Source organism: Panthera onca, chromosome C1 (genome assembly GCF_046562875.1).
Source record: "Panthera onca isolate mPanOnc1 chromosome C1, mPanOnc1 haplotype 2, whole genome shotgun sequence".
In the NCBI taxonomy this organism is placed as follows: domain Eukaryota; kingdom Metazoa; phylum Chordata; class Mammalia; order Carnivora; family Felidae; genus Panthera; species Panthera onca.
The window spans coordinates 109,132,322-109,204,410 of NC_138346.1; the positions used below are offsets into that span (position 1 = coordinate 109,132,322).

The following is a 72,089-nucleotide window of genomic DNA, read 5'->3' on the forward strand; positions in this document are numbered from 1 at the left end:
CAATGCTTCACCAACTGAGCCACCCAGGCACCCCAAATGGTTGCTCAATTTTTAAAATTCTAATTACTGAGGAAACCTGTCACGGAGTTTGCACATCCATTTGAACTTCTGAATGGGAGAAAGGAAATATTAGAAAAAAAATTAGAAAATTAAAGCAAAGAGCCCAGAAAATATAATGTCTGTAAGGTATACATATTAAAAAAAGAGAACAGAATATAGAAGGGAAGAAATGATCAAAGAAAAAAAAATTGAAGATATTATGCAGTCATATAGAATATGAAAGTCTAGCCCAGGGGTCAGCAAACTTTCTATAAAGGACCAGGTGGCAAATATTATACGTTTTTTGAGCCACATTCCCTCTCTTGCAACCACTCAACTCTGCATTATCAGCTACAATCTGCAAATGAATGAGCCTGGCTGTATTCCAATACAAATTTTTATGGACATTGAAATTTGAGTTTCATACAATTTTCAACTGTCATGAAATCTGTTTCTTTTCAACCTCCTTCTCTTCTTTCCACTTAAAAATGTAACCACATTATGGGCCATAGAAAATCAGGTGTCAGGGTAGATTTGGCCCATGTAGTTTCCCAATGCCTGGTCTAGCTGTAAGAGCTCAGTGAGAGCCCAGTACAATATTCAGAAGTATACTAACACTTGAACCTACTCTTGTGAAATATCAGATACTAGGGACAATAGTAAGGCATTAGGAACTACTGGCTACCTTTATATATAATCAGAATAGAGCATATAAAGATAAACAAGGAGAGATAAGAATTCAGTAAAAACTGTCATTAACTGCATAATCCAAGTGAAATTCTTGATGAATTTCCTCATTATTCATAAGTTTGGTTTTTGTCTTGTTTTTAGAAATTCAACACAAAAGTGCTCTCCACCTTCTCTCTACATATGAACTTGACAAATTTATTCCAAAATTTATATGAAAGCAGCAGGCCAAGCATAGACAATGTAATTTTAAATTAAAAGAAAAAGAAAGCATGTGCAGGGATAATAAAATAGCATAATTTCTAATAATTGAGACAATATACAAACGGATAATGTTCAGATTATGTAAAAAAATAGAACTCTGATTTATAATCTGCAACAACCATCCAGGAAGCCAACCTGTTTATAAGCCAGAGTTGCAGGAAATCAAATCACTATCCCTAGAAATCAGTCCATGAAACCTAATAACCCCTGTAACAACCAGCCCAAAATGACCAGGACTTGATTAATAACTGACAGCATCCTTAATATTTATCCCTGTCTCCTTCCAGCTGAGGTACAACCAGAGAAAGCCAAATACATACTCCCTAGACAATCACACTGGGTGTTCTCCTTCCAGATAGTTTGCCAATAGCTGCCAATCAGGACATGCCTAGAGCCTTCCTCTTGTCCACTACAGAGCTTTTCCTGTCTTCTTCCTGCTTTTGAGTCTTTACAAAAATGCAAGTGATGGCCATTGACTCACTTGTAATAGCAACTCTGATAGCCATTGTCTATTCTCATTTGATTGGTTTTTATTTATTTCCACACAATGTAAGTTTGGAAATGACACCCACTGGTAAATAAATTGTAATAAATCCATACAATTGAAATTAGCTGAGGGAGAAGGGTTCTGTGGTATTTACCTTCCAATAAGACACTTGTGACTATTCTTTCACAGATTTTCCTTAGAATATTCTTGAAAAGAAAAGAAACTCAGGTATTTTCAAGATGCTTCATTGCCCCACGCCAACCATGGCCATTGTGGATGTGCCAGGTAGAAAGCTGATTTTCAATGGGGAGATGCTAAGCCCAGCTATGCTCTACACTCTGTCCCTACTTCCCATTCCACGTCAGTGTTCAGAAAGTAGAGAACCTGTAGGGCAAGTTACCAGAAAGTCTGCAAAAGTATCCCTTCTGTTATACAGGCACATCTCCCACAGTGCCCAGAGTCCAAAGCTCATGGCTTGATATTTTTATACTCAAAGAAGCTTCAAGCAAAGAAAATAGGTTGGTAGAGTAGGGTTTGCAGATTAAATACAGTTAAATTTGATTTTCAGGTAAATAACAAATACTTTTCAGGATAAATATGTCCCAAATATTGCACTGGATATACTTATATGAATAATTATTATTTGCATATCAGAAATTCAAATATAACTGCATGTCTATCTTGTTTTTATTTGGTAAATGTGGCAACTCTAAGGGAGAGGGTAACACTGACCTTTTCTTATTCCTTTTATGGAGTAAGAAATACAGCAGAGTTGATGGGTTATTTAAAGGTGCACTGTTCAATTTCCAAATATTTGTTTGTTTGAAATATATTTTATGACCATTTCATCTTTAATGAAATGTTAATGATCATTCACTTTCTTATTAAATAAAGTAAAAGTAAAACATACAAGTAAAAAGTATAAATTAAAATATAAAATTAAATCAACAAATATGTAATGCATATCTGCTATTATAGAAGATGTGTACTGGAACAGTAAAGAAACACCCATGCTGGATGTTCTGGATCCTGTAATGGCACAATAACTTATATAGGACTAAAATTCACAAAGATAGCAAAGGCTATCACTGAGGAGCTCACAAGCCAGCAGAAAACTGAGGGTAGTCCCTTAAATAAAGAGAAGTGTGCTCACCCATATTTATGGGTTTCCTCTCTACATGCACACTGCAGTAATAATGCATGGCAAAGCTGGAACTTATTAAGAAAGCCACAGTCTTGATATCTTGAGGTGTCAGAAGGCAGTTCAAGGCTACTGGAGCACTGACAATTGAGGGGAGAAATCATGAAAAGAAGAAAGTCACAGAAGGCAAAAACAAGCTGACAAAACTCCAAGAAAAATGAGATTTTTCACACAAAGGAGAAAGAACTGCAAGTTTAAGTTCTGCCAAGTTAGAGAGTCTTAATAAATATTTTGAGTTTTCCATTGACCTGCCCTATCAAAGTTTAAAACCAAACCTCTACCAGTACAAAGTGTCTGAGCAGTAATAAAATGGCAACCTTAAAGTTCTAAAAAAAATCTTAGAATTTTATGTCTAGTGAAAATAACACACAAAATAAAAATATTTTTACATAAGCAAGAACTAACAAACTCTACCTCCAATTATTAATTTTCCAGAAGGCATAAAAATCATAAATACACATGCACCTAATTACAAAGCTTCAAAATTCATAAAGCAAAAGCAGACTGAAAGGAGGAAAAAACAAATTCTCTATCACAGCTAGAGATTTTAACACTTCTGTCTCAGCAAATGATTTAGTAATTGTTCAAAAATGAATAAATATATAACAGAATTGAACAATACTACAAACCAACTAGACTTAACTGACAATTACAGAGCACTGTATTCAATGGCTTCAGAATACTCATTTATTTTTCAAGTGCACATGAAATCTTCATAAAGAAAGTCCATATTCTGGGCCATAAAACAAGCCTTGATAAATTGAAAAATATTTGGAATATTACAGAGCATGTTATTTGAACACAAGTTAAATTAAATATACCATTGCAAGATGTGTACAAATATTGGAATATAAACAGTATACTACTAAGTAGCCCTGGTTTAAATAATAAATCACAAGGGAATTAGAAAATATTCTAAATTAAATATTAATGACACAACACAACATATAATAACACAACATATCAAAATTTGTGAAATATAGCTAAAGCACACCCTAGGAAAACTTATAACCTGAAATGCTTATAATAGAAAAAAGTTTGAAAACCAATAAGTAAGTTTGCAATTCAACATTGTCACTCTTCAGGAAGATGAAATATAAAACTACAATTGGGGTACCTGAGCAGTTCAGTCAGTTAAGGGTCCGACTGGCTCAGGTCATGATCTCGGGGTTTGTGAGTTCGAGCCGTGCATCAGGCTCTCTGATGACAGCTCAGAGCCTGGAGCCTGCTTTAGATTCTGTGTCTCCCCCTCTCTCTCTCTGTGTCTTCCCTGCTCATGTTCTGTGTCTCTGTCTCTCAATAATAAATAAACGTTAAAATAAAAATTTTAATAAAAAAAACTACAATCAGGTGCTATTTAAAGACATTACTATGATTAAAATTAAAACAACCAACAATATCAAATGTGAGTTAGAATGTGAAGCAATCAACACTCATAACATTTCTCGTAGAAATGTATAATAGTACAGCCATTTTTGAAAAATGGTCATTTTTTTAAAAAAGATAAACACTCACCCACCCTGTGACCTCACAATTCCTCTGTTAGATATTTCCTTAAGAAAAATAGCAATAAATGTCTGCAAAAGCAATTCCATTTGTAATAAAAAAAACAATTATTTATCAATATAGGGTAATGGATAAACATATGATAGTATACAATGGAATACTACTCAACAATTAAAATGAATTATATGAATTCATTAAAATTCATTAAAATTCATTAAAATTAGAATTCATATAACTCATTAAAATTCATTCAAATTCATTAAAATGAATTCATATATTATATGAATTTCTAATATAACAACATGGATGAATCTCAGAAGCATTGCACTACAATGACAATAATACAAAAAAAAAGCTAGACATAAAAGACTGTGGTGATCAAAATCAGAAAATGGCTGGTAATGGGAGACTGAATTTTATTGAAAGTGGGAAGGAGGCAATTTGTATTTTCATGAAAATTCTCTATGTTGATCAGAGTGCTGCTACCAGTTCCCAGAAAACAAAATTGCAGTCGCAAATTTACTGACTGCAAACCATCCTTTGGAATTCCCACAAATCAGAGCTTATATACTCTCTTCTGAATCGTCCATTCATTTAAGGTTCTACTTTGTCTTTTCTGTTCCTTTCACGTTTCATTCCCTATCTCTACCTCAACATACAACCAACAAATGCTGCTGGATTCAGCCACAACCTGCTTCATCACTTCTACAGAAATCTTTTCTTAGTTAAGAAGGAAAAGAAACAAAGTGATAGAATCATGCATCGTCCAAAGGGATCTTTTGACTGTCTATAGAACTGAATAGTTCATTATTGACATTATTATGTTGCATCGTAGACAGTAATGGGAAGGAAAAAGAATAGTAAAGGTAATAATATTAATGACAAGTAAGTTTTATTGAGTATTTAGTATATGCCAAGTATTGTCTAAGCACTTTACATAAATGAAATCAATTAATCCTCATGGCAGTCCTATGAAGTAGGTATAAACATTTTCCCCACATTAAAAATGATAAAATTAAGTTATGCAAAGAATAAATTGCCCAAAGATACACAGCTAGTAAATGGTAGAACTGGGACTCATGACATCTAGCTCCAGAGACTATGTTCGTAACTCACTATACTCTAAATATGTGAGTCCTCCACAACAGGCAATGGTCACAAGTTACTATTTAAATTTGGATTAAGTTGATGAAAGTTAATTAACATTAAAAATCAATTTTCAGTTACAATGGCCACATTTCAAGTGCTCAGTAGGAACGCGTTACTAGTGGCAACCATGTTGAACTGCACAGATTTAGAATGTTACCTCAAATATAGGAAACCCCCCCTTCCAATTCAAAGCCTGCATTTTGCATTGGGTATGTCTGATTTCATGGTGAAAGTAAGATCACATTAATGTACTAATTCAAAATTGACTGATTACTATTTTCCCCTGCTCATGCAGGACCTCACTTCTTCTCCTAAGTATCCCTCCACACCATGTTTCTTGGAGTGCCTCCCATATACTGCTGGTGGGTGGCCACCTCAATGTTCCATTGTTCTAATGGGAGGAACCATTAATTCCCCAGGTTCTAACTCTTGAGAAGATCAGTGGTGAATCAAACTTAGAGAGAGAAATGCAATCAAAATCTACGGCTTGCTCATTTTTGTATCATATTCCATTCATGTCATCTTAAAACAATATTCTTAGATTGAATGTATTTCACAATAAATATCTCTTCTACTTTTTAAAATCTCTCTTTGATTTTATATTTTTCTGTCTCCCTCTCTCTAGTTTCCTCTTTTATCACACACACTCACACACACGCACACACACACACACACACACACACACACACGTATACCAGCATGTAGTAAACCTATAATGACATGAGAAGAAATGCACATGTTGTTTTGAGAATCACTATGTCTGACCAGTAAGCTGCAGTCCCTGGGTCAGAGGCATATATACTGTTCCAACATCCCCTATGTTCTTTCTCAGAAGGATCCTCAATTTCCATGGATCAAGACTTTTGTTGGATCTTTCCCACCAACTCACTAGAGGTGCACTGACACAGCACTGACTACACCTGGGATGTCCTCTTACAATTAGGCTTATTGGGCTTATAATAACATAATTCCTTCCAAATTCACTTGAAGAGGGCTTATTACACTACACTTTAGTTGGGCTGATAGTATGTTTTCAAATAAGATTCATCCCTTTATATCCTACAGGTCTGATAGTCAATAGAAATGAGTGTTTACACTTCTGTGCCACCCAAATGGCAATCATCTTGTTTTCTTTTTTTGTTTGTTTGTTTTTATTTTGTACCCACACTTATTTGTTCTTTCCTCTTTCTTTTCATTTCCTCTTATTGTCAACCACATGTCTTCTGTTCCTGGAATTTGCTCTACATTTGCTCGAGAAAGATCAGAACATCTAATTTGTTTCTTAGATCTCTTAATTTTTTTTTAATCTTTATTTATTTTTGAAAGAGAGAGAGAGAGAGAGAGAGAGAGAGAGAGAGAGAGAACATGAGCAGAGGAGGCACAGAGAGAGAGGGAGACACAGAATCTAAAGCAGGCTCCAGGCTCTGAGCTGTCAACACAGAGCCAGATGCGGGGCTCGAACTCACGGACCGCAAGATCATGACATGAGCTGAAGTTGGAGGCTTAACCGACTGAGCCACCCAGGTGCCCCTCTTAGATCTCTTAAAAATACAGCTTATAATCTTTCTTATTTTGATCCCTCTAATAACCCTGTGTTTCCAAAATTCAGTATACAACATCCCACTGTAGAATGATACTCCCTGCAGTATTGCCCTGGTCCCTTCAACTTGGATAGTGGACAGCAGCCACCAGTTGTTGCTAATGATACTTTCTCAAGGAACATTTAGGGAAGCAGTATAACCAGGAAATAGCAAATAATATGGCTTAGTGCTCTCCACATATATATGCGTGTGGTCTGGACAAATGTGAAAGACTCCAGAGAAAATCAGTGATTAATAATAAAATAATAAAATAAAATAAGATAAAATTTTATTAAAAGACATCAGTGTTCTGATATCTTTTCTGTAGCAAGAAAATGAGGGAAGAGGAAAAATGCATCTCATGATGAAGATAAGGAAATGTAGTTTGCAAAAATATCAGTGAGAAAACATGGAAAATGGGGATGACAAGACTTGAAGAGGAAAGACCTAAGAAGCAATAAAAGAGATAAAATTACCAGTGGAAGTCCTTTGTGTCAGACTCTTGGGAATATTTTCCCCTTTCCTTTCTTATAATCCTCACAGCAAAACCATTCCTGGAATAGGTAGTTCTCTTATCATTTTATAGAAGAGAAGTTGAGATTCAAAAAAAGCAAAAGAACTCACACAAGATTCCATGGCCAATGAGTAATGGGGCTAAATTGGCATGACACCTTCCAGGCCTCAATCCTTACTGTTCACTGTTCGAACTGTAGCAAAGAGAGGTTTGTGGACACTGGAGTAGACATACCCATTCTGTTGTGTTTAAATAACAGCTTTATTTGTGCACATTTTACAGTGACTTTTAATTTCCTACAGCCATAACTATTTTTTGAGCATCCAAAGAGATGAACTTGTCTTCAGAGAAATGTGCTGTCACACACACACACACACACACACACACACACACAAATATTTCTATATACAGTTTTAGAATTTCTTATCTGCCCCCAAACCCATCTGTTGACCATGTAGAAGGACATGTAGAAGGACATCTCCTTTCTTCTTCACAACTATTGCATTAGATGTAGTTTCATTCTTTTTTTTTTTTTTTTGAGAGAGAGAGTGGGGCAGGGGAAGAGGGAGAGAAAGACAGAGAGAGAAAAAAGATCTTAAGCAGGCTCCACGCTAGCATGAGCCACAAGTGGAGCCTGATCTCACAATGGTGAGATCACGACTTGAGCCAAAATCTAAAGTCAGATAGATATTTAACTGACTAAGTCACCCAGGTTTATCAGATGTAGCTTCATTCATTCTAAGTTGAGAAAGTGGAGACTCTGAAATGTTAACTGACCTTAAAAACTGCACAGTTCTGACTTAACTGGTAACTGACCCCATTCCTACCACCTTACATCGAAATACTATGTCTTTTTCACTTAGAATCACTTAGTGAATCACTTAGTGATTCTATTGCAATCACTAAAAGCAGGGATGCTCAACTATTTCTAGCTTGGGGAAATGTGTGTGTGTGGAATGTGTAGTGCATGTTTTATAGGAAAACACAAAATACTGAAGATAGAGAAATTTCAGGAGTTTAAGGAAGATATGAAGACAGTAAAGTAAAATATTATATAAATTGACTTTTTTTCCTGTATGAAAAAACTCATTGCCCAATTTTAGAAGGAGAAATCCATCAATGGTTTATGAATATTAACCCAGACAATTGACATACACATAGTTTATCTTGACCATCCATGCTTTCCATATTCATTTCCATTCCTATAATATATATTTGCCATAATAATGAAGAGGACACAATGCAAAATAAATTTTTAAGTCCTTATAAAATTATTTTAGACATATGCTACATTTATTCATACAGATGCCCAGTTTGCATTTGTTAAGCACCTACTGTGTGCCAGCACCATAATAGATGTCGGTACAAAAGAAGCAAAAAGTGGGGCGCCTGGGTGGCTCAGTGGGTTAAGTGTCCAACTTAGCTCAGGTCATGATCTCACGGTCCGTGAGTTCAAGCCCCGCGTCAGGCTCTGTGCTGACTGCTCAGAGCCTGGAGCCTGTTTCAGATTCTGTGTCTTCCTCTCTCTCTGACCCTCCCCCATTCATGCTCTGTCTCTCTCTGTCTCAAAAATAAATAAACGTTAAATAATTTTTTTAAAAACAAAAGAAGCAAAGAGTATCTTTCCTGGTCTCAAGGGTTTTGTTGTCTTGTAGAAATTCTTTAAGAAAGAGATATGAGCATATTGCCAAGAAAAAAAATATGATTAAATCCACTTGTTGAATTGATTATCATTGCTTATAGTAAAGTGGCACCCATTTGCAGGGTTATTTGCTTTAGGTACAATGTTCAGCTGAAGAAATGCCATTGCTGTGGGAGTTGTAGCACTGTGCCCACATCATGGAGATACTTGTGTAAAAGGAAGCAGCAAAAAGCAAAGTGACCATTTAAATCTTGACAGCGACTCTATTCTGATACGTCCTATTATCGCTCTAGTTTCTCCTTATGTATGCTACTTATGCGGGGTTCCATAGAGAAGTTATTTAGTGGGCAACAGCAAAGACGTGTGGTCATGGAAAAATACATGGAGAAAGATCCTGAGTAGTGTTCCTGGGGCTGTGTCCTACTGAGATAATCTCTTCTCCATTCTCTTCCTCCGCCCTCTTCTTCAGATTCCGCTCTGCTCCTCCTCCGCCTTTTCTTTCTCTTTCTATGCTCTTCTTTTTTCATCCTGCTTTTTTCTTCCAGCCTTGTTATCTGCAAAAATTTCAAACCTACAGGAAAGTGGGAAGGGAAATACAATAAACACCTGAAAACCTTGCCACTTTTGCTGCTTTTTAAATCTCTCTTCTTTCTCTCTGTCTCTGTCTCTGTCTCTCTATTTCTCTGTCTCTGTCTCTCTCTCCTCTCTCTCCTCATTAATTTGGTTGTTACACCTTTCAAAATTAAATTGCAAACATGTAACTGCTGAGGTCAAAGGCATTCTCCCGAATAATGACAATACCATTATCAAATGAACGCTGGTAGAGAATACTACCTAATAGACAATCTATGTTACTATTTCACTGGTTGTCTCAATAACATCTTTATAGCAGGATTTACTGGGGAGGGTTGTTCAAAATCCAATCAAGAATCTCACCTTGCATTTGCTCCCCAAACCCTTTAGCCTCATTTAATGAATGACGATTATGACATTGACATTTGCAAATAGGTCAGTTTTTAATGGAGTGTTTCATATTCCAGAGTCGTCTCATGATTAGATTCAATTTAAACTTTTGTGTTGCCATGTTGCATGCTTCCTATACCAGAACACACCAAAAGGCACACACTTCAGTGTGACCAGTTATTGGTGATATTAATTTTGTGCATTAGGATAAAATAGTATCTACTGGATGTCTCCATTCAAGAGGTACCTTTTCCTTTTGTAATTAAGACACACAAAAACTGGGGTGGTGCTTTGAAATTCTGTGGAAATTATGTGGTTCTAAAATCTTTCACCCAATCATTTAGCATCAATTGATAATCTTGCTTAAATCAATTATTATAATGGAGGTTTAAAATGGTGGTTATAAATTCTTTCCTTCCTTCTGTATGAATTAGCTAGTATTGTGTAAAGAGTAACCCCTCACTTTTTTTTTCTTTTTCTTTACTATCTCTATGTACTCATATCTTTGTTTAATGTTTTTATGATTCACTTATCATTATCCTTTTTATTAAGTTGTCTGAAATCTGATGATTCAAAGCCCCTGCCAGTGAATCTCATGATTTTTTTTTTCATGCATCCATCATATTGGGAGCATTCCCTTACTTTTAGGCACAATGATATGTTTTAAAGCCACTGTGCTTTTTCCCTGACCTAGAACTGGAATCAGCATCTTCTTCAAGGAACCTGATTCTTGTTACCATGTTATTTAAACCAAGATCTGACCACAGACGGTGTCATTATGACCAAACTTTCTTCCAGGCTCTTTTCAGTGACTTTCTACTGACACTTCCAATTCCAATCTTGTTCTGTATTTGCATCTCCTTTCATCCACCAGCAGAACAGGTGCACAGCAACATATGTGTGTCTGCCTGTCTCTCAGCCAATTGTCTCTCTGTCTCCCTCTCTCTCTTCGATTCTACAACACACACACACACACACACACACACACACACACACACACAAAATGAATGGTTTGAGAATTATTACATCATGACCACAACTAATCTACTAAAATAAAGTTCTTTATAGCTCAGCAATTATTTTGGGTCCTTTGAAGAAATCCCACCAATGATGGACAATAGGAATGCTCTGCTCAAAATCATCACTAATTAATTCTTTTTTCAGATGTGTTTTGCTTGTTGTCAATATTGGAAATTTCCTCACTCGACTTTTTAATTTGAATTTTTAACAAAATAGTTTAACCTGAATATGGTTCACAGGTCAAAACTATAAAAGTGTACAACGAGAGAAATTGATCTCCATTCCATCTTTGTTCACCTATCTCAGAAAACCATTTCAATATTTCCTGTTTTGTCCTTTTGTATTTATTTTTGAAAAATAAAAAAAAAGGCTTCCTTTCCTCACACAGAATCTGAAAATGCATATGTATGCACATATGTGTGTGTATTTTGCTTTTTTAAATTGGACAATATCTCTCTCAAATACCTACATGTCAGTTTATAGATATATTCCTTGCTCTTTAAATAGTGCCAATGTACTATCATTTTTTGTGTTTTTTTAATGTTTATTTGTTTTTGAGACAGAGAGAGAGAGAGAGAGAGAGGGAGGGAGACAGTGAGTGGGGGAGGGGGGGAGAGAGAGGGAGACAGAGGATCTGAAGTAGACTTTGTGCTGATAGCAGAGAGCCCAATGCGGGGCTCAAACTCATGGACCATGAGATCATGACCTAAGTTGAAGTCAGACACTTTAACAATGGAGACACCCAGGTGCCCCATAGGATCATTTTTAAGCACTTTCTTACTAATGGGAATTTTTGGGTTTTGTAATATTTTACGACTTCATATATACCACAATGAATACCTTTTTGCATATGATGTTTCACACTTCTGGAGATGTATTCTCAAGGTAAATTCACAGAAATGGCAGCACCTGGCCAAAGGATCAATACCCTTGCAGTATTTTAGACATTGCCATATCCTTCTCCTTAGGGTGTTTTTACCTTGCACCACATCAGCAGTGTAGAATGATAATACCTACACCAAATCCCATACAGAGTGTGTTGTTAAGCCTTTGAGTTTTTGCTCTCTGATGAGTAAGAGCTGGTATCTCAGTGAAGTACAATGTGCATGTGCATATATGAGTGAATTTGAACACTTTTTCATTATTTAAAGCATTTGCGTATCCTTTCCTGTACTTTGACTGTTGGTACTTTCCTCCATTTTTTCCTACAGAGTTTTTTTATCTCTTTTGCTATTTTAACAGTTCTTTACATATTTGGGAGCTAGCTTTTTCTATTTGATATGAGTTGAAAACATTTTCTTCCTGCACATCACATGTCTTTTTGACTTTGCTTATATTTACACACACATACAGAAACTTTTCTTCATGAGCAAAATTTTAAAAACTAATTTACAGAGATTTCATACCATTAACAGCATGCAAGTAATCTGAGTGAAGCCTTAAATCCAAGGCATTGGGCTTCCAACCAAAGAACCATAGAGACAGAAGAAGCAGACATTCAAGTTGAGTGAGTGGGGGCTTGGAGCAAACATCCATGCTGTGTTTAAAGATAGAAGGATGAACAGTTTTGTGCAAATGAGGTCTTTAGTATATTGGAGAAGTCCTAGCCAAAGGTAGAACTCTGTGTGTGAAAACAGGTTGTGGGTGATAGTAATGGAAATTAGATCATTAAGATGGAAAACAGACCTGTGCACATCTTAAAATCAAGGGCCCAGGCGTTCATCTTTGTAGTGCCTGCATATCTAGCACCTGGAAAACACTCCATAAATATTTTTAGAAGTGAATGATTTGAATCTAAAGTGGAATAACAAGGAACAATCACAGTGATAGAGTAAAAATATTAACAGTACTAATTTAGATACATCCTTGTGCATGTACTTTTAAGTAAATCTGTTTGCTTGAACGTTCAATACAAATTTCATTAAAAAAAATCAATCACCATGTTAACTCAAACTGGCCATGCAGACAACAAGGCTTTGTTCTTTCTACAATAAACTATCTCTCAAATGTATCAGGGCATGGTAGTTGGAGAGAGCTACTATTTCTCTTTATTCTCACAGCACTGAACATTTTAAATATCTACAAGATACCATCAATACATACTCATGGATTACTAAACCGATTATCTGATCACCCAGATTTTGAGCTCTGGCTTATATCCTCCTTATATTTCTCTTAAAAATCAGGCCAATTTCCTGAAGACAGATAATAGGCAAGCCCACTTTAGGGGAACATGGAGTCTTATGGGGAATTGACAACCAGTGCTCAAAAGGGAGCATGTCACAGGAAGTCCTTCTTCCTTTCAAAAGCCAAGGGCTTAGCTTTTGAAATGAGGAAAAGAGAAACTTTTGTTCAATTGCTATTGAGTTTCCTTTTGGTCAAGTGTATGCGTTCTAGCACAGCTGTCCCCAAGACCACTTCAAAATATAGTCAGCACAAATACAAATATTTGTCAGCCCAGCTCATAGGCTAGAGAACAACAGAGAACACTTCCCTGTCAGACCATTGCTTCTGTTCCTTCTTTGGCTTGGCTTCTTCCTAATAGACAGAATTCACTGCTGTGCTGTGCCCCGCTGGTTCTTATGTCCTTTTAACACGGATCACAGAGAATGAACATGTGATTAACAAATCTTGACAGCCTTCAACAAAGTGCATCATATAACTCATTGTTCCTTCGTGGGTATCAAAGAAGCAGCCTCATGCTGCTGACTCAAGATATCACCCTCCAAGAAAGGGGAGTAGCAGGGGAAGAAAGGAAATATACAGCCTATTTATTTTACCAACCCTATCAATCCAAATGTCCCCATCTACAAACTTCAACTTTTGCAGACCAGATTCCACTTCACCAGATCTCACTGTTCCAGTGTTAAAACAGAGGGAGAGAGAAGAGAGGTGAGACATTCATCATTTGGAAACCCTTCTTCTATTAGCATTGACTGTGCTGTTAGAGAAACAAGGCTCACCTCATATTTTATTTCCTCCATGATGAAGTAGAGATTCAAAAATGCAATTGCATTATAAAGGAGCTGATTGATTTGGTATCTGTTATTTTCATCAAAGTGGGATAATGTTTTATTCAGTGCTGCACCCCCAAGATCTAGTAAGGATAGGCACATTCTTCCAGGTTCATGCTCCCCAGTGTTCACTAAGTGGACCTCAGAGTGTAGGTACTGGACTCACAGCACCACAGGCAATGCAGATTCCTAGGCCCCCTCTGGACATGCTGAATCTGTGTTTGAAAAAGTCCTCTGGGAGATGCTGATGCATGTTCTGGTGTGAGAACCACGGGTTTAACTAAAAGGAAAAGAAAGCAGGGAGGAAAGGGAGTGGGTAACTGTCAAGTGCCATTTTGAGGTGCACCAGCTTTTCTGGGAAGCTGATTCTGACTCTCTCTTCCTGCTACCAGCAGCCTAGCAAGGTTAGTGGTACCTTCCTGGATAGCTCCTTGTTATCTGACTATATCATTACCTTAATTACTGCATACTGGCTCCTTGTATACCTGCCCTGGCTTCCATAAGAAGCCATCTTGATGACTCTATCAATCTTTGTTGTCTCAACACTGGTATGGCTCACGGAGCACAATGGGCATGCACATTTGTTGAATGAATGAATGACGAATGAATGAGTCTACACAATGTTCCTTTGTCCATATGAATGTCCACAGTCATAGCCCTTATCTTTGATGTAGGAGTGTGTATATGAATGAGAAAATGCAGAAAGAGTTAACGTTACCACACAAAAAATATAAAAATGCATCAATACATATGTTTGGAATGTACTTTTTTCTTTTAAATGTTCATATATGAAACACACAGAATCAGGGAAAGACATCCCCTGTCAAATATGTAGAATGAGACGATAAGCTTATTGATAATGAATTGTTCATAACATACCCTTTTATTCGTTATTGGTTTTCTGGGATGTCCATAAGAAACTGCTACAAACTGGGTCACTTAAACAACAGGAATTTATTGTGTCATTGCTCTGGAGGCAAAAGTCTGACATTAAGGTGTTGTCGAGGTTACTTTGTGCTGAAGCTGGTAGGAAAGGACCTGTGCCAGGCCTCTCTCTTTGATTTGTAGGTGGTTGTCTTTGGATTCACATGGCATTTTCCCTGTATGTGTGTCTGTGTTCAAATTTCCTGTTTTAAAAGGACCCCAGTCATATTCTATTAAGATGCCCCTAATGGCTTTATTTCAACTTGATTGCCTCTGTAAAGACCTCATCTCCAAATAAGGTCATATTATGAGAAATCAAGGATGGGGACATCAACAGATAAATTTTTGGAGGACACAGTTCAACCAACATATCCCAACTGTTCTCATGTTCTTGATGTGTCCATGGCCTGAGGAAGTGGCAAACTCAAAGTCTGCTTTGTGTTGGAAAATGTCAGGATTTGCATGAATATGTCTTCCTTGACAGAAAACAGAGCCATCGGGTCTGATGACCTTCACAAGTAGCTGGTATTTGCTGATCTCCTGGAACTGCTGCACCTTGCCTGCTTTATACCCTGCTGTCCTCACTTCTCCTGACCTCCTGGGCTTCCAATCTTACGGCTCGGATGCTTTCTATGTCCTTCTTTTGGACATAGTTTCTCAATCAGTTTTCTCAAATGCAGGCCATGTTTCTCAATTATGAATCAGCTTTTGTCTAGTTCTGCTCTCTTGCCCTCTGTGTCAGATCTCAGGGTGCCCTCCCTCACATGGTGTGGCTACCTTCCAGCAGACAGCCCAGGGAGGGACAGTGTGGTGCTGATGTCATGGCCCTCTGAGCGAGGCTTCCTGAGTGAAATCTGGGCCCTGGCAAATTCTGGATATGGCTTAGCCAATTTGTGATTAGTGCCTCAGTTTCCTTGTCTGTAAAATGAGGATGTCAATAGGGCCAGCTTTGTGGGGGTCCTATGAGGATTAAGTGTTTTTTAAGTTTCTTTTTTAAGTTTATTAATTTATTTTGAGAGACAGAGACAGAGAGAGAGAGAGTCAGCAGGGGAAGGGGAGAGACAGAGAGGGACAGAGAGAGGGAATCCCAAGCAGGCTCTGCATTATCAAAGCAGAGCCTGACAGGAGGCTCGGACTCATGAACCATGAAATCATGACTTGAGCCGAAGTCAAGAGTCAGAGGCTTAACCAACTGACCCACCCAGGTGCCCCAAGGATTATGTTTGATGACAGTGCCTGGCTTCTGGTAAGCTCCAGAGAAGCATTTGCTGCCATTCCTCTGCCTCTTTGTCTTTGTCTGTCCATGCTGGACCCTATGATATGCCACTTCACCCAGTGTGAAGCACTTCTTTTTTTTTTTAATTTTTTAATGTTTATTTTATTTTTAAGAGCGAAAGAGAGACAGAGCATGAGTAGGGGAGGGGCAGAGAGAGAGATAGAGGGAGATACAGAATCCGAAGCAGGCTCCAGACTCTGAGCTGTCAGCATAGAGCCCAATGTGGGACTCGAACCCACAAACCACTGAGCCGAAGTCCGTGCTTAACCGACTGAGCCACCAGGCGCCCCACTGTGAAGCACTTCTTATTCACATTCTACAATTTCTAAACTACAGACTCATATTACACTGAGAAGTACATTATGATGAAGGGTTTTTCTTTCCCCTACTGAAAACTTTCTATTAATTCAAGGGTGCATCTTAAAATCAATGTCATTTTAGAATCGAAGAAATAATGTTGTTAAGTCTTGCTATTTAATGAGAGCCTATTAAGCATCAGATTGCAGACACCTCTTCATAAATTTTAAAATAGTTCTGCAAGGGAGGTTTTAGCATCTCCACCTTGTAGGTGGGAGCAGGGATTGGCATCGCAGACTCTCTGAATCTGAAGGCCACGCAGTCAGTCAAGATCTAAGCAAAGCCAACTAAGTGTGTCCAACGTCTGGACCCTTTCTCTTTGTACAACGCTGAGAAGGTAGCACGCTTGTGCCCTTCATTATTTTGTTTGTTTGTTTGTTTGTTTGTTATGTGGTGTGGTGTTGTATTGTGTTGTGTTGTGCTATGCTGTGATGGTTTGTGAGAGAGTCCAGCTCTGCTTTGTGTGTGTATGAAACTGTTTGCCTCCAATGCCCTTTTGATCAGTGCAGCACCTGGTATACTGTGGAATTAACATTTGCTCGTCAGACTCCATAATTAAGGATTTACTCTCTTCATCATCTTTATTATATCAGGACATAATTCTGTCACAATGAATAATGCTGAGATCGTTAATTGTTGCTTGCATATATACTTTATCTCTCTAGTGAGACTGAGCCTCTTACAATCGAGAATGATGATATGTTTTCTGCATCCATGGTATTTTGTGACAGCAGAGTAAACAAAAATTAAAACCAAAACCAAAACCAAAAACAAACCTCTAGGTACTTCCCCAGTGTTTATTTTCTGTGATGGGTTTAAAAGGCCTTCTAAGACAGTGGTTACGTAGGTAACCTGATACACCCTAATATGCCAATGGAACAGTACACTCTCTCTATTATACGTGCATAGATTAATAAAGGGCATCTGAAGATTATTCTCCTTGTTAGTGGGTTATTCAAAGATGGTAAAATGTGTCCCTTCGCTACCTTTCCTCATTCTCAGCACCCATGCAGACATTATTAATTGATGATGGAGCTTTTACTGCTAGGGTTAGATGCAGACTCTGTTTTGCAGCACAGCACTCTAGACAATCACTGCAATTTCTTTGAGGTCACATGCAAAACGATGCCAAGTTAAGCATCCCTTGTCTCACTCCTCTGTGGTTTCGAAAGTGGAGAATGCAGAGCATTTAGGAAGAGGAATTATTGCACAAGAAGATGGTCAGCTGGAATATATGACCTGGGGGGTCCCCCAAGTGGCCACAATATAAACAATCCGCAGCTTCAGCTAGGGTAAGACTAGCCCTGATTTTAAAATCACATCAGTCCTGGAGCAGAGTGGATCTTGTTCAGAAGTTACCCAAGAAGAACTCTGCTCTACAGGAGTCCCATTCCTTCAGGTTTTATAAGCTGGCCATGCTCAGGCTCTGCCCCAGACCTCTCCAATCTGCCCAATTTAATCAGAAATCCCAAGGAAGGAGTCTAGACATTGGTTTGTTAAAAATTGTTCCACGATTGATTTAAAATGCCCACTTGCGGTGGAGAACCAGTGTGCTACCTAGGGCGTTTGCTGATAACAGTGCCTCTGAAAAAGATGCCTTCTAAGGGTATTTACATGGAGGCTCTTGACAAATGAAAATCCTTAGCAAACCTCCAGAGACGTATGCATGATGGGATTTCAGGCCATAAAATCCCATGGCGATCCTTGGATTGCCCACATGAACGACCTTGCAGCGCTCACCTCCCCATGCCCAACTATACTGCAGATGTTAGATGGGAATACATCACACATAGTAATGAGCTTCTAAAGGCACAGTCTGTGAGGATACAAGTTATTGACAGGTATTTCCAGTAGCATTTGGCCATTTTTTTTCCTGTCTCTATTAGAAGCTGTTTCTCCCAGAGGGAGAAAATAATCAGATGCTTCATATTCACAAATTCCCATAAAGGACTTCCTTCAAAATTGCTGCGTGCATTTCTTCTGGTGGTTTGCCCATAGCTACTCTCATAGCTAATGGTTTTGCTTGAAGAAAAGAACATCTTAAAGATTTCATGAAGAATAAGTTTTAGGAAACCGTATGGGATTTCTTTTTCTCTCTGGGGCAAAATTCACAGAGTTGCCATTCTTTTGTTTTGTTTTGTTTTATTAAATAAAAGTAAGCAGCTCACAAGATTTGTTTGCCTCCTCACCATGGATGCGTTCATCATTGCATACACTCTCCCAGCCGTGGCTTCTCCTGTGCATGAACTAACAGGGTCGAGCAGCCACTAACAGAAAGTAATACAAACTTACAAAGCAACACAAAAATAGAGGAGCAGTGTCCACTGGTGGACTCCTTCTCTACTTGTCTTGGCCTTTGTATCCCTACCTTCCCACTAATGCCCTCTCAGGATAGCCTAATTCAATCTCTTATTCCAAATGCTCATAGTTGAAGTTGTTATTTATACTTCTTCTGTAATCTTGATTCTTGCCTCTTCACATAATTTCAATCCACCATCCACTGTCTTGCCCTTGTCTTTGAAATGCTTGAGCAAATGTTTTAGCTTGGAATTGATAAGCAGTAAAAACCCAAGGGCTTCCTGCTCTCCCCTGGCCCATACTAGGTGACAAACATTTACCAGCCCATAATATTGAAAGAGAGAGAGGTGTAAATTTTGAAGTGGAATCCAGAAACAAGGCTAAGGCAGTAAGATGTGATGGTAGACCTCAGAGAAAGAAAATAGAGTAAATAATATTGAAATTAGTTTGCCTAAATATGAGATGGGATTTGTGTTAGGTTTTGATCTTTCATGACAGTAGGTGCCTGTTTCTGTCCCAGGAGGATCTCAATAAAATTTCCTAAGGCTGGATTTCTACAGCCTCTGAGAGAAGTGACTTCCTACACCCATAAATGTTTATGTAGAGGCTGTAGGTCCTCACTGATTCTTGAAACCCACGTCTCCATTAGTTTGAAGATGCACTGGACAGTCCTGGGCTCTGGAGTCTAGGGGCAAATACCAGCTCTGACACCTACCACTTGGTATTGTGGGAGTTGAAAAAGTATCTCCACACAATTTTCAAGGAAATTATTCAAGGAAAGTATCCAAGAGCTGTGTGATTCTGGGGTTCGTGGTGCCTGGTCAGGGAACTTAAGTCTAATGCAGGACTCTGATAGATAAGAAAACATGCACATGGAGTAAAGCCCCCAATATGAAAAAACACAGGATTTTCCATGGACCCACACAAGCACTGGTCTTATGCCAGAGGCTAAGAAAAGTTTTTTAAAGACTCTTAATACTTGCCCAGAGTTAACAGAGCAAGAGACAAGGGCAGGGCCTTCTGGGAAGTCTGCACTTCAAATACCCAAAATCTGGATCTGTGGAACAAAATATAATTTTGCTCAGGGCTGGGATACTTAGCAGGCAAGAGTTGCTGAGTTAGCCTCTCAACGGGGCTGTGAAGCTTTATTCTCCTCATTGCTTAAGCACAAACTGTGGTGAAAGTATGAAGACTTCATTTCTTTGCAGAAAATGACCCTGAAAAGAAAGCCAACTGCTAATGCTTGCAGTGGCAATGAGGAGAAAGGGGTGATTCCTAGCCAGAAAATAGCTTTATAAATTACTTTGGTTCTATATTTATAGAACAATTCAGGGCCTATAGGGTTCAACTACATTTTCTAGTTATATTTACTACAACTAAGGTTGGAATTACATGCTACAGTGTATGCAAATTTGGGAAATGTACAATATTGTGCACATTTCTCGTAAATGACAAGGGTCTGCTGTAGTTCAAATCATTATAGCTGAAGTGTAAAGAAAATCATGCACTGAAACCAAGCTTCAAACAGTGCAGTATGTTCTGGTGCATTATCCAGCCCCCCACCTAATATCACAGCTTCTATGATGGTTTGAGGCTCATGGTCATTGAGGGAAAAGCATCCATCAAGATTTCAAGGTCTAAAGTGTCATGTCAATTTCTGGTTGGTGTCTCAAAGCTGGATGTTTAATGGGCTAATCACTTGATCCTGAGGACTGCAACTAGCTTCCAGTCCCAGCGTTTGAGACCAATCCCACAGGATGTTGGATGTAGCAGACAGGGTCCTTGAGACTGAGATAGATTGTGGGTGAAGTTAACTTTTGAAGCTCAGTACAGAAGTAATCCACAGGACAGGGGTAAGAATATGTTAACACTGACAGACTCAGTGGTGACAGAAATATGGGCACTGCGTATCAATTTGGAGCGTAAAGTGAAATAGTCACCACCTCATGACTTTTGCTCCCATGTGCTCAGGGGCTGGACATCCAGTTGAGAGTTTTCTCTTGTTATGTAGGGTTGGGAGTGGGTCTAGTGTTTTTAACTCACCATCATTTCACTCTCAGAGTTCCTAGTCCAAGATGTTGAAAAATGATCTTTCAGAGGACTTGGAATGCTGGGTTACATAGCACCCTCTCCCGGTTATTAGCTGTTTATGGAATGATCCTCCTCTTTGGGGCACAAATGACTCTCCACTGCCTCGCATCCCTTGTAGTTTGTTGTGGAAATATAATCAAATTTCCCATAAAGAAATGTGAGTATGAATGATACTTGTCAATCTAGGCATGGCCCATAAGATATCTTCCACAGGTGCACTCTGGTGCCATTTTTCTTCTGATGGTAGGTTGCCAACACTGCTGATGTCCCAGGAGAAGACAGTCATAAACCAGAGTCTCTGAATCACTGAGTAGATTAGAGGTATCTGTAAAGCAGGAAAATCCATTCTGGACTAATAATACCTGAGGAATAAATAGACTTCTCTTGTACTTGGACAGTAACACATCGGGTTGATTTCTGGCAGCCACCCTACAGTGCTGGTGATGTTCGATTGCTCTCTGGTCCATACTCGGACTTTCTGGGCCCTGCTCTGTACCCATAGAGGCTATCTCTATAGACTGCATCCCCTGGACTCCTTTTCTCTCCAGCTTTTGGTTGACTTTAGCCAACAGGACTCATCAGCAGCAAACTAGAAGGTAAAAGTCCTAGAGAAAACAAGCAGAAAGGAGAACACAGGAGGAAGGTGTTAGCCTCATGCTCCCTATTGGTTTTTCTCAGGCAGCTACTCTAACACGGCTACAACTATGACCAAGTGCTGGTGACACGGATCCCTCCCATCCTCTATCAGATCAAGAGTATTAATGAATTCCCACTGTCACTAGATCTGGGTAACTTAGCATGTTTTATTTGTTCCATTAGCCCTGCTTAGACCTTTGTAAATAGGTCTTTCCTTAAAAATCTATTCAGTTAAATCATGTTAGTTATGATGTCTATTCTCTCTGGGACTCTGGCAGATAGAAATGCTATAATCCCCTCACTGCCTAACCATATCCATGCCTGGCTACCTCCCTCAACCCTCAATCCCTTATACTGCTGTTTTCCAGAGAAATACAAAATGAGAATGTTTTCCAGCCTATTCTCATGCTCACCATAAAAACTGTGGAAATAAAGGCCAGAGAAGGACACGTTCCCAAAAACATTCAGCATTTTAGGCATAGAACCAGGACTCTGGCAGAGAAGAAGTGAGCATTAAGGGGAGAACTGCCTAAAAAAGAACAGAGCTGGAACTAGAAACATCATAGTTTCTCTCCTACAGGCACTTCTTTGTCTGGCTTCCAAGGAAGGGTCACCCAGGGGAAACATCCCCTGCCATCTGTTCTCATCTGGGTAGGAATTAGGTAGGTGTGTTGGCAAGAATTGCATTGGGACCCCCATCCCTGACCTAGGAACCTAGGCTTCCCATTGTGAATCCACAGGGTTTCCTCAGAGCCTCTGGCCCCTATACTGGCCTCCTGTGGAAGATGTACCTTAAATCAGTGTACAGAGTTGGCCAGATTCCTTCCCAAGAGTATTCCCTCCTTCACATTGTGGCAATAGAGACATTCCCGCCACCATCACCAATAAACTTCACAGATAGAATCTGCTTTGAGAAAACGTAACAGCTAACCCACAGCTATCATGGTTAGCTGGTGGGAGAGGAGGCAGGGATTTAAGGTCCCTTGCCCCGTTAGATAGCTGCAAGCAGATAGAAAAGCTTGGAATTGGGGTGGAAAACCTATTGTGTCATTCTCAAAGGAACTATGATTGCTTTTTCTCACTTGACTTTCCTCCTCACCAGCTTTGTATTCCAGGAGTTCTTGGGCAGGGGTGAGGAAATGTGGCCCCTTAGAGAGACTTGGCACACTGTATTCCTAGGGCCTTCTGTCCTGAAGACCCTATTTTCGAGTCCTGTTTCCCTGACATCTTCCAAATAGTACACAAAAGAAGTCCTGGGAGAAGGCACTGTGCATTTTCTTGGGGCAGGTCTGAAATCCACGAGGGTTTATGTCTTCGACACCCACACCAGGGCCTGGCAGGCAGTAGGTATTCACAGAATGTGCTCTTAATGATATCCAACAAATGCATTTAGAATGCCCAAAACATCCGGAGGCAGGAGTTAATTTTAGCATATGTTTTCCTCCAACTGTGAATTCTAAAGTTTGCCTATCTTGAAGACCACATTTAGAAAACTTCTTAAAAAAATCAAATACCCTTTTACAGAAGATTTAATGCTATAATAAAATATATGTTCCATTGCATTTATAGGGATCAAAATGGCAATAATTTTTGTGGTGAGCTAAATTGTAAGAAATTATATTATACTTAATATGCTAAATAATTAGCCACCGGGCCAATCATCAACTATTTATTCTTATTTATATCTTTGAGGTGTCCCAATCCTGTGAATCCCCTGCATCCTTATTATGTTTCCAAATAATTCAATTCTGTGTGCCCCCCTTCCTGATCTCCCACTTTGTCCCATAATCATCAGAATTTTTTGTTTCTGATTCTTCACCAGACTGAATCATTTCAGCTATAACAAAATTCAGCATATATTATATATATATATATATATATATATATATATATATATATTAAGGTTGTTGGATATATATATACACATATATATATATGTGTGTGCACACACACACACACACACATATATAAACTCTCTTTCCTGACCTCTCAGCTCCTTCGAAACTTGAATCTAAACACCTAATCAAACAGATGTCCCCTCCATTAGCCCCGTCTTCTGCTGTGGTTTGCCGGTTTATCTTCCCTTCTCTCTGGAATAGCCCTTAAAAAGTATTCCAATCAAATCTCATCTCAAAGCTCAAATAATATTTTTCTAGCTGAATTTATAATAGATGACCTACTTTTCTAAGTAGAAGGGAGTGGGAGAATGAGAGAAAAAGAGAGAGAGGGGAGTGGTTTTGTTTTTGCTTTTGTTTTTTCTGTTTGGAAAGGATAATGAGATTTATCATATAATTTTAGAACCAAAATATAACTAAAAGAGCAAAGAATCCAGGTTCCTATCAGATAAGGAAGCCAAGATTCAGAGAAGTTAAGTGGTTTTCCCAAGCTCACACAGCAAGTTATTTAAAATGTAAGATTATACTAGGGTAGTGTAGCTCCCAATTGAGTCCTCATTCAGCCCTTTTGAAAGTCTATTTATCTAACACCTATTTGTTCAGGAACAACAAATTAAAATTATACTGTAGTAACTGGAGATATGAAACATTTAATATAGGATCCTGTCTTTGAAATGCATGCAGCCACCTACAACTAAATAAGGCAAAAGAGGGTGTTGCTTCAATTTATAAATGCTTTATAGTAATATCAACATTAAAATTCCCAGCAGGTATATAGTGTTTTATAGTTTTCAGAGTTCCTATAAATCCACTGGCTCCATGGTTTCATTTGACCTTGTGAGAAAATGGTTCTTTATTTAATTTCTGTCTTGGTTATATCCTTTTGTACATCATTCTCATCTAGACCTTAAAGCAGTAATACTGACCATTCTGAAACTCTCCAGAAAGAGTTGTAAATGAGGCCATGCAAGTCCTCACTCTGATGTAATTTTGATCAACTTATTTCTCCCCTGGGAACATTTAGAGGAAATCATGCTTTCCCAGACCTGATGCTTTCGTGCACTATTCTTGCTGTCTCAAGCTATGGTTCTCAAACTTCCATATCCATTGCATGCTGGTCTCCAACCAGAGAGTGTCTGATTCAGTAGGTCTGGGGGAAGCCTGAGAATTTGCATGTCTAGCAAGTTCCCTACTGCTGCTGCTGCTGCTGTGCATCTGGGCCTGAATTTTGAAAACTACCCAGCCTGTGTTGTTCATCTCATTCAGGAGAGATGAAGGGGCCGAGGCAGATTTTGCCGATGCTGTGCCTGGGCTGGCACAGTTCCTGGCAAAGAATAGGTTTCTTTCATGCAGAGATATGTGGCAAAGTGAAGAAGAATGTATTCAACAAGTGTACATTGAGGATTTAAGTTGTGTGAGGATCTGGGCCCAGAACACATTTGTTAAGAGTCAGGAAGAGGCTGGTTGGAGGGTGAGGTTAAATTGGTAAGGGATGTTGGCATAGATAGCTGCCAAAGAATGCTGTCATTGGGTCCTTCTGTCTTTGGATGGGTATGCCACTCGACCTCATGTGCCTGGGTTTCCAATTCTCTTTGACTCTGGGTTGGCCTTGTGACTTGCCTTGGTCAGTGAAATGTGGCAGGAGTGCCACTGAGCCACTTCTGGGCTTTGGTCTGGAAGAGGCTCTGCAGCATGTGCTATCACTCTGTGTATCAGACACCATTTAGGAAATCCAACTACCCAGAACCTTCCATGTTGTGAGGAAGCCCGGGACACTCTGTGGTGAGGCTACGTGGAGAAACAAAGACTCTGGACATGGAAGTGAAGCCTTCTTTGACTTTCTAGATCAGACCAGACATCAACATCAAGAAAACAAATGAGTAACTCTATCTGACACCACATAGATACAGCCAATACCAGTGAATCAACAGAATTCTGGAAAAACAAAACAAAACAAAAACAAAACAAACAAACAAGAAAACAAAAACAGTAAAATATTGTTGCTTTAAGCCACTAGTTTCGGGGGCAGTTTGTTAAACAGTGAAAGATAATTAAAAGATATGGGGTGTTCCATAAGCTGTAATATCATCATCGGTCTCTGTATACTAATATTACACCATAAAACAACACCGTGGAACAGAATTGAATTCACACAGAATAAATGCAGTAAAAAGATAATGTAATCTCCAATACTCACCCATTCAACAAATAGTTAATAAGATATTCTACTTATAATAAGAGATAAAGGGATATAGTGCTTAAGAGATAAAGGATATAACTCAAGAGTGAATAATATTAATACTAGTCATAGAAATAATTACCATAGTCGAAGCCTTACTAGGTACCATGCAGTGAGTTTTAAACAACAGTTTTCACTCTTAATCCTCACAAAAAGCCATTACCCAGGAGTTTTTTTTTTTAATATATATTTATTTTTGAGAGAGATAGATCATGAGCAAGGGAGGGACAGAGACAGAGGGAGACACAGAATCTGAAGAAGGCTGGCTCCAGGCTCTGAGCTGTCAGCAGAGAGCCCAATGCAGAGTTTGAACCCATGAGCTGTGAGATCATGACCTGAGCTGAAGTCGGACGCTTAACTGAGTCACCCAGGCACTCCTACCTGGGAATTGTTAATCACAGTTTAATGCAAAGAAATCTGAGACCATCTATTAGGTAAACTAAAATAGTGACTTCAAGCACTGAAATATATTTTTTCATCTTCTGTAACTGTAGACATAGAACTTGCCCTATTTTTTAAGTCCACTATTTTGTATTTTGGGGTACATGGCACCTTACATGTGCCAACAAAAAATATTGACATGTATGTAGTGGTAAGAATGGGAGGGCAAATGTTTGACTCAAATAAGAGAAAAACGGGGTTAAAAAATGTTAAACACATTTCTCGACTCAGTAAATCTCAGAGGCTCTTTAAGGGTAATGATCTCTGTGAGTACTACATAACCTTTCTGGAAATGATTTGACCTTGAAATCCTTTCAGACCATCAATTAACATCACATTTAGATAGTGGTATTCCACAAAATACGGATTGGAAAATGCTGTTCTAGATAAAGGAATGAGGTGGTCAGTTGATTGACTTTTAACTGAAACAACTTCACTTGGGGGAAAAACAATCTGCCAATGTGGAGACACAGCCCACTTTAACATTGTTATTTAATTTTGCATGATATTTTTGTTGGCATATATTGTGTTTTTTAATTAAAAGAAACATTAAACCTGTGCAGATATAAATATTTAAAAAATCATTTCGGGTATGGCGGCCTGGGAAAAGGAGACCATGTTCTACACACAAGCCTGTGTTCTCAGGAGAACTTACAAATCCGGATTTTATTTTCCCTGTAGCCTATGCCATGTTAATTTTGACTTCCAGAGAAGACGTTCAGTTCAATGGTGTGAAATAAGACATGGCAGGTTAAAACAAACAAACAGCATGCATACCTCTTCCTGCCCATTGATAGAATCTCTTTTTGCTTGCATTCTGTTCTAGAAGTGGTTCTTCCTATCTGAGAGAATGGAAAAATGTCTCCACTGTAGTGTGATAGAAAGAGAACACACGTTGTCCTGAGTAACGGGACAGAAGAGAGGACTCATCCTTGCGTGACAAGTAAAGCAAATGGCTTCTGTACAGAACAAATTTGGAAGACTCTTTCAGAATCAGCTAAAAACAAAATAGTTCTGGAGCTGAGTTTTAAATAGTTGTAAGTAGTGAGAAACAGAAATGAATTTGAGTCTGCATCAGAGGCCACCCTAAAATGAGTGCTATAAGCCCAATATAATAACGGGAGATAGGAAAGAAGTTGAAAAATATTAAAAATCAGAAAGACTGCAACTGTTTCTATGGACTGCTTTTAAAGAAGAAATAAATATTTACATCAGAACACAATCTATATTATTTGGAGTACGTTCTTATATGTGATTGAGAAACCATAAATTATATAAATTTCTCATTTCCATATTATTAGCTGATTATACTCAACTAAGTCTTCTTAATGAAATCACAAAGTCCTTAATTTGCCTTTCTAAGTATTTTTATGGTCAGTGAAGACCTTTTCTAAAACTTGCAGTCAGGTTCTGGTGTCCAGTATATTCCTCTCTTTATAATGTTCTTTACTACATTGTATTTTCACCCGAGTGTACTTGACACTACAATGGCTCTCTTTTGGGCAATTGTGTCGGTGGAATATTCAAAGTGCTCTGTTGCTAAAGGGTAGTAAGGTAATAACTGAGACTATTGTTAGGTAGTACTATGAACTCAAAGAGACTGGTATCCAGATCTACTTGGGCTGCATATTTTATCCCCCTAACAATATTCACTTGCCCATCATATACTGTCATGAAACAGTATACAAAGAACATACAAGGAGACAGAAACAAAAAACATTTGACACACATACACACACAAAGACATAAACTTGGAGTAAATAAAATACCTTCAGTTGAACATACTTATTTAAAACCCCAACTTTATTTATTAAAAACGCCAGATTGTAATTTCTATATTTCACAGTGTCCACATGGAGACTCCGTCAATGATTAGGATTCAGGAACAATGTATCCTGTGTACAGAGCATGGGCATTAGTGTCCAATGGACTCGTGTTTATAACCTGGTTTTGCCACTTTGCAAAGAAAACATTTGGGACAAAGTCAGTTGCCCCCATGCACATTTCATGTGTATCTCAATCCAAATCCCATAGGTCATGGTGATACCAATGTGCCACAACTAGCAATTCAAATTACTTTGTTTATACAGTGTTTTAGTATGCAATGATTTACAAAACATTCTTAAGAAATATTTCCCAGGGTGCCTAAGTGGCTCAGTCAGTTAAGCATCCAACCCGATTGGCTCAGGTCATGATCTGTTGGTTCATGGCATCAAGCCCATGACACCACAGAGCCTGCTTGGGATTCTATCTTCCTTTCTCTCTGCACCTCCCCAGCTCCCACTATTTCTCTCAATATAAAGAAATAAACATTTAGGAAAAAATAAATATTTCCAATGCCATCAAAATATATTGATTTCTATTATTTGGGGTGATTTTTATAATTTAACTGTCATTCTCTAACAGTACAAAATAAGCGAAGTTTTTTTCAGTACATTATGTGCTTTCTGGTGGGGAAAATAATATGAATATACATGTAGATGGAAACTGACAGTTAAATTATTTTTAACTGAGGTATAATTTACAAATGATAAAATTCACCTTTTTGAAGTGTGCAGTTGGGGGCACCTGGGTGGCTTAGTCAGTTAAACATCCAACTTGGGCTCAGGTCATGATTTTGCAGTTCATGAGTTCAAGCTCCACATCAGACTTGCTGCTGTCAGTGCAGAGCCCATTTTAGATCCCTTGTCCCCCTCTCTCTGCCCCTTCCCCACTTGCATTCTCCCAAAAATAAATAAATATTTTTAAAAATTAAAAAAAATAAAGTGTACAATTGGATAAGTCCTAAGTGAATGCAGTCATACAACCACCATTATGACCTAACTATAGAATAGTTTTATCATCCCCAAAAGCCCCTTCTACTTCTACTCCTGGCAACAAGTGATCTGTTTTCTGTCCCTCAGTTTTATCTTTTCTAGAGCATCATATATGAATGGAGTCATTCCATATGTAGTTGTTGCGTATGATTTGTTTCAGTTAATATAATACTTGGAAATCTATCCATGTTGTTGAAAGTATAACAGTTCATTTTTTTTTATTGTTGAGGAATATCTCATTGTATGGACCACCACAACCTGTGTATCCATTCACTAGCTAGTGCACAGTTGGGTTGTATTCAATTTGGGGCTGTGATTAATAAAACTGTGAACATTTATGTCCAGATATTTGTGTGTACATGTGTTTTTATTGCTCACAGATAAATAAGTAGGATTTGGATTGCTAGGTAGTATGGTAAGGGCATATTTAACTTTGAAAGAAATTGTCTATTTTCCAAAGTGAGAGATTCAGTTGTCCCAAATCCTCACTAGTACTTAGTATTGCCAGTTTTTGCTTTTTGTTTAGCCATTTTAGGAAGTGTATAACAGTATCTCAATTAGTTTCAGCTTGTATTGTTTAGAGTAATGATTAGCATCTTTTTATATGCTTGTTGGCCCATTATATACATTCTTTGGTGAAGGGTCCATTCATATCTTTTGACAGTTTAAAAATGTGTTAAATTAAATTAATTGATTGATTTCTGTTGAACTATAATTAACACACAATGTTAAATTAGTATACAGCATGGTGATTCAACAATTCCATGCATAAGTCACCATCTGTCACCACACAACATTATCACAATATTACTATTTCTCTATGCAGACTTTTCATCTCCATGACTTATTTATTTTATAAATGGAAGTTTGTACCTCTTAATCTTCTTTATTTTTCCCATGTCCCCACCCCCCTCTCCTCTGGAAACCACCAGTTTGTTACCTGTATGAAGTGTCTGTTTGTTTTATTTGTTTGTTCATTTGTTTTGTAGATTTCACATGGAAGTGAAATCATATGGTGTCTGTCTTTCTGACTTATTTTCACTTAGCATAATACCCTCTAGGCCCATCCATATTTTCTTTTGCATTTATTAAATTGAGCCATTTGTCTTATTACTGATTTATAAAAAGTCTTTATATGATCTGGCTTCAAGTTTTTTGTCTAACTATATGTTTGGCAAATACTTTCTCTCATGTGGAGCTTGTATTTCCATTTTCTTAATTGGCTTTTGAACAGAAGAGATGTACTTTTGACAATGTGCAACTTACCCTTATTTTTCTTTATGATACATGCTTTTTGTGTCCTTTCTAGAAATCTTTGCCTAAGCCAGCCACGTTAACAAAGATTTTCTCCTCTTTTTTTATCTAAAAGCTTTGTAGTTATAGGTTTTACATTTATGTCTATGATCCATTTCATGTTAGTTTTCTATATGGTGTGAGGTAAGAGCTGAACTTTATTTACTTATTTTGAATATGGATATTCAATTGTCCCTACATCATTTGCTGGAAATATTGTTGTCAGTGTTATTTTTTCCCACATTAAAATGCCTTGGCACTTATGCTGGAAATCAATTGACCTTTTACATGTGGGTCTATCTGGACTCCGCATTGTTCTCCATTACTCCAAATATCTGATCTTAAAACAGTACCACACTGTCCTGATTACTATTAACTTTTAGAGTGAATCTTTAAACCAACCAGGTGGTATAAATTCTCTAACTTTGTTGTGCTTCTTGTTTTTGATATTAGAAGTCCTTTGCATTTCTATATAAATTTTAGAAGTATCATCAATTTCTGTAAATATCGTGCTGGCATTTTGGTTGGGATTACATTGAGTCTGTAGGCCAGTTATAGCATAATAATATTGAGTCTTCTGATTCATGATTGTACAATGTACCTTCATTCATTTAGATCATCTAAGATTTTTCCTGGCAATGTTTTGTAGTGTTCAGTATATGTTCTTGCACACTATTTAATCTATTTATCTCTAAGTACTTCAAATTTTATTTCTATTGTGAATTACCCTAATGTTTTCATTTCTTTTTCCAATTGTTCACTGCACATATGTAGAATTTCAATTTATTTTTGTATACTGGCCTTTTATTCTGCAACCTTGCTGAAGTCACTTGCTATTTCTAGTAGCTTTTAGTAGGTAACAAGATTTTCTATGTAGACTATAAGCAAAGGCAATTTTACTTTTTGCTTTCCAAACTGTATGCTGTTGTTATCATTCTTATTCTTCTTCTTATTATTATTAGCCTTATTGCACTCAGTTACTCTAGGCAAGTGACTTTTAAATGAATAAATTATAGACTTACTATTAGATTTTTGTACATATATAATCATGTTTTAAATTCATAATATCACACAGTAGATATTAGTATTACCCTTGTAAAGTGAAGAAATTGAGGTTCAGAAACGTTAGCATATCGGTAGTATTAATTCACATTAATCACATTTTATTTTATAAAAAGTTATTTATTCTTGGGTCAGATGTCTGGGTTAGTTGGTCTGACTCTTGGTTTCAGCTTAGGTCATGATCTCATTATTTTGTGAGTTTGAGCCTCATGTCAGGCTCTGTGCTGGCAAATCTTCTCTCCCTCTCTCTGGCCCTCCCCCATTCTCTCTCTCTCTCTCTCTCTTTTTTTCTCTCTCCCTCTCTCAAAAAAAATAAATAAAAAAACACTTAAAAATGCATTCATGCACTTATTTAAAAATAAAGTTATTTATTCCCATTAAAGCACTATTCTATTTGACTCTATCATGACCCAAATTTAATTATCCCTCGTGGTCTCTGAAATTTCCTTTCTCTCCTGTAGCATGAAAAGAGTCTCCTTTACTAGCAAACTTCCTTCTCACCTTCTTTTTTCCCCAGACACATAGACAGAGCACCTACAGTTACCACCCAGTTACCTCATAGGCACTAGGAACCAAAAAAATGCATGCTTGTTGCCCTCAACTGTTTCAAGAACTAGTTTGGAAAGTGATTTTTGGAGGCATGAATGAAATGCAAGGAGTGCAGAGAGGTAGGTGCGTCTATAACTGCATAACCTGCTCAGAAAGAATCTCCGCATAAAGGAAAAGGTGCGAAAGGTAGAAAAATCTCATTTTTTGTTGTGTTGCAAGAAAGGGCAAGGTGTTAGGCAGTGAGTGACAAGAAATATGTTTGGAAAGTGTCATGATCCCAACAGGAAAGTGCAAATGAAATGCTCTAGGTGTTTCAAATAGAAATAATTTAATGCAAAGAATTAGTTGCTGAGGGCTGGTAGGATTAGAATGCCATATAGAGAACAGTGAGGGAATCCTCAATTTAGAAACAGCAAGCATGCCCTCATAATCTAGGGTTGGAGGGGCTTAACAAGGAGATGGCACCCGGCAGGGTTAAAACCCAAGGCCATCCACAAGAGCTAAAACCATGGCAGAGACTACCTAGTGGCAGTTGGAAACTTTCCATAAATGGCTTCTAGGGATCCTGGTGGAAGCAGAGGAAAAAATCACATAGACATAGCCTCTCTCTTCACTTCTTCTCTCTTCAAATGTTCCGTTGTTATCTCCTATTGAATGAATACAGCAGGGAGCCAGAGGGCAAGAGCTGCCAGCAAATGAAGTTTCCTGTGACACAGGAACAGAAGGATGTGGAAATAATATAAGAGAAAACAGGCACATGATATCTCAGAGGGATTCACGGGGGCCAGACAAAGAAGGGCAGGAGGAGAATCTTGGAAGTCAGTGACCTGGCTGGACTGTCATCTTCTCTGCTGCCTACTGTTCTCTGTCTGCTTTTCCCAGCTGCTGAGGACACAGGTGCTCAAATTCAAGGTATCAAATAAGATTGCAAAACAAAGTGTATTATAAGACTCATATCATTGGATAGATAGACTTTGATATATAACATTCACCAAAATATAATGCTTCCCCCAAAATACAATAAAACTTCAATTAGAATTTCAATAATTTATGGAAACACTGAATAAAAGTACTCGAAACATTATATGAAAGTAGAAAGTCTTGAGAATAGATGAGGACCTTTTGAAAGTTCCTTTGAATTTTGCATTGCTCCTACAGAAAATCAGTACTACAGAGCTACTGGAATTATATGCCTGTGGTTTGGCCTATGAGTACATGAATAGATCCGTGAGCTATAAGAGAGAATAAGGTAGCAGATTACCTTGTATGTCAGAATGTTATAAATGGCAAAGATGGCATTTTAATTCAATGACAAAGGATGGATTATTTAGTAAGTGGTACAGGCACAGCTGTCTATCCATCTGGAAGAATATAAAGCTGGACTTCCTTTTTACATCATGTTAAAAATAAAACAAAACGTATTAAAGACTTAAATGTAAAAAATGCAAGAAAATCTGAGTCTATGGACATTCTCAAGGCAGAGTATATATGAATCTACTTGAATTTATATAAAAAATAATATATGTGGTAAGAGATAAGTCAAAACACAAAAGACAGCATAAATATTTGGGAAAGTATTTGCAATGAACAAAATATGTATATGCCCATTATTAATAATAGACAAATATCTTTTACAGATTTACAAGAATAAAACAAATTATGGAAGTAAAAAATGTACATAGATTTAAAAGATTTAGATAAGACTACTTACACAGGAGCAAATCCCAATGGTCAAATGTGAATAGATGCTCAAAAACAATAGTTATAGTGAAATGCAAATTAAAGTAACAATGAATATTTCTTTATATTTATCAATTTAGCATTTTTTTTTTCTTTTTAAAATACTTACTGGAGGCAGATAGATGAGGAATAGGGCACCCACACATTGCTATAGTAATCCTACCACTTTTGAGGTATAGTTTGTAAGACTGTAAAAATTAAAAATGCAGATTCCCTTTGACTCAGAGAATACAGCTTTGAAAACCTGTCCTGTAGAAATAAAAACTACAGTGCAAAAAGGACTGTCAGCAGAGAATATTTGAATAAAATATTGTATATCTATAGCATGAAGGTTAAGACACCATCAGAAAGGATAAATTAGAATCATACCATTTGACTTGGAAGGATTTCTAGAATATTAAGAAAAAAGTATGCATAAGATGTCATTTTTATGGAATAAACAATGATACTGGGCAGAAGAAGAATCCTGTGTGTGTATATATGTATATAAAACATTATATAAATACATAGAAAGTATGGAAGACTTATTTGATTATTTTTAGCCTATAAATTTGGTTTATTGACAAAGTAGGTCTTCTGGTGAAGACTAGAAGGAGAGTAAATAAGTAGGCAAGCATAAAGTTTGAAGAAAACAATTAAAACTGTACTTGTCCCCCTATTACAAGATGATCATGGTACGAGATGATCATGGTAATATAGTTATGTGAAATTGTGTGTGTATGTATAAACATATACACATATATCTATGCAGATATTTACATACATATACACACACATGCAGATATATTTACATATAAGTATCTACATATATGTGCACATATATACATGCATATGTCTACATATATATGTTTGATCATTAAGACAAACAAAAATTGGTGAATAAACAGCACAGCTTGAGGGCCTTCCTCCTTGTTAAGAACTGAATTTAGCAGGTCTGCCTATCACCTTTGTCTTGGTGGTGGTACCATGGTGACTTTTTGCTGCATGTGTGATGTGTTAAGCCAGCGAGCCTACTCCTGCAGTTTATGTGGCTCTTTCTAAACAAGCGATGGGATTAATTAGGATGTATGACACTGTTTATCTTTATCATTTATTTTAGTTTGTGGTTTTCCTAAGTGATTACTCTAAAGCTTAGTCAATTACTTTTCTCTTTCCCTTGGGTTTCCCTGGAATAGAAGTTATCTGCATCCATTTCAAAAGCACCAAGAAAGTAGAAGTCAGCTTGCTTAGGCCTTAGTTTTTTTCATCTGTGAAATGAGGATAATGATACTTTCTTTGTCCCTGTCTCAAAGGGATGTGATGACAATGAATAAGATAATTGACTGGATATCAGGTCCCAGTAAAGATGTACCATGTAAATACAGCCTCTGCTCACATCATGTGCCTTTCACTTTTGTAAGAGTTTAATGGAAGGAAACCTATTTCACCAGAGCTGTTACAATTAAGCAGAAGGTGATGGAAGTAAATTCACTTATTTATAGACTGATAATCAACTATTTTGCAACAAGGCTTTGGGGTCTTGGAAAACAGATTAAATCTCAAGAGAGATTTTAGTAGTCTGTCCAAAAACAAGCAAAGCAAAGAAAACTCTAGAAACCAACTGCTCTTCATTTTAATAGCCTCAGGTTGTAACTCCAGGGCCTCATTTTCTGTTGATGCAATCATTTTCTGCCTTCCAGTTCTCTGGGATATAGCCTATTCTCTGATTTCATCAAAGCAATCCTTTAAAAACTCTAAACAATCTTCTAAAACACAAATCTCAAAGCCCATGATGAACACCCTTAACCAGTTCTTCTTTTCCTTCCAGACAAAATCCAAGTGCATTTATATGGTATCAGGCTGTCCTCCATGACTGGAATCCTTCCCATTTTTCAAGCCATGTTTTCATGACCATTCCCCTGGCTGTTGTTCCCAGCCATCTATAGATAGGGATGGGGAAATGGCCTGTCACTCTCAGTGCCCAGACACTAACTGGACCGTCCCTATTAGACCCCCACCCATGGCTTCATCACTGATGCAACTGGCACATTGATCAGCCTCACGTGGCTTGGGGCGCTATAGACTGTCCCAAGCATACTGGGCAAGGCAATGTGTAAATGGAAGTATACTGAAAGTGCCTAATCATACAAAGTGAGAGAGGGAACATACAAGAGAGAGGGAACAAGGGATAGAGTCTGAAAATAGAGAGCTAGGAGGTTTGGAGACAAGAGGGTGTGGTGGAGGGTGTCCCTTAGGATCACTGCATAGTCTCCAGCTGGCTTAACATTTACTTTCATTTTTTTTTTTCCCTTGGAGCAAGCATTATCCCTATCAGTGCCCTCTGTTCCCAAAAGTTGTTCTTGGGACCAACAGTGCACCTCACCTGGTGTTTAGAGTCCATGAGTCTTAACAATGAATAAGCTAATGTTAGCCCCAAATCCAAATGGAAATGGATGTATGCATGTGAGGCAAAGTTATAAACCATGGCTAAACTGACCAAGAGTGAACTTAAACCAGTAGTATGCTGGCAAAGCCTTACCAGCTTTGGCTGTCAGAGGGGGAGCCCTGATTTGTAGTATCTGAAGATGGCCATGGTGTAAATTCCTTATTACAGCCAATTTTAAGATACCGATGCTTGGGGCGCCTGGGTGGCTCAGTCGGTTGGGCGGCCGACTTCGGCTCAGGTCACGATCTCACGGTCCGTGAGTTCGAGCCCCGCGTCGGGCTCTGTGCTGACAGCTCAGAGCCTGGAGCCTGCTTCAGATTCTATGTCTCCCTCTCTCTGACCCTCCCCTGTTCATGCTCTGTCTCTCCCTGTCTCAAAAATAAATAAAACATTAAAAAAAAAAAAAAAAAAAATAAGATACCGATGCTTTACAAAAATGACTGTCAAAATTCCTGATCCCTACCATCAATATTACTCAGAGACAGCACACCCTACGAGAAAAGGAGCTTCCAGAACAGTCTTCTGATAATCAGAGCTGGGAACTGTGAAATTAAAGAGCCAAATCAATAAGCACAGACCAAGACTGGAGCCAAAACAACCCAAATCTGTGGGTAGCATGGGTGGAGTGTACTCTGGAAGGGAAGGACTGATGTGATCTTCGATGAGGCAAAATTGAGGCATACGAGGAGATTTCCTGAAGATGTGTCACCTGCAGTCATGAAACGGCTGCCGCTCAGGTTTCTTTGTCACTCCCACAGCCACTAAGTATTGGGGGGTTACTCTCTGATGGCTCTCTAACACAATATATTAAATATCCCCTCTTTCAGTCCTCACAAACATCCTGGAATCATTCTGTCCACTTTGCAGGCAGTAGAACTGAGGCTCAGAGAGCTCACGTAACTCTCTGCAGCACCCATGCTTACAAACACCTTCTGAGTATGTTGGGAGACCTGGATGCCTGTGTATACCTCTGGGGCTTATTTCAGTCAGTGAGCCATTTAGGATTTGCTTCACTCCCAGAACTTCAAATGAGTAACTGTTGTCCATTTTACAATAATCTGTATTCAATCAGTATTTTCTGAATGAATTGATTTTATAATTTCTGTTCCACATTTATTCATTTTTCAGAGACAGAGGATGAAGGGGGGAGGGGCAGAGAGGGAGGGAGACACAGAATTTGAAGCAGGCTCCAGGCCCTGAGCTGTCAGCACAGAGCCCTATGCAGGGCTTGAACCCACAGGCTGCGAGACCATCACCTGAGTCAAAGTTGGGTGCTTAGCCACCCAGGACCCCCCTGAAGGAATGAATTTTAGATAACATTTTCAGTCAACCACAGAGAATAACAGCCATCTACTGTAAAAGTCACCCCCACTTCCCTGCTGAATTGAAATTAGGGAGATGAGCTAGGTGACAATCACTGTTCCTTTTGATGCTGAAATTGTAACTTTTTGTTCTTATGATGTCTGCCACTTTTTAAGCCCCTACATGTACAAGCTGCTTAGATATTTCACCTGGCTTCATCTGCAGGAATTGTTTTTAAATTTATTTATTTATTTATTTATTTATTTATTTATTTATTTATTTTGAGAGAGAGAGAATGCACGCACAAGCAGCATAAGGGCAGAGAGAGAGAGGGAGAGAGAGAATCCCAAGCAGGCTCCGTGCTGTCAGTGTAGAGCCAGACTGAGGGCTCAAACTCATGAACCATGAGATCATGACCTGAGTTGAAATCGAGAGTCAAATGCATTACAGACTGAACCACCCAGGCACCCCACCTGCAGGAGAATTTTGGAAGAAACAAAGTGTCATCGCCACCATACAGCTGAGAAAGAGAAGCTCACACAGTTTAAGTGACTTGCCCAATTTCACACAATTTATAAGTGACAAAGTCGATATCCGCACCCAGGTCTGTCCCCATCTTCCTTCTTGATGACATAAGCTCCCTAATTTCTTGTCTCTGCCATTCCCCGGCCTTGAGTGAACCCCTGTGGCTTCCTCCTGCCTTACCGTGACAGGAAGCACATGTGTACAAATAACAGCACTGTGGGCAAAGCCATTTTTTTTCCACGTGAACTCTGCTGCTTTCAACACACTTAAATCCAAAATCCTGAATCCAAATATGTGACACTCAGCACAATAGTCACCTCTGGCCAACTGCACTCCAAGTACAAAGCTATTCAATAAATGCTGATCAGAAAGTTCAGGGAGTTATGACATGGCATGACCCCCCAGACCCCACGCTGCAGCTTTAATCATAATTGGAGCTTGTCTAAAATCCCTCTGTTCGTCTGTACGAACATATAGGATTTTAATCACAAATTTTCAGCGCTCCATCTTATTATGAAAGGGAAAAATCCCTGGCAATGCTGTTAATTGACCTTAATCTAATGTGATGTGTAATACACTCAGCTGGATCCTCAGGCACTCTAGAAATAGAACAGTAAAACACCTCTTAAATCTAAATTATATTTGAAATAGCAGATTAGATTATTCCCAGCGTCCTCAAACAAACTGTAGCCTGCTGAAATTTATCTTGTGCTTTCCAAACAAGGCAGAGACTCCAGCCTGACAAACTAAATGCTTTATGAGTTCATCTACCTTGAAAGTCACACCAGTGTCTTCCTAATGGACCACCTGGCTGATTCCTGCAAGGGGATGTGTGGTCTGGCATGAGGACACTGACCCATATCTGTACTGGCTCTGAGGTCAGGCTGACCTGGAAGGATCAGGTCATGTGTTTCAGACACAGACAGACTGGGACTCATTGCTAGTGTGGCATTTCCCAGCCCTGTGACCTTGGGTAAGTGGCTTAGCATTGCTGAAGCACAGGACTCTTCATTTGTAAAGTACGGACAACCCTATGTGGTGCCTTAGAGCTTTGTAATGTTTAGGGCTTGCTGTGCTGTTTAGGGAGAATGTGTGGAAACCACATAGCTCATAGCAAACCTCGATAAATTATGGAGAGGGTTAATATTGTTAGTGTTTTTACAAAATGGGACTGAGGATTTTAGAAAAGCCTACCCACAGCCATAGGAAATGGCTGAAAGTTGATGACGTGACCATGGGCAATCAACTTTTCTTCCTCTTTTGTTTTTAATTAACAGTTTATTTGGGGTTAATATAGTTGAGTATACAGGTATGAGAAATAAAATTGAGGCATCTCAGATGTCTCATTTAGCCATTACTCAGTTTTCCCCATCAGGAATGTCCTGCAAAATTCAATCAGAATGCTTCAACCAGGACATCAGCATTGTCACAGTCAAGATAAAGAACAATTCCATCAACACACCTACATTTGCACTCCCCTGTTGTTATTAACCCCTGGGAACCGCTAATCTGTTCTCAATGTCTACAATTTTGTTTTTTAAAACTTTTATATAAATGGAGCTATACAGTATGTAGGCGTTTGGGATGGGCTTTTCGCGTGCATTCTCTGGAGACTGATCCAGGTTGCTCTGTGTATCATAGTTCCTTCCTTTCTATTGCTGGGTGGTATTCCATGACGTGGATGGACCATAATTTGTTTAAGTGTCTACTTATTAAAGCACAGTTGGGTTTTCTCCAGTTTTTGGCTATTTTGAGTAAAGTTACTATGAACATTTTTGCATAGGCTTTTGGGTGGATATAGTTTAATTCCTTTCGGATAAATGACCAAGTTCACAATTGCTGGGACATACGGCAGTTGTGTGTTTAGTTGTAAAAGAAACTACCAAACATTTCCAGACTGGCTGAGCCATTCCTACTCCCATTCAAAACGCATGAGTAATCTATGTTGTCCACATCCTCTCTAGCATTTGGTATTGGCACTGTTTGCTTTAGCCATTCTGGTAGGTGTGTAATGTTATCTGATTTGGGTTTTAATAAGCATTTTCCCTGATGCCCAAAGAGGTTGAACACTTCTTTATTTGCTTATTTGCCATCTGTACAGCCTTTTTTGTGAGATGTCTGTTCATGTCTTTTGCCCATTATCGGACTGGATTATTTGAATTTTTACTGTTTAGTTTAAGGTTTGTATGCTATATTCTGTATGGGCCCCTTGTCAGATATGCCATGTGTAAATATTTCCCTCCAGTGTGCAGCTTCTCTTTTCATCCCCTGGTCAGGGTTGTTCACAGAGCAAAAGCTTTTAACTTGATATTTCCAATTTTATAAATTTTCATTTAAGGATTGTGTGTTTGGTGTCAAGGCTAAGAATTCTTTGCTTCAGCCTAGATACTAAAGATTGTCTCCTGGGTTTTGTCTAAAAGTTACATAAAGTTAAATTTTATATTTAGGTCCATAATCCACCTTTAGTTAATTTTTGTATAAGGTATGATATTTAAGTTAAGGTTCACTTCTGGGCCATGGATGTCTATTGTTTCAGCACCATTTTTTGTAAAGAGAATTCTTCCATTGGTTCCTTTAGCACCTTTATCCAAAACCAGTGGGATGTATTTGTGTGGGCCTATTTCTGGTTCTTTATTCAGTTTGACTGATCTATGTGCCTGTCTCTCGACCAATACCACACTTTTGATCATTTTAGCTATAGGGTAGGCCTTAATGTTGGGTGGACCAATTCTTTCCACTTTATTGTCCTTTCGTGACTTTTTTTTTAAAGCTATCTAGGGTTTTTGTTCTTACATATCAATTTTAGGATAAGCTTGTCTATGTCTACAAAATTACTTCCTGGGATTTTCAAAGGAAGTAGATTAAACATACAAATCAATTCAAAAAGAGTTGACATCTTTACTATGTTGCGTCTTCCAATCCATGAACATGTTATGTGTCTCCATTTATTTAGGTCTTCTTTGATTTTTTTCAACAGGATTTTGTCATTTTCAGTGTACTGATCATCAGCATGTTTTACTAAGTGTATATCTAGGCACTTCATTTTCATTGGAGTTATTATAAATGATACTGTGTTTTTAATTTTGGTTTCCACACATTCATTGTTAGCATATAGAAGTAAAATTGATTATTTTGTGTTGACCTTGTATTCTGTGACCTTGCTAAACTCACTTATTAGCTCTAGGCATTTTTTGTAGATTCTTTAGGATTTTCTACATGAACAGTCATATCATCTGTAAATAGGATGATGCAGCAAAAATGGTAGTTGCTGAGAAAAACACTTAATACCCATTTCTTACTTGTAGATCTATCTTTACATACTTCAGACTCTAAGATGTGCCTCTTTCCCTAGGCTCAGTCATGAGCAGCACATAGGAGCTTTCAAAACTCAACCTCATTAATCACTGTATGTAGAAGAGAGTAGCCCAGATTTGTTTTCCCACTGATGTGTATTATGTCACACAGGACATTTCCACCACAGATAGGTAGAATTAACTACAGTCAGTTTGATATCTAAGTAGTTTTAGAAAAACATTCTGACATTTACATAATAGAAATACAAAAGAAGTCCACCTTATAGACTTACTGTGAATGCCAAATGACAAAAAACGTATAAGAAATCTTTTTCCATGTTATTAAAATATTTGATAGCAATTGTGTCCAGCTCAAATTGTCTCTAGCCATGAATTTACAAATCTACAACCTCTGCATTCTCAACAGCAGGACACAGGGAAAGGGATAAATTTCTTGTGTGACTAGAGAAGCCAGAATCTTTAAGACTCTCTCAATGACAACCAAACAAAAACATTTCTTAATATGTCAGGATCTCTGCAAAGACCTTGTTATCTTCAAATTTACATACATAGTGGTAGTGTTTGAGGATTGGGTAAATCAACATAAAGAAATTATATTGAATCAAGTAACCATATTTTTTCCCACTCCCTGGGGACCTTTCAAGTAAGCATTAAACTGAATGAAGACACCATAAAGCGTATAAAATATATTTTAGGGATGCCTGAGTGGTTTAGTTGGTTAAGTGCCAGACTCTTGATTTTGGCTTTGGTAGTGATCTCACAATTCATAGGATCCATCCCTGTGTCAACTCTGCACTGACAGCACAGACCCTGCTTGGAATTCTCTCTTCCTTTCTCTCTCTGTCCTTCCCCCACTCATGCTGTCTCTTGCTCTCTCTCTCAAAATAAACCTTTAAAAAAAGATTTTAACAAACATAAGGCTTCTAGAGACACCTTTTTTATCTAACAAATCCACTGAAATCCTGAAATCCAAAGGCAAATTATGTTATAAGCAACTGGAGGTTTTCAAAAAGCAGTTTCTGAGACCATACTTGACACGTCCTCCTCTCCCTTACATCTATTATATTCTTATTTGTTAGGTATTGAATGTTGTCATGGGATCTTCATTTTAAACTAATTCCTAGGCAACTCTGCTTCACAGGCACACAGGCACACCTGATAATGACTAGTCAAATCAACATGAGGTTCCCAGGGTGAGAATTTTACAAGATAAGTCTAGTGTTCTTCGAGGTGAGGATGAAATCCAGGGCACATAGTGGTCTGGGGACGAGTACAGGGAGGGCACCAGGTCCTGTTGGAATGCCTCAAAACAGAATATGGAGGGAACCAAACAATATTCCCCTTCTCTGTAGAATCAGAATGTTCAACAGTCTCCCAGTCTGACCCTCCATTAAAAAAAAAAAAGCCTGTCTGTGCAGTGACTTCTCTGTTTCCATTCCCAAAACTGCCTCTAAAGACAAAGCTGTAAAATGAGGGGTTTCAGGTCTGACCCTCTGTTGAAATTAATTATCTTGGACAAGTGTCCATATAATAAGTCACAAATAATTTATTAAGCTCAAAAGGCAAATAACTTAAAAAGACAAAGACAGAAAGTTGAATTTATTATTATAGCCACCAAAAAAATCTCATCTCTTCTTTGTGAACACCATATTTTCTGTGTAAGAAAAAGACATATCGCATATGCATGAAAATCAATGCATCTATATTGTATCCAAACAGTGCCGATGGAACTAACAAATGCATAATCAGTCTAGCCCATTCCTTTGAAAATAAATTGATTCTTCAGCACTTTTCCCCAAACTCCAGTTGCTTTGAAAATAAAATCATTCTCTTTTTTTCTGACACCAGTGCATTTTAAATGTGGGCATTTTCTCATCAAATGATTGTTTTTGTGGTTTTCTCCTACTGATTGGACGTATCTAATTATCCAAATAGCTATTTAAATAGAATGCATTTTCAGTAATGTCTTTAAAGTGCAGTTTGAGGAGACGCAGCATTCTATGACCTTTAGACCACAGCCACCTGCCTTGGCTCAGCCCTGAATGAAATTAGGCACCACAAACAATCTTAACATCAATACTCATGGATTGTTATTGGAATCTATGTTTTAATTTTTTAATTGCCAAACAAGGCAACTACATGGCCATAAAAGGTGATTGAAAGTGCTGGTACAAGATGTGAAACTGACTGTTTTCCACTTATAATATAATACGAACACAGATTTATCACTGGAGCTTATTTTCTGTTGACATTTTTATGAAAATAAATGTAGTTTGGGAGACTTTGCCCCACTCTGTTCAACCTTGACTGGAGACCCTAGTGTAGCATGTCTCCAGATGAGTTCTCCACTTTGAAGAGCACCCTAAAGGAAAATATAATTGCTTTTCTCAACTCGTCCTGCGTGGTTTTGATATGAAGGTCTGAATTGGTTGGCTGTTTAGATACCTTATACTTATTTATTATTTTTATTTGTAGATGTGTGTTTGCTAAAACACAAACTTTTCCTAAACACTTAAAATGTAATCATTTTTCTCTTTCCTCATGTGTAATTGATATATCTACTTCCCTTATAAGGACTGCTGTTGACCTATTATCCACATAAATGATGGAATAAGGGAATATATATATATATATATATATATATATATATAGTAACATGACTGTTGGGATATTATTGTACCACCTTCATTTTGAACCAGAAGAATTGGATTGAATTTCAGTTTTTGTGTGTTTTCTTATTTCATGGGCTGAATTTATAACATCAACAATAAAATTCTGAGTTTAGAAGCAGCTTTCTTTGATGGCATTCTTTTCCTCAATTTTTGACTCCAGTCACACTTAGTTTTTCAAAAAAGCTGAACTCCCTCCTGCCACAGGATCTTTGCATATGTTGTTCCTTTTATTCACAATGCTACCATATGGCTCAGATTTCTTGACCTAGGTAGATAAAGGGAGAGGAAGGAGTCCCAGACAACCTGTGGACTTCTGGCTTATGACTGGATGAATGCCAAAGCTCTGAAGCAGGAATGGATACAGATGAGAATGTATGGAAGTAGAAATGACAGTTCTGCCCAAACAGGCTGAGTCTGAAGTCCAGCAAGGCAGCCACCTGGGGTGTAGGAGCTGGATACCGGCACACAACAGGGCTCCAACACAACTACTGGTTTAAATCAGGAGAGTTTCACCTGACTAAAACAAAATGCACGCATTAAGACGGACAGTGGTTGGCTCTGCCCCCAAGTAACACAGATCAAGACAGGAAAGGGGACTTCCAAATTATGTGTTGCCAAAGCTTTTAGAGTGAAAGATTTTCAAGAACGATCAAGATGGAGGGATGAACGGGGGTTCAGGGAGAAGAGAGTTCCTGTGAAACAAACAATGCAACCTCATCATTGAATCAGAGATGCAGTGCTGAGAATAGTCTTTGTACTGAGAGGTAGAAGGTCAATTTCCTCTTTTCTTTGTGTCCCACACACCAGGAATGCAGAGACTGTGACAAAGACTATTCACTGGACTAAACATTACAACGTCAGATTTATCTTCTCTTAGCTCATATGTGCACTTCCTTATAAAATCCTGTTTGGGCAAGAACCTTAACCAGAACCCCCACCCTCAATATTTCATCAGGTTCCTCATCCTCCACCTTCCCACAGGTAAAGTTTAACACCCTGGACTATCTTCAGCAAGAACCTTGTTAAGTCAATTTAGCCAGAACCCCTATTTACCCCTGATGTCTCCTCTTACAAATTTTCCATCCACAGCCTTCTACCCTGCTTTTTGGTTAAAATTTCCACTTGCCTGTGCTGTATTCACAGTTGAGCTCAATCTGTCCCCCACTGTAAGATCCCACTGCAGTGGTCTCTATACCTGTCATGATGGTCCTGAACAGTCTCCCTTGCCATCTCTAGCAAGTGCCATTGATTTTTCCCTAACAATTGTCCCATGGTTATCAGAAACTCTAATGGACTTTTTAATTTCTTTTTGATATATACCAGTGTTATAACAAGAATATAATAATAAAAATAGCAGTATGATGAAAATTTTTGGAGGCTTGGTCAGATAGTCATTGTGCAAATAGTGATACAGAGGCCCAGGAAATGTAGCTGGTGAGCAACAGAAGCTCAAGCTTTTCTCTGTCATGGAACTTCAATAACCTGCAGGTACTCCTTTCCTGGTTAATGATATGGCTCTTTAGTAATCCCATGGAGTTCTTAAGACTTATTTGCATTTCAGATCTCAGCAGCTTTTACTGGCTTCTTGATGGTGTTGGTACCTAGAAGGTGACTGATACAAAATCAAGTAAAAAATATAGAGAAAACCTTTCAGTGAGATTTTGTGAATATCATTACAATTTCCACTCAAGATGTTCTTCATATTGGCAAGTCTCCATCAACATTGCAACTCCTATGCTACCATAAATACCTGGTGCTATTAACCAAAGAGACAGGAAGTGAAGATTTTTCTGACTGCATTTCAGAAGATGTGTTCAAGACTTGACATCTTCATTAAAATATCTGACTTTCAAGACCATCTTCAAAAGCATTCTTCAACAACCCTGGATATTTCTTCATCCAGTATTTTCTCCATACACACTACTTTTCATGCATCCAGCATTTTATCCAGAAAGACATGATCTCACATAAATCCCTACAGGAGGGAGAGAAAAGCTAATGCAGAATGTAGATCATCACGTGATGTTAAAATCTTGGTTGGGAGAGAAGCAATTCTGAAATGGTGGGGTAAGAATTTCCAAACTCCTGATCATCCATAAAAGTAACAAAAACAGTAGAAAAATTGTCAAAATAAGCTTTTTCAGAGCTCTGGAAATTAACAAAATTATAAAATAATCTGGGTAACATTTATTTAAAAACGGTTGACTGAATCTCAGTAAGAACAGCAAGATTTTTGGTGTGTTAGCTCATCATATTCCCAGACACTTCATCCCAGCTCCATGGTCTATCTGAAAACCAACAGCTTCCTAATCAGAGTAGCTCTGGAAACCAGCAACTGGAATGAGAAGAAAGGACTTGGCACTCCAAAAGAAACACAATTCCTGACAAACTATCATTATTTAACCTATCTGGCAGCTCCCCAGAAACTCCCTACTCAAGATTTTTCTGTACATGTCCTGACTCTGAACTTGTTCAGGGAGAACAGCTATTTCCATGGGACTTTTTTTTTTTCAAAACACAGCTTCAAATTGTTTCATATTACAATAATCTGAGGTCATGATAAAAGTTAGGAAAAATAAAAAAGGATGACCAAAAAACTTAAGAGAAACCTGGGGAATGACATATCCATAGTGGAGTTTGAAAAGTTCTGAGACACTCCTGGGAGTCTAGAAAAACAGGAACATGCATAGGACTGTGAGCATGCTTAGGGCTGTGTGCATGAGTGGGGAAGAGCCCTAGCTCTCACTACTCAGTGACGTGGAGGTTCTGTGCAAACAGGGAGTGAAGACTGAAGACGGAGTTGTAAGCCACCAGCGTGTTGCAGTAGCCTTAATATGAGCACAAAGGCCCTCAGCAAAGCTAAGAGATTTGTTGGTTCAAGGCAATTTAATGAAATCTCTATCTGTTAATTTATTGACCTTAAGTTAACTGAGCAGAACCTAGAATCACACATGAAAAACAATACAAACAATACAAACAATTCAAAAGTCACTAAACAATTGGGGTGACTGGGCGGCTCAGTCGGTTAAGCATCTGACTCTTGATTTCTGCTCAGGTCATGATCTTGTAGTCCTGAGAGCAAGCCCCACACCAGGCTCTGTGCTGACAGCAGGAAGCCTGCTTGGGATTCTCTCTCTCTCTTTCTCTGCCCCTCCCCTATGCCTCCCCAAATGCACACACAGAAGCATGCATCACACACTCTCCTCTCAAAAACTAAAAATAAATAAAAACATTTTTAAAGAATCCCTAAACAGGAAACAGCAGCAACGACAGCATAATCTGGAGGGAGGGAAGAAATAGGATTTTGAGATTTGCCAAATCATTTTAATTAAATGTTTATTTTTCAACAAAAGTTATGAGACATGAAATGACATAGGGAATGCTGACCCATACCTGGAATAAGGCAAGGTTGTCTACTCTCACCATTTCTGGTCAGCATTCTACTGGAAGTTCTAGTGACAGCAATTAGATAAATTGGAAAGGAGAATGTAAACTACCTTGACATGTACATATGTCTATGTAAAAGACAAAAATTTGTATACAGAATATGTTAATAAATCCAGAAAATATATTATTAGAACAAATAAAAGAGTCCATCAAGGTTGCAGGATAAAAAATCAAAATAAAAAAATCAATTGCATTTCTATACCTAAGCAATGAACAATCCGAAAAATAAATTAAGAAAACAATTACATTTAAAATATGTCCAAAAGGATAAAATACTAAGGAATATATTTAACAAAATACATACAAGATTTGTATAATTAAAATTAAAAAATATTGTTGACATATTTTAAAAAGTCTTAAATAAGTGCAAAGACATCCATGCTTTTAGAAGAGAAGTAAAAATTCTGTTGAGATGTCAGTCCTCCAACACTAATCTACAGATTCAACATATATATATTCTCTATCAAAATCTTGGCTGAGGTTTGTGCAGAAAGTAATATATTCATGTGAAAATTCATATGAAAAATTCATACGGGAATACAATGGGCCCAAAATAGCTAGAACAATCTTTAAAAAAGGACAAAGTTTGGATGATCCATACTTCCCAATTTAAAAACTTATAAAGCTATAGTAGCCAAGGCAATGTGGTACTGGCATAAGGCTAGATATGTAGATCAATAGAATATAATTGAGAGTCCAAAAATAAATAAACTCTTAAGTTTACGGCAATTGATTTTCAATAAGGGTGTCAGGAAAATGAAATGTCTTTTTAAGAAATGGTACTGAGATGACTAGATATTTGTGTATAAATGAATACAGCTCAACTCTTACTTTATATCATATGCAAAAACAACAACATGGCTCATAGAAATAAATGCAAGTGCAAAACTAAAAAAACTCTTAGAAAAAAAACAGGGCTGTTGGGATGTTGGATTAAGTTATGGACCCTTAAGATGCAACACTAAGAGTATATTTACCAAAGAAAATATAGGTAAGTTGAACCTCATTAAAATTTAAAAATTTTATACTGTACCATCAAAAAATAGTCAAATTGAAAAGTCAATTTACAGAATGCGAGGAAATATTTACAAATCATACAAGTTTTCAGAACAAAGAACTTTTGCAAATAATCCAATTTAAATATGGGCAAAGGACTTGAATAGATATTTCTTCAAAGAACGTCTACAAATGACCAATAATCTGAGGAGAAGATGTTCACTATCATTAGTCAGGGAAACGCAAATCAAAATCCCAATGAAATATTTCTTCACACCCACTATGATGACTAACATAAAAAAATGGCATAGCAGAAGGTATAAAGTTATTGAATCAATGTATGTTGTACACCTGAAACTAATGTAACATCGTGTGTCAACTACACTTAAAAAGCAAACAAACAAAAGGAATAAAATACTGATATATGCCATAAGATAGATAATCCTTGAAAACATTATGCTGCAGGGAAGAATCCAGATACAAAAGAGCCCTGTACTATATGATTCCATTTATACTAAATGGTCAGACTAGGCAAACCATAGAAACAGTATGGATTGGTGGTTTTCAGAGGATGGGGAGGGGCAAATTGAGATGGACTGCTAATGAGTTCAGGGTGTCTTTTGGGGGGAGATGAAAATTTCTGAAATTAGATAGTGGTGTTGGTTGCCCAATTCAGTGAATATACAAAACAAACAAACAAACAAAAAACCTCAGAGGGTGAATTTCAGAAGATGTGAATTATAAAGCTATTATCTGGTAAAAGTGAAAGAGAGAGAAGTATTCTGTGGGTCAGGGAAGGACTGAAGACATCAGGCCTTGCAACCTCTTGTTCTGACCCCATGAAATGGGAATGCGGTAGTGGAAGGAGTATCCTTCAGGGGCTTCACTTCAAATCTCTTTGACATTAGAAATTACCCTAATTGTTTTCAGGCTTAAAAAAAGATTTTGATCAATAAAAAGTCTTCATCCTTACCCTTTAGAATTTTCTAGATGGTAAAATGTTACCATAATCCCCAGAGCCTTCTTCTGTTGTCTGATCTCTCATATAAGCTCTCATTTTGGGGGTCTGTAAAACACAAGCATTGAACATAAAAGTTGCTCTCCAGCACATTCTTGAGATTACACTTTATATTCATAATTGAAAATTCAGCATCAACCCCCATTTTATCACACCTAATGATTATCATAATTCCCTTCTTTCAAACCCAATTATTTTTCAATTAGAAATTCAAATGGTTTTTCAAGTTTCTATCTTCACCTTAAAATGACAGAGGCACTCCACACAGACTATTTCAGCCACAATTTGAAATACTGTGTAATGAGGATATTTTTAAATGTCAATTAAAATATTGTGATAAGAAAACCAAGTCCATTAATGAAATATAAGATGATAAATATCTAATTATTTCTTGACGAAAATCTCCATTAGATGCTTTTAGCATTCCATTAATGTGTAGGAGAAACAGAATAGAGTTTTTTTTTAAAAAATCCTTTAGGGGCGCCTGGGTGGCGCAGTCGGTTAAGCGTCCGACTTCAGCCAGGTCACGATCTCGCGGTCCGTGAGTTCGAGCCCCGCGTCAGGCTCTGGGCTGATGGCTCGGAGCCTGGAGCCTGTTTCCGATTCTGTGTCTCCCTCTCTCTCTGCCCCTCCCCCGTTCATGCTCTGTCTCTCTCTGTCCCAAAAATAAATTAAAAATGTTGAAAAAAAAAATTTAAAAAAGTCCTTTAGAGTTTTAATCTTCTCCCTCTGTTCTCCAAGATTTGTTAATTCATTTATAATCTGATTGGACTTATTGGTAGCAGGTGAAGCAGGAGAAGGACTCAGAGACAGGAGAAGCGATATGTGTTGAGGACTGAGGACAAGGAGGCAAAGTGTGGTAACTCAAAGGAACTTGATTAGTTTAATTTGATTGGAATCCAGAGTGCATAAGGAAAAGCAACAAGAATCTTTTTCATTTCTCTCATTGAATCTTTTAAAAACAAAACCTGTAAGGCTGATATTATTTCCAGGAGGAAATTACGATTCAGCCTATGTAGGTGGCTTGCACCATTTCACAAAGTCCTGGAATAGTAGAGCTGGTCCGCATACTCATTTTCAAAATTCCAGGTCTTTGGTAAGCTTTTGCCTTTCCCATGGATGCCTTTCTCAATTTTCCTGGTGTGGAGAGAATGTCCTGGTGGAGTAAGTTGGAAAATGAATAGAAACTTAGAAAATAAGGGCATTGAAGGGATGTGCATCTCATTAATCACTGATGGTGAACAGTGTGGCCGATCCCACTGTGCTTGACTCAGAGACACCATTCCTGTGAGTCTTTACTGAGTGAAGAGGGGAATTTCAGGTTATGTTTCTATACAGAGAGATAATTCCAGAAGATAGACCCTTTAGTCAAGAACAATTCTAAACAATGATGGGTGACTATGCTGTGCTGCCTTGCTCTTTGATGAATAATCATACTATATTGTCATCCAGAGTTGAGATGGATGTTCGTGCACAGATAGCCCCAAACTTTAAAATTAAGCCATCTGTTCAGTAATAGTTTAGCATGGGAACATTTTTTATCAACACTGAAGAAGTACAGGAGTAGTATATGAATGTGTGGACATGACACCATTTCTTTCACTGATCGACCTTTCAAAGGACAAATTGAAATATCCCGTAGTCTTCTCTACAAGCATTTATTAAACATATGTTGCATGTGTAGGTGTAAATTTGATTATTTTGTTACACACATACATCAAAGATTTAGCTCCCCTCTAGAAGTCATTTATAATATGAACAGTGAGTAAAAATTAGCCCACATTTGGGGAAAGCATAAAAGTACCAATTCCAAGTAAGTCATTAAGGGGGCAGTGAAGTTTTGACAATATTGGCCCAGGGCTTCATCACCTATTACTCACGAGATTTCAAACATGCTACTTAGCATCTCTTTCTCAGTTTTATTTTCTATAAAATGGAGATAATGTACTTTATTACCTATGTTATTATTATGATAGATGATATGCATGCAAAGTGTCTAACACAACTCTCAACAAATATTAAATACTCAATAAAAGCCAACTATGTAGTCATAATCATTTATTATGTTTTAATTACTAATTATTTACCAAATAATTAAATATTTACTAAATAACTAGTAATTAGTAAATTGTTTGTAATTATAGCTAAATTTTTTTTATGATCTCAGACAAGTAGTTACTTTTTGGGTAACCAATGTTGATGCAGAATCAATCTCAACAGAGGATCCTGAAGATTCCCTTCAGGCAGAAATCTTCTGGCCCCAGTTGAAAAGATCCAAAAGATCACATAATATCATGTGCCACTTTGCTTCTCTGGTTATCCATACATACCTCATCAGGGCTTCAAGTACTTTTTCTTCTTCTCATTTCCTTTAGTATACTACATTTGTCAAACATCTGCCCTTGTGTGCTGATGAGTGTAACTTGAACTAGGACACAAATTACCTTGACGCCCTGTTACAGAGATTGGAAATGCTATTTTCATGTATCTGCTAATAGCCATCCTCCCCAATAGCGCCCATGTGACCTTTAAATATCACAGAAGCTAAGTGGCAGAGGAGAATAATAATGGCATTTTAATTGATTGGTAAATTATTGAGCAGCATTAGCTAATCCACTGTAACACTTCTTCTCTCTGCCCCACTCCATCTCGCTGGAACAAATCATTATGCTCTCTGGAGGGTTCCTGTTTTTCTTACATGTGAGTCTATGATCCATTTGACCCTGTCTTCTGTGGTGTAACATATAGGCTAGCTAAAAGAAAGTGCAGATAAATGTTGGAGAAAATAACTGTGTGGAAATCGTATGCTAAAAAGCAAATGTCATTGTAGACTAGGTCTCACTGAAGTTCTAACTATTCTGAGTAAGTGATAATAGTACTCTGAATTTATTCTTGCTATTTTTAAAATGATTTTTAAATGAGTTTAACAATTAATTTCAAGTCCCTTTGGACATTATTTTCTGGGGTTCCTATATTTCTGACCCTGGTAATAATTACCAAGCTTTGATATTAATCTCAAATGAGTGACTATGCGACCCTTGTCCCATAATATGGCATTACTATCTTTGGAAGCATTTTATTTAAAGACAGCCAGATGTATTCCTCCCTGCCCAATAAAATTCTGACCTCATGAAAATTTCCAAATCATCTTAACCCATGCTGAGTTTACTCCTTCCTGGAAATATTTAGAATTTTGTAATCCATTATCAGGAAAACCTTACAAGTCTTTGATACGTTTCAGGAAGCAATGGGAAGTGTGGTAGAAGTGGGGAAACACAAAGTCATCAAGAGCAGTCTGACCATAAGCACTGGATTCTCATGAACCTCAGTTTCTTACTCTCAACAGTTCCATGGAGTCATGAGAAAGAAATAAGAAACCTGCAGCTCCCTGTACTAGGAGTTTGGGGTGGCCCCTGGACTATGCAGCACAGACACTCTTGATGGCCCAGGCACTCAGAGTGTGGTCAGCAGATAGTCCCTACCCCCAGCAGCAAGAGCTGTCATCTGTCCAGGCAACCCACATCCAATGACTGATTATCAACCAAGTTAGTCCAAAGTAGTAAAGCTCTAATTATCCTTCTATGTTCCCATATGGACCCCAAAGCTCCTACTGGGTTTGGCAAAGGCTTTGTCAGGCTTGTGTCACAGTTGACCTTCTCCTGCCTGGTCCTGGTTTCTCACCCGCTCTCTTATAAATGGTGATCCCTAAATTATATCCCCACCCACCATTGTGTCTTATCATCTGATTCCAGAGAATGAAACCTGAAATGGTACTGACACACACTAATCTTACAGTTGAATTTTTATGTCCTCCCCCAAGGACAGGAAACCAAGCCTTCTGCATTTTCCCCTTCCTCTCCTTTGATGAGACCTTTCAAGCTAATATCTCTCTCTAGTCTTATCACTCTCCATTCCCAACTACACCACCCCCCAACAATATAAGCATTGAACTCTGGGCTCCTTCAGCAGTTTCTCACATTTATTTGCCCTATGTGGCATGTCCTTCTCCTAAAAATGCCATAATTCCTTTACCTCCTAGAACATTTAGTTCTGCTTTCAATCCTCTGAGAAAATTTCTTGGGCCCTTTGGTTTGTATTTGGTGTTTCCATGACCATCTGGGCTTCCTTGTGCAAGTAATGATTGTGCTGTGATATACATGTTTATGTTTATCTCCCCTATTCATCTGTGAACTCACAGTAGGGGGTGATGAGACAGTGAAAATCATACTCTTCTCCATAGCAACAGTTCCTAGCACAGGGCTGGGGTGTGTTAGGCATTTAGAATCATTTGTGGAAAAGACTGGAAGGATAAGCAACTGAATTAATTAACAGCTGATACTTTTTCAGTGTCATATTATTAATCTTCCCAGATTGCTCCCCTCTTACTGTTACCATTAGTGTTTTTGAGGTGAAGATACTTCTATATGATTCCAAACCAAAGGACTGGACTATGTGTCTATCTATCTGTCTCAAGAAACGTTCAGAGGAAGAGATTGGCTATGTGCTATTTCTGCCTGCAGAGTTTTCAAAAAACCATGTGTCACAACTAAAGCTTCTGTACCCACAGATACACTTATGCTGGCAGTGTGTGGTGTGTATGTAACCTTCTCTCTCATTTGATACTAAAATTAGCTCATTAAACAAATAACTTATACAGCTTACACAAGTTCAGTATCAAGATGGCTGTTGGGATTTAGAAAGCTCTGGGGAACAACAACTTGCAATGAGTTCAATGGGTGGGATGGGAGGGGAAGCATGTACTGAGAAGTGAGTTATAAAGCCAGAGAGAGAGGCAGCATCAGTGCAGTGGAGTAGATATGGCAATTCAGGAGCAGAGGAGGAATAGAGAGAAAGACTTATACTTCAGAGTCAGGTGACTGAGGTTTGAGGCTCATTAGGCTCATCTGGAAATGGGGATAATACTTAATTCATAGAAATGTAATGAGTATGTTTTATCCTCATTGGTGAGGGTTTTAAATATGTTTGGAATGTTGGCATAAGCAATATGAACATCAATGAGTACTTTCTATCGGTCTGACGACAAGATGGTTGACGACTTCACTTACTTCCCAATTCTACTTAGGAACAGGCCTATCACATGACCAATCATGTTTATACCAGTGTTCTTGGCCATGAGGAGTGTAAATTCTTGTAGAGCAGGCTTCCTTCAACAAGCCTGCACGCCTTCCTACAAAACGGGCAGGGGTTCTCGGAGGACCTTATCCAACTGAAATCACCAACATTTAAGAAATGGTGTTTTCTGGGGCACCTGTGTGGCTCAGTCGGTTGAGCATTTGACTTCAGTTCAGGTCATGATCTCGAGGGTTCATGAGTTCGAGCCCCGGGTCAGGCTCTGTGCTGACAGCTCAAAGCCTGGAGCCTGTTTCAGATTCTGTGCCTCCCTCTCTTTCTGCCCCTCCCCCCCCCTTACACTCTGTCTCTCTCTCTTTCTCTCAAAAATAAATAAACATTAAAAACGATTTAAAAAAAAAAGAAATGGTGCTTTCCCTTTGAAAACAGACTGACTTTATTTGTCTTGGATTTTGTGGTTTCCCTGAGTATTTATAATGAATGTAGAGGGGATTACAGCATTAGGTCAGAAGCCCAGCACCAAGCTCTTAGCCTCTGGAGAGATGAGGCTTCTCTCTCAGTGTCAAGTCCCAGTTGTAAGAGATCTGGGCTCCACTCACCTTCTTGGGCCATTCGTAGAGTGCAGATAGTCTTTTCAATACATCCTTAAGAAACACAAATGGAAGAGTTATGATTCTTGCCCTCCTTGCCAAGGCCATCGGGACTCAATCAGATGCAAAGGGAATAAAAGTAAAGGAATGATAAAAGGAATCTCATTCAGCACTGAATTCTCTTTTTCAGCCCACATTCACCATTTAGAGCAATGAGAGTGAACTCACTTAATCCATGAGCTGTACAGTAACCTATCTACACTGCCTTTGGCAATTGCCTCACAGGCTGGCAATCTAGATGGCACTGGACTATGTTCCCATCCCTGATTTATAGTACAACAAGTTGGGAGGTTGGGGGAGAAGAGGTGTGGACAGTGATTGGAGATGGGTCTTGAGTACATTGTGAAATTTCCAGAATCACAGAAGCTAAGTCCTGGCACATTCTGATGTCCGATACAACAGCTCCTAAATGTTTATTACATGCCAGATACCCATTCTGGCAATGGGATACAGAGAGGCAACACAGTGATTCAGTTAAGGGTTGGGATTCTGCAGTTAGTATGCCTGGGGATGAGACCTGTCTGATCTCCTGACATGCTGTAAGGCTTGGGAAACTGTCTCCTAGTCTGTGCCTCAGATTCTTCCTCTGTACAAGGAAGATAAGAAAAATACTTGCCATAGGGTTGTTGCAAGGATAAATGAGTTAATACAAATTAGGGACTTAGAACAATGCTTCAGTAACTTCTCAATAAGTGGTAGCTACTATAAATATTAATGAGGAGAAAGATAGGCCAAGTACCTCTGCTTCCTCTAGCTGCAGCTGAACTCCAGATTCTACCCCCACTGCTTCCCTCCCCAGATGTGGCATTTGGTGCCCTTGTCAATCTTTGCCATTATCAGTGACCTTGAATTTTATAGCTGGCCCTGTTTCCTGAATCTGCACATTCCTCAATACTTAGTCTTGGGGAAGTCTTCCGAAGACTTCCTACCTTCTCACCTCCACCTTCTTGCCCTCAATCCAGTCATATGCAGCATTTCCAAGTTCTAATTCTGACAAAGTTGGACTTCCTGTCTATGATCTCAGAGACACATCATTTAACATAATTTAACCTCAGTTTTCCATCCATGATAGAGGAGCTAGACATTAATTAGATAATTAATGAATTATTTAAGGTCTTTTTCAACTTTAATTTCCTGTAATTTATGACTATAGCCTGTTAGTCATGTAAAAAATAACCCCATTCTACCTTTTGAATCTAAGGCAAACATACTAGATGTTCCCCCAATATGGAAGTGAAGTTCAGCATTATCAAGGTTAAGAGCTCTGGACCCAGGTCATAACGGAACAGGTGTTTGTCCATGGTGAACTGAGAAACCACTATCATGGGCTGAGCCTGACTCGGTGTCAAAGGAAAGCCAAGGATATACTGGGGAAAGTGGATTGACAAGAAGTGCTTGTCCTGATGTGTTTCTTGGAGGCCAAAGTTAACAATGAATCTGAGGCCCAGACAGTGGGCAACGGAAGAATAACCTGGAAGCGAGTGCTCCAAGCAAAGGCCAGAACATCAGAAAAGACAGAAACTCTGGGGACTCTTTGTGTTAGGGGTTGCTCTTAGGCGGATTTTATTTTCAAAATGCTCAACAGAGCTGAGCAATGCTATTTCCTCTCCCAGAACAAGAAACACAATTCAGTCAGGAACCTGAAAGGAGCAAATACCTCAGTATCTCCTCCTAGATTTCAATAGCACAAAAATCCGTGTGTGTGTGTGTGTGTGTGCGCGTGCGTGCATGTGTGTGTGTGTTTGTGTATGTGTATATGTGCAGGCACAATCCCCTAAACTGGAGTCAAATGAGATATAAAAAGTATTCAAGATGAAAACCATTTGGAGCACATTAAACAAAGTGGAGTCCGAATCAGGAATCCTGAGGTTTTGTTGTTTCTCTCTCCTTTTAACCTCAATGTGGTCATTTTACAGATCTCCACAGTGTTCGATGCTTTAATTTTCTTCCCTGTGTATAAGATAATTTGTTTTCAGTTGAAGTAACATCTGTTTCTGTAGATAATTAAGTTATTAGATGCCGATCAATTTAATAAAGCCACAAGGCTTTCCTGACCTCTTCATGCATAATCAATGAATTTAGATGCAAAATGTGAAAACTTTACTTTTTTAAAAATGATCTAAATCTTCCATTAACACAGTCATTTTGCAATTATGTGGTGCTTGCAATCAGAGAGCTATGCAAACATGACATTATGGAAACAAAGATTATTTAGTCATTATGGGGTAGCAAGAGAGACTGGGAAAGTAGCTGATCTTCTCTTTGTCCTTGAACAACAGTTTCTATCTTTATTACCTGAAGTTCTTTTATTTTATACCTCCGACAGTTAATGTTCCTATCCCACCTGTTATAATAGGTGTCATTTCTAGAGTGTTCTAGGCACTTTGCATATATTTTCCACATTTAATTTTTCCTGTCAATCCTGCAAATAATTATTAATATTTTCAATTTTGCAGATGGCTGAGACAGGCAGGCAATTGATCAGGGCTTCCCAAGTGGAGTCAGAATTTAAACCTTCAGCCTCTGGGCTCTGGAGTCCACCTCCTCATTGCACCACTAATTGGTGGCCGTAAGCCATTAGCACTGTACCCTGCTTCTTGTGTACTTATCTGTGTTAATTGGGGGAGTGGTGTGGGGAGGCAAGCAGCTTTGACTCCCATAGATTCCCAAAGTCATAATGTACCCAAGATTCAGAATTCTGTTTCTGGGGTTCCAACAATTCATAGGTAGACCACCTTCACTATAAGAAGTGGAAGTAAACTTTCAAGTTGATGGGAGAGCAGTGAAAGAATGAATCAGGGATGAAATTAAATATTTTTTAATGTTTATTTAATTTTGAAAGAGAGAGAGCATGCAAGCATGATTGGGGGAGGGGCAGGAAGAGGAAGACAGAGGATCCCAAGCAGGCTCTGTGCTGTGAGCCCAAAGCTTGAAGCGGGGCTCAAACTCAAGACTGTGAGACCATGATCAAGAGTCAGCCACTTAACTGGCTGAGCCACCCAGACATCCTGTGAATCAGGAATGAAATTAGACACTACAGGTCACCATGATAACCTTCCAGTCACTAAAGAATGTAGAAGATTCCTTTTTTTAAAGCCAAAATATATCTTGTGACTTTCACCTTAACTTTATGTGCCAAATACACATGGGAATATAAATTAGCAAAAGATTCTATTTATGTTTTTTCTGTCAAATGTAATAATTTTTATTTCCCTTAAGACATTTTTTTTATGTCGGGTTTCCTGAGTGACTCAGTCAGTTAGGCAACTGATTCTTGATTTCAGCTCAGGTCATGATCTCACAGTTCAGTTCATGAGATTGAGTCCCACCTCAGGCTCCATGCTGACAGAACAGAGCCTGCTTGTTCTCTCTCCCTCTCTCTTTGCCCCTTCCCCACTTGTGCACATGCACACTCCCTCTCTCAAATAAATACATAAACATTATTTTTTAAAAAGAAATTTTTATGTCATTAATAAAGACAGTAACACAAAAACAGCAAAAACAGTTGTGAAGTGTAATTGACAAGATAGAAATCACCAAGGATGTGAACCTCCTTATAGTCCTTCCAGGCTCAACACATCAGCCTTAGTTTTCTCAAACATGTGGAGAAGAGATTACATCTATTCTCTGTACATCTATCTGTTACATGGTCTTATTATGAAGATCAATGAGGGAGTGTAAAATGCAGAAATTCTGAAAAGTGTAAAGAGCCAGATATGTATAAAGTTTTATTTGGTAATACATTCTTGTTAATTTCCATGTGGTGAGAGATTTCCATCTGATGGGAGTCATCATTTCCGTTGTGCTCATTCCAAAATAAACTAATGATTTTATCTGCGAAAGTTAAATGAAGTTGAAGTGGTACTGTTTCTAATAAATTATTCTCTTTCCTACAGAAATATAAATGAAACAATCAATTCATAAGATTACTAACTGTTCTTCCCTGATCTGTCACCATGCCACATCTTTGAGAGGCAAGATGACTGAGTATGACCATAGCACAAGGCTGTGTTTTTCTAACTTTCCAACAACTATAGAATTAGAATATACATGTCTTTGGGATTAGCAAGTGGTATTTCAAATGTGACTTGCAAATGTATCTTAGTTTAGGCACTAACTATACAATAATAATTTCATGTATAATTTTAATACTAAACATTGAACAACTGTTTCGATTTTGAACAACCAACGATTTTGCCTGTCAATTCTTATGACCATGTAATGCTGCAGGTAAATCTCTAATTGCCCCTGACATTCTTGCTTTGTAAATTTGTTATCTTATTTTTGGGGTTTCCAGGTTTTCTATTGTGAAACACACCTGTATATATAAAGTTTATTGCTGTGTGTTTGATTATAATGACCTTAATCACCTTTTTTTGGCATGTAAGATCACAGAAATTTCTTTTTGGGGGGACAAGTAGTGAAAAATTAAAAGAGGCCATGAAGGAAAAACAAAGTCCTTTCAGAACTCTCTGACTCTTAGCATACAGAAAAGATGAGTATAAACTCTGGTTTAGCCTTTGGTTGACACAATCTGGATTTCTGCCTGTTGTCTTGGTGGTCCATTTGGTTTAGTGTTTTTCCATTGACTTCCCATATTCCCCCTTCCCCCCACCAATAACTATGTTTTAAAATTAAAGTATAAATTATACACGGGAAAGTCTAAAACCCTTAAATGTACTATGCTTTGCGTATGTATGCACCTGTGTAACTACTGCCCAAATGAAGATACTGGAAACCTACCAACTATTGTAGGTTTCCAGCTACTTACAGACTCCTCAAGAGCATTACAGCTGACATCTCCCCAGAGGGATTCAGTATGTCAACCTCTAACACCATAGATTAGTTTTACCTGATTTTGAACTAGATATAAATGGAATCATAACAAAGTATCATTGTTATGGTTACACTAAAATAAGCCAAGGGAGGCTCTTAGGCCTCCACTTTGTACTTACTTTAAGCTTCTTTCACAGTCTTCCACAGTCATGTATGAAATGTGTGCAGAAAACAGTTCTTGCTTTATGCATGATTAGATCTGAAAGATGATTACACAGGATGTATCTTTCTTTTCCATATCCTTCCAGACACAAGGTTACTAGTGACTCCCTTCCAAGGAGCACATGCAGGGGACACACATTAAAACAAAGTGCCTTTAGGCAGGAGCAGCTGGCCACATCTAATTCTTTTGGCTCTTGGGATGTGGGTGAAGAAGTATTCATCACAGTTCTCCATGATGGCCACTTGATGACCTCCCATGGTCCGTGTCATAATCAATAAGATTCACAAAGCCACTAGGATCGCAGTCGGTTGTGTCAGTGGGAAGTGAAGGGAAACCATAACTTAGGTGTACTCTAAATGTGGTGGAAAAATAAAAAGCTGAGCAATCCTGCTGTGGAGATGTATTGCGATTAATCTGAGCAGTCTTGCTGCAAAGGCTTGGTCATTTATTATAAGGTGCACAACTATTTGTTGGGTGGTAACACCTTTTTTCTTCTCTTATAATAAATGTTTTCAGTAGTAATGAGCTCAAAAGAATGAGAGTGTGTTTGATGAAAAATTAAATGCTAAATTTTCATTTTTCAAAAATGTTGATGATGAGCATGTAAGGCACTAAGTATGTGTCAACATTTACTATCAACTGTGAGACATCGCAGTGTTATCACAAAGACATGAAAATCAAAACACAAAGTTTAGCGGACTAAGCTTCATCATCTACTGCAACAAATAGTAATTATTTTAAGATGATGCCTGGAAATAATTTAATATTTGTATCTAGAGAAGGTGTGTTTAAATATTATTCTAATGCAATATTACCTTTTTTCCCCCTAGATCAAATGAACATGTGTTGTAGTGAACCTCCAGAGTGACTCCCAATGGTTCCTACTTCTTGGTATTCAAACCCTTGTGTAGTTCCTCCTACAGTCCCAGGTTAAGTTACATAAGACTGTATTTTCTACCATGAGTTGTCACTCTATTTTTCTGTCTCATATTCTTAGTTCTGCAAGGGGTCCAGGTGCCATGTCATAAGAACACCAACGCACCTGGTGTATCTTTTCTGAAGAAGCGTATCATCTTATGGTAAAAAACGCAAGTCTGACCGACAGCCAGAAAAAAACAAAAAGAAAAAATTGTAAGAGTAACTTTAATAATGTTTTTTAAAAGTCTCCTGGAATGTACACCACGGTGATGCTCCACTTTGCAAGCAGCCCATCTCCCTTCTCTAACTATATGATGTGATGCTGGACTTAAGAGGGAAAAAAAAAAAAAAAAATATATATATATATATATATATATATATATATATAGCAGCAAAAAGAGTATCTAGATCCCACTGGACCATATAAACTATTTCATCTGTAGTTCTAATTTAACATCTTTTCCCTTAAATTAATTTTTTCCTGAAGTGTTGAGATTGTTAATTTTGTATACGCCAGTTATAAAATACAGATGTCAAACATTTTAGGTGGAGAACATGAGTAAGAACAGGGAAGAGAAAGAATGATTATTTTAAACATAAGCCTTTTAAATAACCAATAGATTAAGACTGAAGGTGTTCACAACTACCGATAACTCCCTTATCCAATGAAGTCCCTAATGAGGGCTCACCCATTGGACACAACTCAGCACATCTCTGTCTCAGCCTGGCCTGTTTTTGCCTCCTCCAATAGAAACAATCAATCTCTCCCCAGGGCATGTTTTTTGTGGTTTTGATTTCTGCTTAATCATGTCTTCTTACTTGTCTTTATCTATTGCTGTGTAACAACACCAAAATTCAGTGACATAAAACAACAACCATTATTTTTCATGGTTTTGGGGGTTGACTGGGCTCTGGTGTATGGTTCTCCTGCACCATGTGGCATTGTCTTACCTGCCTTCAGTTGGGTTAGGTTGTGAGGTCTAAGAAGTTCGCACTTGCATGTCTGGTATCACACTACTCCTTCCTATGAGCTCTTCTACCTCAGTAGCTTGGTCTTCCTCACATCATGGTGATCTCTGCATCAGTCAGAATTCTTCCTTGGCAAATCACTTGAAGAGCAAAAGCAGAGACAACCAGGCTTCATGGAATTCTATTTATCAAAGGAACTTATGAGGCAAACCTAGATACAAGAGGAGAGTAGGAAGAAATTCCATTTCTTAATGGGTAAGGCAGGTATCCATACACAATGAAAGAAATGTTGCTGACATCATCTTTGGAGAGTTTAACCTATTCATGGCTCCCCCTAACTCCACCTTACTCCTCATCTGCACTTTTTGACTATATGTTCTTTAGCTTTTAGCTCCCTGAGTCCCCCATCACATACCAAGCGTAACATCTCTGGTTCAAATTTCTAAGAGAAATAGCTAATCAATTAATTATAATTGTCCTTAGACAGAATAAACTTTCAAAGAGAAACATCTCACATGTCATTGATCAGTTTATACAAATTATTCTTGAATTTGGTGCTGGTTTTTCAACCAAAAAGCTTGGCTACGAAGGGCAAGAACAGGTGTTATAGTGAGTGACAGGCATGGGCTGCTTTATCAGAACAGGGCTGGGAGGTGTGGTCTTTTCCTTCAGAAGAGTGCAGTGACTGTGAAGAATGTACCTTGACCAGCAAGCTATCTCTTAACTAATGAACCAAAATGAGGTATTGATTTTATAGTTACCTGGTTATTTATTTTTCTCCATCTAAAAGTGTCCCTTTGCTAATCTGAAGCCCCTCTGCCCATGGGGTGAGGCAAAACAATCCATCACAGAAAAATCAAGACCGAGTTACGTTATTTATCAGCCTCTAGCATACTGGGATGCTTTTTCTTAACTTTCCACATTCTAAACAATGGAAGCATGAGGTCTTTCTGGAACATTATAGGTCTCTTTAGAATACATTTGAAATATAAAATTTACATAATGAAATAATCTTTTCATTGTAGTATGTTCCTCAAACTCCTTTCTCCCACACATTTATTTTCATTGCTTTAAACTTTAATTGTATTGGTTTGATTTATTTTCTTTATTTCCTTTTTATGACAGAAAACTTGATAATAAATTTGTACAAGTTTCCCTGTGATGCAGCCCTCTCATATATATAGCTAGAAGTTCTTGCCTATCTTATGTCCAGAAAGAATAATAGTATAAGACAGCAAAGAATAATAGAAAGAATCCATAGTTCTATCAGAAGCCTGGTACCTAAGAAAACTGAGATTTTGTTACAAAGGACTTGCAACTCTTTTTTTATCTTTCTTTTTCTAAACAGGTGCTGTATATACGTCTATGGTCCACTCTGACGCTGTGTACTTTGAAGCCGTTGATCCTAAACTGAGAATAAATAGAGGAAAAGAGTTTTCATCCACCACATTAATCCTTTGTTTTATTACTATTACCCATTGGGACTTTACTAAATATTTGAGATATCTGCCTTCATGAAGCTCAGATAAGAGAAAGAGACATATATGAAAATGAATATGCTTTGTAGGACACAGGCCACAAAGAAAAAAGTACTCATTCTGCTGAGGAAGGAAAGAGCAAAAAAGTCTTCATGGAGGAGACAAATTGAAATGTGGAGTTATATATTTTTAATGGACATCCTGTTAATCTTCATTGTTGCCAGGACTTGATACTGTCTTTCTTTTCATTTATAGCCTTAAAGTGGACTTTTTTGTGGGATATGATTTCCATTGAGATATTTTCTGGGACTTAATTTTTAAGTATGTTAATTCATTTTTCTTATTGATTTCTAGCTTAATTCCACTCTGGTCAGAAAACATATTCTATATTATTTCAAGGATAAGTGATTTTTGAAAATTTTCTATGGGTGTTTATATACATATATATACACATATATATAATTAATATATACACTATAATACTATATTATTATGTATATGCTATACATAATAATAATACATAATAATACTACTATATTATTAATGTATATACTATACACCTATATATATGTATATATATGTGTTTATATATTCTTAGGAATGTTCAAATTATCTATATCTTCATTAATTTTTGTTTACTTATCTTACTAGTTACTGAGATAGTTATATGAAAACATCTTCGCTATTATTTTGGATAAGCTCTAATATTTCCTATAATTATGCCTATGTTTTCTTTCTATGCATTGCCTGTGGAATTTACATCAGTAGTTGTTCTGGAAATCTGTAAAGTGTGAATGCTCATATGCTATATGACTGAGCCATTCCACAATTAGGTATAGTTGACAAAGAAACGCTTGCTCGTGTGCACTAAGAGACATGTAAAAATAATTCAGAACAGTAGTATTCATAGCCTCAAATTGGAGATAATACAAATGCCCCTTAACAGTAGAATAAGTAAATAAATTGTGGCATATTCATCCATTCAATGGCATACCATAGAGCAATGAAAAATAACAATTGATAGCTATACTATATACAAGTACCACAGACAAGGCTAAGGAACAGAAGGCAAGTGTGTACCATATGACAGCTTTTATATAAATCAAAACCAGGCCATAGAACCTAGTGTTAGAGCTCTGAAAAATTATTACTTGAGAGAGGATGGTCGGAAAGTAAGTGAGAAGGGACATGAGAGTGACATTTGGGTGATACTTTAATTTTATTAAATTGGTGTCGATTCAAAAGGATTTAGCTTTCCGTTCATTGAATGGGATATTTATGATCTGTGCTTATCTCTGCATATTTGATATATCAATTCAAATATACATATATATTTAGTTTATATACTAGCAGATGTGTATATAATGAATGTGTATATATGAATATAAGAGCATGAAGGGTATTCCAGACACAGAGAGAATCACAATCCAAGGAACAGATGATAAACAGCAAGGTCCTTCCTGGCAAATTCAAAGACTTCAGCACCAACAGACAAGAGAAGGAGAACCACAGTAGGAAATGGCTGACTAACCGTTCACTTAGCGCACCATTGGTTTGTATGTTTCCTTCATGTTTGCTTCCCTCGGATGAAGAAAAACAGCCCAAATCTCAAAACACCACTTTGTTTTCTTTAAGAACATGGATCTCAAGACAAATGAATCTCAAATGAAGTCAACAGCACCAAGGAATGAACATCAGTGTTCTCCCAAATTTGTATAAGAAATACTCTGTGCTGGGGAGCCTGGGTGGCTCAGTCTGTTAAGCATCTGACTTCAGCTCGGGTCATGATCTCGCGGTTTGTGAGTTCAAGCCCCACATCAGGCTCTGTGCTGACAGCTCAGAGCCTGGAGCCTGCTTTGGATTCTGTGTCTCCCTTTCTGCTCCGCCTCTGCTTGCTCTCTCTCTCTCTCTCATAAGTAAATAAACATTAAAAAAAATTTTTTTTAAAAATACTCTGTGCTTGTGTCCTCTACATATTGATTTTGTAATTCATAAATCTTCTAAATAGCACTGTTAACCCACAATATAAAATGTACATTATATATGAAAAATAGAAAGTTATAAAATTTTATATGAATAGAAATTTTGCCATTTTCTTTCAGCGTCTCGGTAGATCACCTTGAGAACCCCTTTGGAGAGTCAACTGTGAATTCTTTCTGAAATAGGCACTGCTTTATTACTAAGGAGTCTCCAGAAAAGCTGATAATAATGTGCTGTAATTCAGGATAAGGAGGTAACCTGTGCGCTTTGTCCCTAAGACAAGGTTTTCATGGTTTTAGAAATTAATTCGAGAGTAGAATCCTGGTTAGAAGAACTGACCTTCAGCACTAGTGGGAGGAAAACAGCAGGCATCTTTGACATCTATTAATTTACATTCTGGGAAACTCATCCTCCTTTAGGATTACTTTTTGGTAGAGAGTTCATGGAGGAAAAGGATTCTTGAATTGAATCTTGAAAGACTCATTACACTTTTAAAGGAAGAAAGTAATGAACATTTCAGGGGCAATGGAAACTTGGGATTTAAAGGGGAATTTTAAGTAACGATTTAATTTTCTTTCTTTTTCTTGTAATTTTTTTAATTGTTTTAAATGTTTATTTATATTTGAGAGAAAGCATAAACAGGACAGGGACAGAGAGAGATCGAGACAGAATCTGAAGCAGGCTTAGACTCCCAGCTGTCAGCACAAAGCCCAACATGGGGCTGGAATTCACAAACTGTGAGATCATGACCTGAGCTGAAGTTGGATGCTTAACCGACTGAGTCACCCAGGTGCTACCTTTTTTAAATTTTTTTAAAAATGTTTTATTCATTTTTGAGAGAGAAAGAGAGAGATTGGCAGAGTAAGAGGGAGACACGGAATCCAAAGCAGGCTCCAGGCTCTGAGCTGTCAGCACAGAGCACGATGTGGGGCTCGAACTCATGAACTGTGAGATCATGACCTAAGCCGAAGTCAGTTGCTTAACCAACTGAGCCACCCAGGGGCCCTGATTTAATGTTATTTCTTAACTTGGGTTACAATTAACAAGTTCAGATTTATGTCATTTTATTGGATGAAATATTTATGTTTTATGCACTTGTCTTTTCAAACATCAAAAAGAGTAATTTAATAACGGAAAGGTTTAGAACATATGAACTAATAGCCTCTAGGGGGCATCTCTGTTGAGAACATTGAGAAGGAAAACAAAACAACAAAAACTTCCAGGTGTTTTCCTAGAAAGGTCACCAGGGCAGGAAAATTATCTCTTGAATTGTTGGTAGTGAAGCAAATAATGGAGCTTTCAAGTTAAGATTTCTGTTTATCTAAAACAAACAGGAGGCTCACCTGATGCTACTACTATATAAATTAGTTTCTCAGAGAATGTGCAAGAAACTAAATAAATCTCTTGAATTAGTTGCCATCTCTGTATTCGCAGAGGCTGAATTATGCATGAAAGTAATGCTAACTGAAATTAAGACTTCTCAGCTTGCTCAAAGTGAGGAAAACTGGAGTCCCAAGGACATGCAGACAGATAACAGACCCTCACTCCCTTAAATGACACTGATAATATGCACATTCACACTTGAGTAATTCAATTATATATGAGTCAGAAAGTTAAAAAAGAAAGAAAAAAAGTGCAACATTTCTGGTTTCAGTACTGACTAAAGAACTTAGAAGAACTTCGAAGTCATTATTCACATCCTTATAATAAATACAAGCTGGGGTGCCTGGGTGGCTCAGACGGTTGAGCGACCAACTTCGGCTCACGTCATGATCTCACAGTCTGTGAGTTTGAGCCCTGCATCAGGCTCTGTACTGGTGGCTCAGAACCTGGAGCCTGCTTCGGATTCTGTGTCTCCCTCTCTCTCTGCCCCTCCCCCACTCATGCTCTCTTTGTCTCAAAAATAAATAAAAACATTAAGTAAATAAATCAATAAATACAAGCTGAACAAACTGAAAATTAACGACTCTTCTTACACTCATCAGAGAATGAAGATTTCAGTAAAAACTGCCACCGCAAAATCTAGAAACAGGTGAATCCAGAGAGTCACAGTTGAAATATGCTTACCTCCAACAGAAGCTGTTGGAGTCATCCACCAGTAGGAACACTTAAATGATAACTTTGACAAATTGCCAGAGGTGGAGTGTGAACCACTGTGACACAGAGAATCTACTGGAGGCCTCTGATCTGTAACACCCTTACACTTCTGTGGTTTTATGCCCAGTAATCCTCTCCAGTTCTCATATTGACAATCGGAGAAAGATCCGCCCGCCCGCCATGGTTCTGACATGGGGAGGAATAGGGTAATCACTGTGAAATATACCTGAAGTGGTCGACATACCCTCCAGGGGAAAAGATTTTTTCCACAGCCTTATCCTAGCTGGAAGAAGAGCATTCTGCCCCCCTCAACCTCCTCCAGCCTTCTTGTCTCATCTAAGGTATAAAAGAATATTACTGGGGGGAGGGGGGCATATTAAAATTCTGAGGCAGGCTAAGAAACAGAAAAACATGATCTCTGTATAAGGGTAAAAACCAGCAATAGAAACTGTATGTAAGAGTGAACAGATGTCAGATTAAAAGACATAGACTTCAAGGTGACCATGTTCAGAGAATGAAAGCAAAACGTGCTTAAATAAATAAAGTATGATGAAACTGTCTCATCAAAGAGAGAATGTATATAAAGCCATAGTTAGTAGTTCTTTATACTAACTTTAGAAGAAGAAAAGTATAATTATAAATTAAAAATTCCTGGAGAGGCTCAAAGTAGATTTGAACTGGCTGAAGAATTAGAGAACTTGAAGAGAGACCAATGCAGATTATGCAGTCTGAAAACCAGAAAGAAAAAGGAATGGGAAAAAAATTAACAAAGCCTCAAAAAAAGATGGGACACTATTAAATGCACCAGCATATACATAATGGGGGAAGTAGCTTGAGGAGAGAGAGAGAAAGGAGCAGAAAAAAAAAGTATATTCAAAGAAATGATGGCTGAAATTTTCTCAAATTTGAAAAAAAAAATCTATATATTAAACAAGATTGATAGACTGCTATTAGGATAAATGCAAAGATATCCATGTGCCTATCATATATAGATGATGAAAACAAAAGACAAAAAAACATTTTGGAAACATCAAGTGAAAACAAATCATCACATAAAAGGGAACCCCAGTAAGATTGGACTACTGAAATTTCATCTGAAATAATGGAAGCCAGGAGGCAGTGAAATTACATATTCAACGTCCTCAAATTAAAAATACCAAGCAAGCATACCACATCCAGTAAAGCAAAGTGCAAAAATAATAGCAAAATAGACTTCAAAGTTTTACAAAATCAAACAAACACGGAATTCATTTTTAGAGGATCCATCTTATAAGAAATACTAAACAAAGTTATTCCTACTGAAAGCAAGTGATTCCAGGAAATAATATGAACTGACAGAAAAAAAACATAGAACACTAGTACAGGGAACTATGTAATTATAAAAAATAGTTTAAATGCATATTTTATTTTATTCCTTTAACTGACTTTAAAAAATAATTGGATAAAATAATATGTATAGGATCATACTGATGGGCATAATGTAATATATTTGCCAGAACATCGCAAAGGAAGACAGTGGGAACAAAGCTGTGCTGAGCTAAAAAGTGAATCTAGACAGTAACTTGAAAACATAGGACAAATGAACAGAACAGGAAACATGAAATAAAAAAGCAAATATAACAAAAAGCTATAAATACATGCTTTTTTTAATACTCATAAAGTTAAAACTATAGCAATATATTGTTGAAGTTTGTCAAATATATAGATGTAATATATATAATAATAATACTTCAAAAAACAAGAGGAAGATCAAGTAATATTTTTATATATAATTGAAATTGTTTTATGAATCTGAAATATATTCTGACAAGTTCAAGTGTGTATAGTAAGCCATATAGCAGCCATTAAAGAAATAAATCAAAAACTATATATAGAAAACATTATCAAAGAAATGAAAATGTATTTATATAATGCAGGAAATATGAGTGAAGTAAGAACAGAGAAACAAAAAAACATGAAACATATAGAAAATAAAATGGCAGAAGCAAATTCAATTATATTAATAGTAACATTAAATGTAAATGGATTACACAATCTAATTGAAAGGCAATAATTGTCTGACCAGATAAAAACCAAGCTATGATCATATTCTGCCTACAAGAAGCACACTATATATTCTAAGATACATAGACTGAAAGTAAATGGATGGAAAAATATACACCATGCAAACAGTAACCACAAGAAAGAAAGAATGGGTATACAAATACAAGAGAAGTAGATTGTAAAGTAAAAAAAAAATACTAGAAATGAGATACATCTTATAATAATAAAAGGGTCGATCCATCAGGAAGATATATCAATTATAAACATACATACACCTAACAATGAAGAACCAAAACTCATGTAGCAAAAACTGACAGAACGGAGGACAGTTCAACAATAATAGTTGAAATTTTCAATAAAACCTGTTTCAATAATATAAAGAACATGTAGGCAAAAAATCAGCATGTAATTAGATTTCAACCATAATATAACCAATTAGACGTAGCACACATGTGTCAATAGTCCATCTCACAAACAAAGAATATAAAGTCTTCTCATGTGCGCATGGAGCATTGTGTAGGACACACCATATGCTGGGCAATAAAACAAACTTCAATAAATTTCACATGGAAATTATATAAAGTTTGTTTTCTGACGTCAGTGGAATGAAATTATAAATAAATAACAGAAAGAAACTTGAGACAGTCATAAATGTGTGGAAATTAAACAATACATCCTAACTAACAGATCAATGAAGAAATCTAAAGGGAAAATAGGAAGTGCTTTGAGATGAATTAAAATAGAAACACAACTAACAATGCAATACAGCTAAAGCAGTGTTTAGAAATGTGTAACTGTAATTGGCTGAGTCAAAAAGAAAAGAAATATTCTTAATAACTTAAATCTTAAATCACTGAAAAAAAAATAAAAAGAACACTAAACCTAAAGCAAACAAAATCAAGGAAATAAAATTTAGGGCAAGATTTGACAAAACAGAAAACAGGAAATAGAGAAAATTAATATAAGAAAACTTCAGGGTTTTTTTGAAAGTTTTAATAAATTTGATAAATCTTTAGCTAGATTGACAATAAAAAACAAAGGCACTCAAATAAAGAAGTAAAAATGAAATGGTACATTACTATTGACCTTACAGAAATAAAAAAGATTATGAAAGAATTTTTGAAAAATTGCATGCCAATAATTACATAAATTAGATAAAATGGACATGTTTCTATAAAGACATGATCTATTCAATTTGATTCAAGAAAAATAGAAAATTTTGAATAAATGTATATCAAGTAAAGAGATTGAATTAATAATAATACCAGCAACAACTACTGAGAAGAAAAAGCCCAGTCCCAATGACTGCTCTGGTAGATTCTACCAAATATTTAAAGAATAATTAACGCAACTTTTCAAAAAGCCTTTCAAAAATAGAAGAGAAAAAAACACTAGTCAACTTATTTCTTGGAGCCAATATTATACTGGTACCAAAGCCAAACAAGAAATGACAATAAAAGAAAACTATAGACGAATAGCACTTTTGAATATAGACATAAAAATTCTAAACAGAATACTAGCAAACATAACTCAATTAAGTTAGAACAATTATAAGTAGAATTTATCCAGGAATGTAGGATTGGCTTAATATCCAAATATCATTTTTAATTTTTTTTTAATTTGAGTAGAGTTAACACACAATGTTACATTGGTTTCAGGTATACAACATAGTGATTCAATTTCTCTATACATTATGCTATGCCCCCAAGTGTTAACATCTGTCACCATACAACACTATTACATGATCATTGACTGTATCTCCTAATCTGTGCTTTTTATTCCTGTGACTAATTCAATCTATAACATGAAGCCTGTATCTCTCATTCTCCTTTACCATTTTGCCCACTCCCCCACCTCCCTCCCTTCTGGAAATGATCTTTCTTTTTTTTTTTTCTCTCTGCATTTACATAGAAATGTGTAATCTTATTCTGTTTTTGTTTATTTGTTCATTTGTTTTGTTTTTAGATCCCATATATGAGTGAAATAATATCAGTCATTGTTATATACCATATAACATAAGATATATGTTATAAAACCAAATAAATAGGGGCACTAGGGTGGTTCAGTCAGTTGGGCAGCCAACATTAGCTCAGGTCACGATCTTGAGGTTTGTGAGTTGTGAGTTCAAGCCCTATATGGGGCTCTGTGCTGACAGCTAGAGCCTGGAGCCTGCCTTGGATTCTGTGCTTCCCTCTCTCTCTACCCCTCCCCTGCTCGCACTGGGTCTTTCTCTTTCTCTCTATCTCTCTCTCAAAAATAAATAAACATTAAAAAAAATTTAGTAAAAAAATACACCAAATAAATAAATAAAATAATTAAGTATTGTCAGTGAATGAAAGACAAAAAATCCAATGAGAAACAAAGGTCACATGATTATCTTAATAGACATGGAAAAAGCATTTGACCTTTTCATAATGAAAATGATCATTGAACCAGGTTAGAAGGGAATTTCTAAAACCCGATAAAAAGAAATTTACAAAAA

At 37.5% G+C, this 72,089-nt stretch overlaps 1 long non-coding RNA gene across 3 annotated transcripts; it reads right to left on the bottom strand.

Moving 5' to 3' along the window:
• Positions 1 to 18,700: 18,700 nt before the first annotated feature.
• On the bottom strand, positions 18,701 to 53,516 carry LOC132672982 (uncharacterized). 3 transcript variants are annotated; one of them, XR_009607813.2, is made up of 4 exons: positions 53,415 to 53,516; positions 49,338 to 49,430; positions 20,965 to 21,617; positions 18,701 to 18,890 (listed from the first exon to the last, which is right to left on the bottom strand). It is a non-coding gene; the product is annotated as an uncharacterized LOC132672982 (long non-coding RNA). The 3 variants fall into 3 exon arrangements; XR_009607814.1 differs by lacking the exon at positions 18,701 to 18,890 and having other exon boundaries at positions 20,441 to 21,617; XR_009607811.2 differs by lacking the exons at positions 18,701 to 18,890; positions 20,965 to 21,617 and adding an exon at positions 46,094 to 46,256.
• Between the last annotated feature and the right edge of the window lie 18,573 nt (positions 53,517 to 72,089).